At 47.6% G+C, this 72,089-nt stretch overlaps 2 protein-coding genes across 3 annotated transcripts; one reads left to right on the top strand and one right to left on the bottom strand.

Moving 5' to 3' along the window:
* Window positions 1–26,098: 26,098 nt before the first annotated feature.
* LOC109884833 (nuclear receptor-binding factor 2) lies at window positions 26,099–32,757 on the top strand. 2 transcript variants are annotated; one of them, XM_031816502.1, is made up of 4 exons: window positions 26,099–26,504; window positions 27,361–27,445; window positions 29,059–29,099; window positions 30,515–32,757. In XM_031816502.1, exons 1-4 carry the CDS (start codon window positions 26,475–26,477, stop codon window positions 31,121–31,123), a joined length of 765 nt encoding a protein of 254 aa, XP_031672362.1. In that variant the 5' UTR covers window positions 26,099–26,474; the 3' UTR covers window positions 31,124–32,757. The 2 variants fall into 2 exon arrangements, with proteins under 2 accessions (XP_031672362.1, XP_031672363.1); XM_031816503.1 differs by lacking the exon at window positions 26,099–26,504 and adding an exon at window positions 27,171–27,286.
* Window positions 32,758–47,059: 14,302 nt separating this feature from the next.
* On the bottom strand, window positions 47,060–71,560 carry LOC116362191 (probable JmjC domain-containing histone demethylation protein 2C). The gene is made up of 6 exons (XM_031816504.1): window positions 71,185–71,560; window positions 67,144–67,338; window positions 65,382–65,521; window positions 59,475–59,654; window positions 56,123–56,254; window positions 47,060–48,449 (listed from the first exon to the last, which is right to left on the bottom strand). Exons 1-6 carry the CDS (start codon window positions 71,558–71,560, stop codon window positions 48,366–48,368), a joined length of 1,107 nt encoding a protein of 368 aa, XP_031672364.1. The 3' UTR covers window positions 47,060–48,365.
* Between the last annotated feature and the right edge of the window lie 529 nt (window positions 71,561–72,089).

Below are 72,089 nucleotides of genomic sequence, written 5' to 3'. Positions count from 1 at the left end.
TTTCAGGACACATAAACCCATCCTCATTATTCTCTCTGAAGAGGATTGTTTTTCCACAGAGCCTCTCGTCGGGGAATTTGGTTGTTCCATCCCTTCATCTGCGTCATTGATACATACAAGCTAAAATGTTTCCCATTCAACATCATTTCTGTTTTTTTACAGTCTGTTTTATATTGATTTCCAAACCAGCTGTTACGGTTTGATAAAACACTCAACATGTATTCATCTAATTCACTTAGTTTTTTCTTAATAGTTTAACATACTATGAATCATCATTACTATTGTTCAAATGTATATTATTATTACATAAATATTTGTATTATTAAATTTATTTAAATATCCATACAGTAATGCTGCCGACAATAATCTCACAGAAATCCTATAAAAAATATTTTTTATGGGGAACAACAGCGTAACCAAGGAGAAACAGTAGACTTATGGTAAAACCCACTCAAAGGTTTTCAGCTTGTCCACGTGTCTTCCAGACAATCACACAGATCAACGATGGTACAGTAGCTCTCCCCACGGTCTAATAATACTAGAACAGAGGATGAAAGGCAGGAAATACGTTTCTTTATCAGTGTTCGTATTGAAGCTTGTCAGATCAGCCCACGTAGGAAGGTCTTACGGTAGGAAGTCAGAATACTTCCACTCACGGGTTACACCTCAAATGGCTCCCTACTACCTACGTAGTGCACTACTTTCCACTGTGCACTATGGAGGGAGTAGGGTGGGGATTCACCCACAGCGGTAGACTGCCAGATCACTCACTCACAGTGGGAGTTTGGCTACTGTCTTTGTTACTCTGGTTGTGTCCCAAATGGCACCCTATTCCCCCCTGGTCAAAAGTAGTGCACTATATAGGGAATAGGGTGCCATTTGGGAAGCCGGCTCTGTCCACGTTAAGACCATCTGTTCTCCCACGTTAAGACCCCCACGTTAAGACCCTCTGTTCTACCATGTTAAGACCCTCTGTTCTGCCACGTTAAGACCCTCTGTTCTGCCACGTTAAGACCCTCTGTTCTGCCACGTTAAGACCCTCTGTTCTACCACGTTAAGACCCTCTGTTCTTCCACGTTAAGACCCTCTCTTCTACCACGTTAAGTCCCTCTTTTCTGCCACGTTAAGACCCCCACGTTAAGACCCTCTGTTCTACCACATTAAGACCCTCTGTTCTGCCACGTTAAGACCCTCTGTTCTGCCACGTTAAGACCCTCTGTTCTGCCACGTTAAGACCCTCTGTTCCGCCACGTTAAGACCCTCTGTTCTGCCACGTTAAGACCCTCTATTCTGCCACGTTAAGACCCTCTGTTCTGCCACGTTAAGACCCTCTGTTCTACCACGTTAAGGCCCTCTGTTCTACCATGTTAAGGCCCTCTGTTCTACCACATTAAGAACCTCTGTTCTGCCACGTTAAGGCCCTCTGTTCGTCCACGTTAAGACCCTCTCTTCTACCACGTTAAGTCCCTCTGTTCTGCCACGTTAAGACCCCCACGTTAAGACCCTCTGTTCTACCACGTTAAGACCCTCTGTTCTGCCACGTTAAGACCCTCTGTTCTGCCACGTTAAGACCCCCACGTTAAGACCCTCTGTTCTACCACATTAAGACCCTCTGTTCTGCCACATTAAGACCCTCTGTTCTGCCACGTTAAGACCCTCTGTTCTGCCACGTTAAGACCCTCTGTTCTGCCACGTTAAGACCCTCTGTTCCGCCACGTTAAGACCCTCTGTTCTGCCACGTTAAGACCCTCTGTTCTGCCACGTTAAGACCCTCTGTTCTGCCACGTTAAGACCCTCTGTTCTACCACGTTAAGACCCTCTGTTCTACCATGTTAACACCCTCTGTTTTACCACTAAGACTCTCTGTTCTGCCACGTTAAGACCCTCTGTTCTGCCACGTTAAGACCCCCACGTTAAGACCCTCTGTTCTACCACATTAAGACCCTCTGTTCTGTCACGTTAAGACCTTCTGTTCTACCATGTTAAGACCCTCTGTTCTACCACGTTAAGACCCTCTCTTCTGCCATGTTAAGACCCTCTGTTCTGCCACGTTAAGACCCCCACGTTAAGACCCTCTGTTCTGCCACGTTAAGACCCCCACGTTAAGACCCTCTGTTCTGCCACGTTAAGACCCTCTGTTCTGCCACGTTAAGACCCTATGTTCTACCACGTTAAGACCTTCTGTTGTGCCACATTAAGACCCCCACGTTAAGACCCTCTGTTCTGCCACGTTAAGACCTTCTGTTCGGCCACGTTAAGACCATCTGTTCTCCCGCGTTAAGACCCCCACGTTAAGACCCTCTGTTCTACCACGTTAAGACCCTCTGTTCTTCCACGTTAAGACCCTCTCTTCTACCACGTTAAGTCCCTCTGTTCTGCCACGTTAAGACCCCCACGTTAAGACCCTCTGTTCTACCACATTAAGACCCTCTGTTCTGCCACGTTAAGACCCTCTGTTCTGCCACGTTAAGACCCCCACGTTAAGACCCTCTGTTCTACCACATTAAGACCCTCTGTTCTGCCACGTTAAGACCCTCTGTTCTGCCACGTTAAGACCCTCTGTTCTGCCACGTTAAGACCCTCTGTTCTGCCACGTTAAGACCCTCTGTTCCGCCACGTTAAGACCCTCTGTTCTGCCACGTTAAGACCCTCTATTCTGCCACGTTAAGACCCTCTATTCTGCCACGTTAAGACCCTCTGTTCTACCACGTTAAGACCCTCTGTTCTGCCACGTTAAGACCCCCACGTTAAGACCCTCTGTTCTACCACATTAAGACCCTCTGTTCTGTCACGTTAAGACCTTCTGTTCTACCATGTTAAGACCCTCTGTTCTACCACGTTAAGACCCTCTCTTCTGCCATGTTAAGACCCTCTGTTCTGCCACGTTAAGACCCCCACGTTAAGACCCTCTGTTCTGCCACATTAAGACCCTCTGTTCTGCCACGTTAAGACCCTATGTTCTACCACGTTAAGACCTTCTGTTCTGCCACATTAAGACCCCCACGTTAAGACCCTCTGTTCTGCCACGTTAAGACCTTCTGTTCGGCCACGTTAAGACCCTCTGTTCTCCCACGTTAAGACCCCCACGTTAAGACCCTCTGTTCTACCATGTTAAGACCCTCTGTTCTGCCACGTTAAGACCCTCTGTTCTGCCACATTAAGATCCCCACGTTAAGACCCTCTGTTCTGCCACGTTAAGACCTTCTGTTCGGCCACGTTAAGACCCCCACGTTAAGACCCTCTGTTCTACCATGTTAAGACCCTCTGTTCTGCCACGTTAAGACCCTCTGTTCTGCCACGTTAAGACCCTCTGTTCTGCCACGTTAAGACCCTCTGTTCTACCACGTTAAGACCCTCTGTTCTACCACGTTAAGACCCTCTCTTCTACCACGTTAAGTCCCTCTATTCTGCCACGTTAAGACCCTCTGTTCTACCACGTTAAGACCCTCTGTTCTGCCACGTTAAGACCCCCATGTTAAGACCCTCTGTTCTACCATGTTAAGACCCTCTGTTCTACCACGTTAAGACCCTCTCTTCTGCCATGTTAAGACCCTCTGTTCTGCCACGTTAAGACCCCACGTTAAGACCCTCTGTTCTGCCACATTAAGACCCTCTGTTCTGCCACGTTAAGACCCTATGTTCTACCACGTTAAGACCTTCTGTTCTGCCACATTAAGACCCCCACGTTAAGACCCTCTGTTCTGCCACGTGAAGACCTTCTGTTCGGCCACGTTAAGACCCTCTGTTCTCCCACGTTAAGACCCCCACGTTAAGACCCTCTGTTCTACCATGTTAAGACCCTCTGTTCTGCCACGTTAAGACCCTCTGTTCTGCCACATTAAGATCCCCACGTTAAGACCATCTGTTCTGCCACGTTAAGACCTTCTGTTCGGCCACGTTAAGACCCCCACGTTAAGACCCTCTGTTCTACCATGTTAAGACCCTCTGTTCTGCCACGTTAAGACCCTCTGTTCTGCCACGTTAAGACCCTCTGTTCTGCCACGTTAAGACCCTCTGTTCTACCACGTTAAGACCCTCTGTTCTTCCACGTTAAGACCCTCTCTTCTACCACGTTAAGTCCCTCTATTCTGCCACGTTAAGACCCCCATGTTAAGACCCTCTGTTCTGCCACGTTAAGACCCTCTGTTCTGCCACGTTAAGACCCTCTGTTCTACCACGTTAAGACCCTCTGTTCTTCCACGTTAAGACCCTCTCTTCTACCACATTAAGTCCCTCTATTCTGCCACGTTAAGACCCTCTGTTCTACCACGTTAAGACCCTCTGTTCTGCCACGTTAAGACCCCCATGTTAAGACCCTCTGTTCTACCATGTTAAGACCCTCTGTTCTACCACGTTAAGACCCTCTCTTCTGCCATGTTAAGACCCTCTGTTCTGCCACGTTAAGACCCCCACGTTAAGACCCTCTGTTCTGCCACATTAAGACCCTCTGTTCTGCCACGTTAAGACCCTATGTTCTACCACGTTAAGACCTTCTGTTCGGCCACGTTAAGACCATCTGTTCTGCCACGTTAAGACCCTCTGTTCTACCATGTTAAGACCCTCTGTTCTGCCACGTTAAGACCCTCTGTTCTGCCACGTTAAGACCCTCTGTTCTGCCACGTTAAGACCCTCTGTTCTACCACGTTAAGACCCTCTGTTCTTCCACGTTAAGACCATCTGTTCTTCCACGTTAAGACCCTCTCTTCTACCACGTTAAGTCCCTCTATTCTGCCACGTTAAGACCCCCATGTTAAGACCCTCTGTTCTACCACATTAAGACCCTCTGTTCTGTCACGTTAAGACCTTCTGTTCTACCATGTTAAGACCCTCTGTTCTACCACGTTAAGACCCTCTCTTCTGCCATGTTAAGACCCTCTGTTCTGCCACGTTAAGACCCCCACGTTAAGACCCTCTGTTCTGCCACGTTAAGACCCTCTGTTCTGCCACGTTAAGACCCTCTGTTCTGCCACGTTAAGACCCTATGTTCTACCACGTTAAGACCTTCTGTTCTGCCACATTAAGACCCCCACGTTAAGACCCTCTGTTCTGCCACGTTAAGACCTTCTGTTCGGCCACGTTAAGACCCTCTGTTCTCCCACGTTAAGACCCCCACGTTAAGACCCTCTGTTCTACCATGTTAAGACCCTATGTTCTACCACGTTAAGACCTTCTGTTCTGCCACATTAAGACCCCCACGTTAAGACCCTCTGTTCTGCCACGTTAAGACCTTCTGTTCGGCCACGTTAAGACCCTCTTTTCTCCCACGTTAAGACCCCCACGTTAAGACCCTCTGTTCTACCATGTTAAGACCCTCTCCTCTACCACGTTAGGTCCCTCTGTTCTGCCACGTTAAGACCCTCTGTTCTGCCACGTTAAGACCCTCTGTTCTGCCACGTTAAGACCCTCTGTTCCGCCACGTTAAGACCCTCTGTTCTGCCACGTTAAGACCCTCTGTTCTACCATGTTAAGGCCCTCTGTTCTCCACGTTAAGACCCTCTGTTCTACCACGTTAAGGCCCTCTGTTCTACCACATTAAGAACCTCTGTTCTGCCACGTTAAGACCCTCTATTCTGCCACGCTAAGACCCTCTGTTCTGCCATGTTAAGACCCTCTGTTCTACCACGTTAAGACCCTCTGTTCTACCATGTTAAGACCCTCTGTTTTACCACTTTAAGACTCTCTGTTCTGCCACGTTAAGACCCTCTGTTCTGCCACATTAAGACCCCCACGTTAAGACCCTCTGTTCTACCACATTAAGACCCTCTGTTCTGTCACGTTAAGACCCTCTGTTCTACCACGTTAAGACCCTCTCTTCTGCCACGTTAAGACCCCCACGTTAAGACCCTCTGTTCTGCCACGTTAAGACCCCCACGTTAAGACCCTCTGTTCTGCCACGTTAAGATCCTCTGTTCTGCCACGTTAAGACCCTCTGTTCTGCCACGTTAAGACCCTATGTTCTACCACGTTAAGACCTTCTGTTCTGCCACATTAAGACCCCCACGTTAAGACCCTCTGTTCTGCCACGTTAAGACCTTCTGTTCGGCCACGTTAAGACCCTCTGTTCTGCCACATTAAGACCCTCTGTTCTGCCACGTTAAGACCTTCTGTTCTACCACGTTAAGACCCTCTGTTCTACCACGTTAAGACCCTCTCTTCTGCCATGTTAAGACCCTCTGTTCTGCCACATTAAGACCCCCACGTTAAGACCCTCTGTTCTGCCACGTTAAGACCCCCACGTTAAGAACTTCTATTCGGCCACGTTAAGACCCTCTGTTCTGCCACATTAAGACCCTCTGTTCTACCACGTTACGACCTTCTGTTCTACCACGTTAAGACCCCCACGTTAAGACCCTCTGTTCTGCCACGTTAAGACCCCCACGTTAAGACCCTCTGTTCTGCCACGTTAAGACCCCCACGTTAAGACCCTCTGTTCTACCACATTAAGACCCTCTGTTCTGCCACGTTAAGACCCTCTGTTCACACTGCCACAGATTACAAGTTTAAGTGGGTGGAGCTGATGGTAGAGTACAATTTATGAATATGAATGTTTTATAATGTATATTTAGGGTTTGTGATGTGACTTCCACGTGCTAACACTAAGGACAGACAGGGTATGTGGTGTGACTTCCACGTGCTAACACTAAGGACAGACAGGGTATGTGGTGTGAGTCCACGTGCTAACACTAAGGACAGACAGGGTATGTGGTGTGAGTCCACGTGCTAACACTAAGGACAGACAGGGTATGTGGTGTGACTTCCACGTGCTAACACTAAGGACAGACAGGGTATGTGGTGTGAGTCCACATGCTAACACTAAGGACAGACAGGGTATGTGGTGTGAGTCCACGTGCTAACACTAAGGACAGACAGGGTATGTGGTGTGAGTCCACATGCTAACACTAAGGACAGACAGGGTATGTGGTGTGAGTCCACGTGCTAACACTAAGGACAGACAGGGTATGTGGTGTGAGTCCACGTGCTAACACTAAGGACAGACAGGGTATGTGGTGTGAGTCCACGTGCTAACACTAAGGACAGACAGGGTATGTGGTGTGAGTCCACGTGCTAACACTAAGGACAGACAGGGTATGTGGTGTGAGTCCACGTGCTAACACTAAGGACAGACAGGGTATGTGGTGTGAGTCCACGTGCTAACACTAAGGACAGACAGGGTATGTGGTGTGAGTCCACGTGCTAACACTAAGGACACCAATAACAGACAGGATATGAAAAGTCACAACATGGAACTGGAAGAGAAACAAGATGAACACAGTGGAATAGTGGACACCTGAAATGTCAATCCATTTCATGATAAAAACTAAGCAGTGGAAAAATAATTGTCTATCAAGGCAGGGACGTCTCGATAGATATGAAAACTTCCACCCAGAGTTATAACTGATACAGATGAGACTCCATACGCCACAGAACCTCTAGCTAGACACACAAGATAACCCTGCTCTCTGTTTATTAAAAAGACTGAGGAAAGATCCAGAACAATATCTAATTATTCATATTTCTTTACATCCGTCCCCATTACCTCTGGGTAGAGTAATGGCAGCAATACCACCTCTGGGTAGAGTAATGGCAGCAATACCACCTCTGCTTGGTAAACAGCTCTCTCAGCTGGCATCGTACCATCAGAGGCCATTTAGACAGTATCATCTGAGATTCAATGTTTATAGCATTAGCTTTAGTTCATTCAATGATTTACATAAAGAGCCGTCTCTGAATTTGATTGTTTTATCAATTCTAGTTTTATCTGAAGATCAACTTCTTCCTCATTAGTAGAGAAGGAAAGCCACGTGACATTGATAAGGATGGGGACAGATGTGGTGGAGGCTTGTGTCAACTCAACCCTCTGACTTCACCCTGGCCAAACAATACTCTTGTTGTGAAGAGACATTTTGACATTGAGTGTTTGTGGAGGTCTCTGCTGTTTCAAACTGTTGTTTTAAGTTGAGGAAACTTTCGGCCTGTGAGTTCACATCTATCATTAATATCTGTCCACCAACATCTGTCTGTCACAAAGAACTAGTGCTGCTGCTCCACCATGACATCTGTCCTTAGGAGTTTGGTGTGGAGATGCTGCTCCACCATGACATCGGTCATTAGGAGTTTGCTGTGGAGATGCTGCTCCACCATGACATCTGACCTCAGGAGTTTGGTGTGGAGATGCTGCTCCACCATGACATCTGACCTCAGGAGTTTGGTGTGGAGATGCTGCTCCACCATGACATCTGACCTCAGGAGTTTGGTGTGGAGATGCTGCTCCACCATGACATCTGGCCTCAGGAGTTTGGTGTGGAGATGCTGCTCCACCATGACATCTGGACTTAGGAGTTTGGTGTGAAGATGCTGCTCCACCATGACATCTGGACTTAGGAGTTTGGTGTGAAGATGCTGCTCCACCATGACATCTGGACTTAGGAGTTTGGTGTGAAGATGCTGCTCCACCATGACATCTGGCCTTAGGAGTTTGGTGTGGAGATGCTGCTCCACCATGACATCTGGCCTCAGGAGTTTGGTGTGGAGATGCTGCTCCACCATGACATCTGGCCTCAGGAGTTTGGTGTGGAGATGCTGCTCCACCATGACATCTGACCTCAGGAGTTTGCTGTGGAGATGCTGCTCCACCATGACATCTGGCCTCAGGAGTTAGGTGTGGAGATGCTGCTCCACCATGACATCTATCCTTAGGAGTTTGGTGTGAAGATGCTGCTCCACCATGACATCTGACCTCAGGAGTTTGCTGTGGAGATGCTGCTCCACCATGACATCTGACCTCAGGAGTTTGGTGTGGAGATGCTGCTCCACCATGACATCTGGCCTCAGGAGTTTGGTGTGGAGATGCTGCTCCACCATGACATCTATCCTTAGGAGTTTGGTGTGAAGATGCTGCTCCACCATGACATCTGGACTTAGGAGTTTGGTGTGAAGATGCTGCTCCACCATGACATCTGGACTTAGGAGTTTGGTGTGAAGATGCTGCTCCACCATGACATCTGGCCTTAGGAGTTTGGTGTGGAGATGCTGCTCCACCATGACATCTGGCCTCAGGAGTTTGGTGTGGAGATGCTGCTCCACCATGACATCTGGCCTCAGGAGTTTGGTGTGGAGATGCTGCTCCACCATGACATCTGACCTCAGGAGTTTGCTGTGGAGATGCTGCTCCACCATGACATCTGGCCTCAGGAGTTAGGTGTGGAGATGCTGCTCCACCATGACATCTATCCTTAGGAGTTTGGTGTGAAGATGCTGCTCCACCATGACATCTGACCTCAGGAGTTTGCTGTGGAGATGCTGCTCCACCATGACATCTGACCTCAGGAGTTTGGTGTGGAGATGCTGCTCCACCATGACATCTGGCCTCAGGAGTTTGGTGTGGAGATGCTGCTCCACCATGACATCTGGCCTCAGGAGTTTGGTGTGGAGATGCTGCTCCACCATGACATCTGGCCTCAGGAGTTTGGTGTGGAGATGCTGCTCCACCATGACATCTGACCTCAGGAGTTTGCTGTGGAGATGCTGCTCCACCATGACATCTGGCCTCAGGAGTTAGGTGTGGAGATGCTGCTCCACCATGACATCTATCCTTAGGAGTTTGGTGTGAAGATGCTGCTCCACCATGACATCTGACCTCAGGAGTTTGCTGTGGAGATGCTGCTCCACCATGACATCTGGCCTTAGGAGTTTGGTGTGAAGATGCTGCTCCACCATGACATCTGGACTTTGGAGTTTGGTGTGGAGATGCTGCTCCACCATGACACCTAACCTCAGGAGTTTGGTGTGTAGATGCTGCTCCACCATGACATCTGACCTCAGGAGTTTGGTGTGGAGATGCTGCTCCACCATGACATCTGGCCTCAGGAGTTTGGTGTGGAGATGCTGCTCCACCATGACACCTAACCTCAGGAGTTTGGTGTGGAGATGCTGCTCCACCATGACATCTGGCCTCAGGAGTTTGGTGTGGAGATTCTGCTCCACCATGACATCTGGCCTCAGGAGTTTGGTGTGGAGATGCTGCTCCACCATGACACCTGGCCTCAGGAGTTTGGTGTGGAGATGCTGCTCCACCATGACATCTGGCCTCAGGAGTTTGGTGTGGAGATATGTCATACCCCAACAGTAGTAATTCAGAAGATCATATGAGGCTAATCCATAGAGATTTATGAAGAACTTTTCCATCCCATAATAGTACTAAATGCTATTACTGTCGTAAAATGACTGACCTCCTTTGGAATACATGCAGGCAGGCTGTCACTGGATCCTGAATACAGAACAATGATAACCCACACTATGTCGGCCTGTAATGCAACTGATCAGGACATCATGCCAGTGTATATACAACACAAATGTGTCCAGGCCAGGGGACAGCTGTGTAAACTGTGAGTGGATGGGACACCAGGGGAAAGCTGTGTAAACTGTGAGTGGATGGGACACCAGGGGAAAGCTGTGTAAACTGTGAGTGGATGGGAAAGCTGTGTAAACTGTGAGTGGATGGGACACCAGGGGGAAAGCTGTGTAAACTGGGAGTGGATGAGACACCAGGGGACAGCTGTGTAAACTGTGAGTGGATGGGACACCAGGAGACAGCTGTGTAAACTGTGAGTGGATGGGAAAGCTGTGTAAACTGTGAGTGGATGGGACACTGGACAGCACTGGATGGAAGGAGCCGTCTGATTGCTTAACATGTGTAGTTATAAGAAAGACATACTTGTTAAGCACATTAGTCCCCCAGGGATGCCCAGAGCTCCCACCAGTCTCTTTCTGCCTTTAGAGGGCTGGCTGTGTGGGCTTCCCCATACACACACACACACACACACACAGGAACCTGCTCTGTTCTGCTAGGACGGAAAATGCTGCAGCCTGCAGAATGGAGAAGAAGAGAGGGAACAATGAGTTGGGTTTAAGAGTGGCAGAGAGGGCCTGGAGGTGTGTGGGCAGTAGATCCCTGTCCTGACGGCCTCCTAGAGGGACAGAGCCTGGGAGAGAAGCTGGCTCATCACAACCTTTCAGCCTTTTAGCCTTCATGCAGGTAAAAGACACAGGCCTTCCTCCTACACTCACATTCCACTGTATTCCACCATCCTCACAGTTCTGACAGCTGGGGACAGACTTCCTGACACTTCCTGACAGATAGACAGCCGTGATAAAGGAGCACTGACATTCTGGAGGTGTGAGGAGGATGAAGAGGAAGACCTGGGAGCTTGGGATAGAAGCACAGCTACACACCGATTGCCTGAGTGGGTGTTCATCCACCATGATATCAAACACAACAGTAGACAACCAACACCTAAACAGAGATGTGTTTTTCACTTCCTGACTGGCTGACAATTAACAGACTGTAGTCACATCAGGAACAGACTGTAGTCACATCAGAGGAATCAGGAACAGACTGTAGTCACATCAGAGGAATCAGGAACAGACTGTAGTCACATCAGAGGAATCAGGAACAGACTGTAGTCACATCAGAGGAATCAGGAACAGACTGTAGTCACATCAGAGGAATCAGGAACAGACTGTAGTCACACCAGAGGAATCAGGAACAGACTGTAGTCACATCAGAGGAATCAGGAACAGACTGTAGTCACATCAGAGGAATCAGGAACAGACTGTAGTCACATCAGAGGAATCAGGAACAGACTGTAGTCACATCAGATGAATCAGGAACAGACTGTAGTCACATCAGAGGAATCAGGAACAGACTGTAGTCACATCAGAGGAATCAGGAACAGACTGTAGTCACATCAGAGGAATCAGGAACAGACTGTAGTCACATCAGAGGAATCAGGAACAGACTGTAGTCACATCAGAGGAATCAGGAACAGACGGTAGTCACATCAGAGGAATCAGGAACAGACTGTAGTCACATCAGAGGAATCGGGAACAGACTGTAGTCACATCAGAGGAATCAGGAACAGACTGTAGTCACATCAGAGGAATCAGGAACAGACTGTAGTCACATCAGAGGAATCAGGAACAGACTGTAGTCACATCAGAGGAATCAGGTGATGTGGTGTGTGTACCTAATGGAACCCTATTCCCTAGATTTTGCACAGAGCCCTGGTCTAAAGAAGTGCACTATGAAGCGAACTGGGTGCCTTCAGTTAGGTCCCAGATACGGCCTAGATACGGCCCAGTTTAGGGCCCAGATACGGCCCAGTCAGGGCCCAGTTAGGGCCCAGATACAGCCCAGTTAGGGCCCAGATACAGCCCAGTTTAGGGCCCAGATACAGCCCAGTTAGGGCCCAGATACAGCACCTCTGGACAGACAGAGAACAATGACAGCACTGCCGCCAAGCCTCCCTGTACATCATGAACGGGCTGACTGCATCTTTCTTTTTCAATGAGTTCTGTCTCAATCCCCATGTGTTGTAAGGGAGCGTGGGGGGCAGGACACCCACTGAGTTCCACTAGGACCGCTCCTCTCTCTCCACTCCATTGTGTTGGAACAGGGAGGCCCTTGTAGAACACTCAGGTCACTGGAATATTCATCTCTCTGAAGAACAAGGCAGGCCTCACAGTCAGCAGAGATATTACAGACTGTATGAATGTAACGGTCCTCTTCAGACAGACTTTAACAGTCCTCTCAGACAGACTTCATAGACTGTTTTAATATAACAGTCCTCTTCAGACAGACTTTAACAGTCCTCTTCAGACAGACTTCATAGACTGTATAAATATCACAGTCCTCTTCAGATAGACTTTAACAGTCCTCTCAGACAGACTTTAACAGTCCTCTCAGACAGACTTTAACGGTCCTCTTCAGACAGACTTTAACAGTCCTCTCAGACAGACTTCATTGACTGGGTAATTAGGACCCAGAGAACAGTAACTGAACAGCAGGTTAACTAGGACCCAGAGAACAGCAGGTTAACTAGGACCCAGAGAACAGCAGGTTAACTAGGACCCAGAGAACCGCAGGTTAACTAGGACCCAGAGAACAGCAGGTTAACTAGGACCCAGAGAACAGCAGGTTAACTAGGACCCAGAGAACAGCAGGTTAACTAGGACCCAGAGAACAGCAGGTTAACTAGGACCCAGAGAACGGCAGGTTAACTAGGACCCAGAGAACGGCAGGTTAACTAGGACCCAGAGAACAGCAGGTTAGCTAGGACCCAGAGAACAGCAGGTTAACTAGGACCCAGAGAACAGCAGGTTAACTAGGACCCAGAGAACAGCAGGTTAACTAGGACCCAGAGAACAGCAGGTTAACTAGGACCCAGAGAACAGCAGGTTAACTAGGACTCAGAGAACAGCAGGTTAGCTAGGACCCAGAGAACAGCAGGTTAACTAGGACCCAGAGAACAGCAGGTTAACTAGGACCCAGATAACAGTAACTTATGCAGAGTAACTTACATGAGTAATTATGGTTAAGTGCCTTGCTAGATTTAAGTATGTTCGGGGATTCAAACCAGCAACCTTTTAGTTGGTCCCACGTTCTTAACCACTAGGCTACCTGTCACCTCAGAATGGTTTAATGATGCTCTGAAGATGGTGGATGTATCCTGCTGATAGACAGCGTAGGTCATAGGTCATATGACAGGGTATTTAGTTTGACCCGTTGTTCAACAAAAGTGTAAGCAGTTAACAGTTCAGATTCATCAACATGTTTCATCATTTTAAAGGGATCCTTAGTTGCTACAAACATCATGTTTCATCATTTTAAAGGGATCCTTAGTTGCTACAAACATCATGTTTCATCATTTTAAAGGGATCCTTAGTTGCTACATACATCATGTTTCATCATTTTAAAGGGATCCTTAGTTGCTACAAACATTTTTGGACTTGATGATATTTACCCGTATAACTGGTAAATGTATAATGAGCTTAGTTCAACTGTCATACCCCATCAGAACCCAAAATAGAAGCTGGTTTGACCCCAATGTTTGTAAACAAAGTGAATGTAAATACACGCTGTATAGCCTCATAACATGGGTCAAACTATCATTTCAATATCCTGGATGGTCAGTCCTGTATAGCCTCATAACATGGGTCAATCTATCATTTCAATATCCTGGATGGTCAGTCCTGTATAGCCTCATAACATGGGTCAATCTATCATTTCAATATTCTGGATGGTCAGTCCTGTATAGCCTCATAACATGGGTCAATCTATCATTTCAATATTCTGGATGGTCAGTCCTGTATAGCCTCATAACATGGGTCAATCTATCATTTCAATATCCTGGATGGTCAGTCCTGTATAGCCTCATAACATGGGTCAATCTATCATTTCAATATCCTGGATGGTCAGTCCTGTATAGCCTCATAACATGGGTCAAACCATCATTTCAATATCCTGGATGGTCAGTCCTTGCATCGATAGCTCTGTCTATGAATTTGAGAGTGGTAACATTTCTCCCATCCCTCAGCTTCCTTCCCAAAACAGAGGTGGGGTGAGGGGGCTTTGTTATTGTACCACCATCTTTCTCTGGACAGAAAACACATTGTTTATCGTACTAAACACCCAATCCTCATGCCTCGTTGTTTGTTCTTGTTTCCCAATCAACTGTCTGGATCTTCCTCTTCTGTAAATACAGGGACATTTCTCTTTCCCATCAGAAAATGGCGGCTACAGACCCGAGTGTTGTCACTGGGTTTCCGGTCCACCCATCTGAAAGACAAAACAAAAGGTACCTTTACTAGCTAGCTAAGTTGATTATTAAAATGGTGGAATCTATATTAAAATACCTTAACCCACAGACTTGACTACAGTAACGGAAAATAAACTGGGTTTTGGGTTTATCTGCACATCTACAATCCTACTATGTGGATGAGACATTTCTGCTGGAAAGGAGGAGCTATTTGGAATGGAGGAGCTATCTGGAATGGAGAAACTATCTGGAATGGAGAAACTATCTGGAATGGATGAGCTATCTGGAATGGAGGAGCTATCTGGAATGGAGAAACTATCTGGAATGGAGAAACTATCTGGAATGGAGAAACTATCTGGAATGGAGGAGCAATCTGGAATGGAGGAGCTATCTGGAATGGAGGAGCTATCTGGAATGGAGGAGCTATCTGGAATGGAGGAGCTATCTGGAATGGAGGAGCTATCTGGAATGGAGAAACTATCTGGAATGGATGAGCTATCTGGAATGGAGGAGCTATCTGGAATGGAGGAGCTATCTGGAATGGAGGAGCTATCTGGAATGGAGGAACTATCTGGAATGGAGGAGCTATCTGGAATGGAGAAACTATCTGGAATGGAGAAACTATCTGGAATGGATGAGCTATCTGGAATGGAGGAGCTATCTGGAATGGAGGAGCTATCTGGAATGGAGGAGCTATCTGGAATGGAGGAGCTATCTGGAATGGAGGAGCTATCTGGAATGGAGGAGCTATCTGGAATGGAGTAACTATCTGGAATGGATGAGCTATCTGGAATGGATGAGCTATCTGGAATGGATGAGCTATCTGGAATGCTCAACTAGATAAAGCTCAAGTAGGGACGGAAAGATGCCAAGTGGTTAGAGTGTAGGGACGGCAGGTAGCCTAGTGGTTAGAGTGTGGGGACGGCAGGTAGCCTAGTGGTTAGAGCAGGTAGCCTAGTGGTTAGAGTGTAGGGACGGCAGGTAGCCTAGTGGTTAGAGTGTAGGGGCGGCAGGTAGCCTAGTGGTTAGAGTGTGGGGACGGCAGGTAGCCTAGTGGTTAGAGCAGGTAGCCTAGTGGTTAGAGTGTAGGGGCGGCAGGTAGCCTAGTGGTTAGAGCGTAGGGGCGGCAGGTAGTCTAGTGGTTAGAGCATTGGGCCTGTAACTGAAAGGTTGCTGAAGAGCTGAAGTATTGCGATGAGCTATATGATTGTACTTCTAATTTTCAAGAGGAAAGTTAAAACCCTCAGCTGTGAGGTCACTGAGGAGAACCAACAGTGATGAGGGACTGACATGCAGGGATGCAACATAAGGATGTAACAAGGACTTTGGGCACAGGCCAACAGAACAACGATTTCTATATTCAAGTCCTAAATCTGTGGCATGCAATGTTGAAAGGCAAAATTTCACTCCCGTGTCAGGCTAGTTTGGCTCATTGTCTACTAGCCTCAGGCTAGCTGAATTTCCATCCCTGCTGACATTTCTAACAGACTTCACAGGTCATTTGATTAGTCATGTTCAACAGATGCACTCGTGGAACAAAACCATTTCTGTGTTTTGTATAGGGACAACATTGAGCATGCCAACTTTAGCTAATGTAGCTAAGTAGCCAACCAAGGTGCCTAACTAGCTAGCCCACCAGGCAATATTTAGCTAGCTAGCTAGATAACATTAGTTCACCTTTCGCGTAATCAGACTTTTCTGACATGCTAGCTAACCAATTAACCTTGCCATGAGTTAACGTTTACTAGCTAGCTAAATATCCCTTCCCTGGTGGGCTAACGCTAGCTAGCATATCACCACATAAAAAAGTAGCTGACTAGCTTACTAAAGACTTGTCAATAAAAAGGTCACAACAGTCATCGTGTTAGCCTATGCTGGTTTTCCTTTTACTTATAAGGAAGATAATGTGTGTTGTACACGTAACTACAGTCAGTGGTTTTCTAGCTCATTTCCACAAGCCCCAGTGGTGTAAAGTACTGAAATTTGTGCACTTATCAAGAGAACACCTGGTCATCCCTACTGCCTCTGATCTGGAGGACTCTCTAAACAGAGAACACCTGGTCATCCCTACTGCCTCTGATCTGGAGGACTCTCTAAACAGAGAACATCCCTGGTCGTCCCTACTGCCTCTGGTCTGGAGGACTCACTAAACAGAGAACACGTGGTCATCCCTACTGCCTCTGATCTGGAGGACTCTCTAAACAGAGAACACGTGGTCATCCCTACTGCCTCTGATCTGGAGGACTCTCTAAACAGAGAACACGTGGTCATCCCTACTGCCTCTGATCTGGAGGACTCTCTAAACAGAGAACATGTGGTCATCCCTACTGCCTCTGATCTGGAGGACTCTCTAAACAGAGAACATGTGGTCATCCCTACTGCCTCTGATCTGGAGGACTCTCTAAACAGAGAACATGTGGTCATCCCTACTGCCTCTGGTCTGGAGGACTCACTAAACAGAGAACACCTGGTCATCCCTACTGCCTCTGATCTGGAGGACTCTCTAAACAGAGAACACCTGGTCATCCCTACTGCCTCTGATCTGGAGGACTCACTAAACAGAGAACACCTGGTCATCCCTACTGCCTCTGATCTGGAGGACTCACTAAACAGAGAACACCTGGTCATCCCTACTGCCTCTGATCTGGAGGACTCACTAAACAGAGAACACCTGGTCATCCCTACTGCCTCTGATCTGGAGGACTCACTAAACAGAGAACACGTGGTCATCCCTACTGCCTCTGATCTGGAGGACTCTCTAAACAGAGAACACCTGGTCATCCCTACTGCCTCTGATCTGGAGGACTCTCTAAACAGAGAACACCTGGTCATCCCTACTGCCTCTGATCTGGAGGACTCACTAAACAGAGAACATCCCTGGTCATCCCTACTGCCTCTGATCTGGAGGACTCTCTAAACAGAGAACACGTGGTCATCCCTACTGCCTCTGATCTGGAGGACTCTCTAAACAGAGAACACGTGGTCATCCCTACTGCCTCTGATCTGGAGGACTCTCTAAACAGAGAACACGTGGTCATCCCTACTGCCTCTGATCTGGAGGACTCACTAAACAGAGAACACCTGGTCATCCCTACTGCCTCTGATCTGAAGGACTCACTAAACAGAGAACACCTGGTCATCCCTACTGCCTCTGATCTGGAGGACTCACTAAACAGAGAACATCCCTGGTCATCCCTACTGCCTCTGGTCTGGAGGACTCACTAAACAGAGAACACCTGGTCATCCCTACTGCCTCTGATCTGGAGGACTCACTAAACAGAGAACATCCCTACTGCCTCTGATCTGGAGGACTCACTAAACAGAGAACATCCCTACTGCCTCTGATCTGGAGGACTCACTAAACAGAGAACATCCCTACTGCCTCTGATCTGGAGGACTCACTAAACAGAGAACATCCCTACTGCCTCTGATCTGGAGGACTCACTAAACAGAGAACATCCCTACTGCCTCTGATCTGGAGGACTCACTAAACAGAGAACACCTGGTCATCCCTACTGCCTCTGATCTGAAGGACTCACTAAACAGAGAACACCTGGTCATCCCTACTGCCTCTGATCTGGAGGACTCACTAAACAGAGAACACCTGGTCATCCCTACTGCCTCTGATCTGGAGGACTTACTAAGCACAAATGCATCTTTTGTAAATAATGTGTGAGTGTTGGAGTGTGCCCCTGGCTATCTGTACATTTTTAAAACAGGAAAATGGTGCCGTCTGCTTTAATATAAGGCTTTAATATAAGGCTTTAATATAAGGCTTTAATATAAGGCTTTAATATAAGGCTTTAATATAAGGCTTTAATATAAGGCTTTAATATAAGGCTTTAATATAAGGCTTTAATATAGGAATATTAAATTATTTATATTTCACTTCTACTGTTGATACTTAAGTATATTTTAGCAATTACATTTACTGTTGATACTTAAGTATATTTTAGCAATTACATTTACTGTTGATACTTAAGTATATTTTAGCAATTACATTTACTGTTGATACTTAAGTATATTTTAGCAATTACATTTACTGTTGATACTTAAGTATATTTTAGCAATTACATTTACTGTTGATACTTAAGTATATTTTAGCAATTACATTTACTGTTGATACTTAAGTATATTTTAGCAATTACATTTACTGTTGATACTTAAGTATATTTTAGCAATTACATTTACTGTTGATACTTAAGTATATTTTAGCAATTACATTTACTGTTGATACTTAAGTATATTTTAGCAATTACATTTACTGTTGATACTTAAGTATATTTTAGCAATTACATTTACTGTTGATACTTAAGTATATTTTAGCAATTACATTTACTGTTGATACTTAAGTATATTTTAGCAATTACATTTACTGTTGATACTTAAGTATATTTTAGCAATTACATTTACTGTTGATACTTAAGTATATTTTAGCAATTACATTTACTGTTGATACTTAAGTATATTTTAGCAATTACATTTACTGTTGATACTTAAGTATATTTTAGCAATTACATTTACTGTTGATACTTAAGTATATTTTAGCAATTACATTTACTGTTGATACTTAAGTATATTTTAGCAATTACATTTACTGTTGATACTTAAGTATATTTTAGCAATTACATTTACTGTTGATACTTAAGTATATTTTAGCAATTACATTTACTGTTGATACTTAAGTATATTTTAGCAATTACATTTACTGTTGATACTTAAGTATATTTTAGCAATTACATTTACTGTTGATACTTAAGTATATTTTAGCAATTACATTTACTGTTGATACTTAAGTATATTTTAGCAATTACATTTACTGTTGATACTTAAGTATATTTTAGCAATTACATTTACTGTTGATACTTAAGTATATTTTAGCAATTACATTTACTGTTGATACTTAAGTATATTTTAGCAATTACATTTACTGTTGATACTTAAGTATATTTTAGCAATTACATTTACTGTTGATACTTAAGTATATTTAGCAATTACATTTACTGTTGATACTTAAGTATATTTTAGCAATTACATTTACTGTTGATACTTAAGTATATTTTAGCAATTACATTTACTGTTGATACTTAAGTATATTTTAGCAATTACATTTACTGTTGATACTTAAGTATATTTTAGCAATTACATTTACTGTTGATACTTAAGTATATTTTAGCAATTACATTTACTGTTGATACTTAAGTATATTTTAGCAATTACATTTACTGTTGATACTTAAGTATATTTTAGCAATTACATTTACTGTTGATACTTAAGTATATTTTAGCAATTACATTTACTGTTGATACTTAAGTATATTTTAGCAATTACATTTACTGTTGATACTTAAGTATATTTTAGCAATTACATTTACTGTTGATACTTAAGTATATTTTAGCAATTACATTTACTGTTGATACTTAAGTATATTTTAGCAATTACATTTACTGTTGATACTTAAGTATATTTAGCAATTACATTTACTGTTGATACTTAAGTATATTTTAGCAATTACATTTACTGTTGATACTTAAGTATATTTTAGCAATTACATTTACTGTTGATACTTAAGTATATTTTAGCAATTACATTTACTGTTGATACTTAAGTATATTTTAGCAATTACATTTACTGTTGATACTTAAGTATATTTTAGCAATTACATTTACTGTTGATACTTAAGTATATTTTAGCAATTACATTTACTGTTGATACTTAAGTATATTTTAGCAATTACATTTACTGTTGATACTTAAGTATATTTTAGCAATTACATTTACTGTTGATACTTAAGTATATTTTAGCAATTACATTTACTGTTGATACTTAAGTATATTTAACAACCAAATACCTTTACTCAAGCAGTATTTTACTGGGTGACTTCCACTTTTACTTGAGTCATTTTCTATTAAGGCATCATCTGACACCAAACGCAGACCGGATCAAAACGTCATAGCGGGGTGAGCCGACACCAAACGCAGACCTTATCAAAGCGTCATAGCGGGGTGAGCCGACACCAAACGCAGACCGGATCAAAACGCCATAGCGGGGTGAGCCGACACCAAACGCAGACCGGATCAAAACGTCATAGCGGGGTGAGCCGACACCAAACGCAGACCGGATCAAAACGTCATAGCGGGGTGAGCCGACACCAAACGCAGACCGGATCAAAACGTCATAGCGGGGTGAGCCGACACCAAACGCAGACCTTATTAAAACGTCATAGCGGGGTGAGCAGACACCAAACGCAGACCTTATCAAAACGTCATAGCGGGGTGAGCCGACACCAAACGCAGACCTTATTAAAACGTCATAGCGGGGTGAGCCGACACCAAACGCAGACCTTATTAAAACGTCATAGCGGGGTGAGCCGACACCAAACGCAGACCGGATCAAAAAGCCATAGCGGGGTGAGCCGACACCAAACGCAGACCGGATCAAAACGTCATAGCGGGGTGAGCAGACACCAAACGCAGACCGGATCAAAACGTCATAGCGGGGTGAGCAGACACCAAACGCAGACCTTATTAAAACGTCATAGCGGGGTGAGCCGACACCAAACGCAGACCGGATCAAAACGTCATAGTGGGGTGAGCAGACACCAAACGCAGACCGGATCAAAACGTCATAGCGGGGTGAGCCGACACCAAACGCAGACCTTATTAAAACGTCATAGCGGGGTGAGCCGACACCAAACGCAGACCGGATCAAAACGTCATAGCGGGGTGAGCCGACACCAAACGCAGACCGGATCAAAACGTCATAGCGGGGTGAGCCGACACCAAACGCAGACCTTATTAAAACGTCATAGCGGGGTGAGCCGACACCAAACGCAGACCGGATCAAAACGTCATAGCGGGGTGAGCCGACACCAAACGCAGACCGGATCAAAACGTCATAGCGGGGTGAGCCGACACCAAACGCAGACCGGATCAAAACGCCATAGCGGGGTGAGCCGACACCAAACGCAGACCTTATCAAAACGTCATAGCGGGGTGAGCAGACACCAAACGCAGACCGGATCAAAACGTCATAGCGGGGTGAGCCGACACCAAACGCAGACCTTATCAAAACGCCATAGCGGGGTGAGCCGACACCAAACGCAGACCGGATCAAAACGCCATAGCGGGGTGAGCAGACACCAAACGCAGACCGGATCAAAACGTCATAGCGGGGTGAGCCGACACCAAACGCAGACCGGATCAAAACGTCATAGCGGGGTGAGCCGACACCAAACGCAGACCGGATCAAAACGTCATAGCGGGGTGAGCCGACACCAAACGCAGACCGGATCAAAACGTCATAGCGGGGTGAGCCGACACCAAACGCAGACCGGATCAAAACGTCATAGCGGGGTGAGCCGACACCAAACGCAGACCTTATCAAAACGTCATAGCGGGGTGAGCCGACACCAAACGCAGACCGGATCAAAACGTCATAGCGGGGTGAGCCGACACCAAACGCAGACCTTATCAAAACGTCATAGCGGGGTGAGCCGACACCAAACGCAGACCGGATCAAAACGTCATAGCGGGGTGAGCCGACACCAAACGCAGACCGGATCAAAACGTCATAGCGGGGTGAGCCGACACCAAACGCAGACCGGATCAAAACGTCATAGCGGGGTGAGCCGACACCAAACGCAGACCGGATCAAAACGTCATAGCGGGGTGAGCCGACACCAAACGCAGACCTTATCAAAACGCCATAGCGGGGTGAGCCGACACCAAACGCAGACCGGATCAAAACGCCATAGCGGGGTGAGCAGACACCAAACGCAGACCGGATCAAAACGTCATAGCGGGGTGAGCCGACACCAAACGCAGACCGGATCAAAACGTCATAGCGGGGTGAGCCGACACCAAACGCAGACCGGATCAAAACGTCATAGCGGGGTGAGCCGACACCAAACGCAGACCGGATCAAAACGTCATAGCGGGGTGAGCCGACACCAAACGCAGACCGGATCAAAACGTCATAGCGGGGTGAGCCGACACCAAACGCAGACCTTATCAAAACGTCATAGCGGGGTGAGCCGACACCAAACGCAGACCGGATCAAAACGTCATAGCGGGGTGAGCCGACACCAAACGCAGACCGGATCAAAACGTCATAGCGGGGTGAGCCGACACCAAACGCAGACCGGATCAAAACGTCATAGCGGGGTGAGCCGACACCAAACGCAGACCGGATCAAAACGTCATAGCGGGGTGAGCCGACACCAAACGCAGACCGGATCAAAACGTCATAGCGGGGTGAGCCGACACCAAACGCAGACCTTATCAAAACGTCATAGCGGGGTGAGCCGACACCAAACGCAGACCTTATTGTAACGTCATAGCGGGGTGAGCAGACACCAAACGCAGACCGGATCAAAACGTCATAGCGGGGTGAGCCGACACCAAACGCAGACCGGATCAAAACGTCATAGCGGGGTGAGCCGACACCAAACGCAGACCGGATCAAAACGCCATAGCGGGGTGAGCAGACACCAAACGTAGACCTTATCAAAACATCATAGCGGGGTGAGCAGACACCAAACGCAGACCTTATTGTAACGTCATAGCGGGGTGAGCCGACACCAAACGCAGACCTTATTGTAACGTCATAGCGGGGTGAGCCGACACCAAACGCAGACCGGATCAAAACGTCATAGCGGGGTGAGCCGACACCAAACGCAGACCTTATCAAAACGTCATAGCGGGGTGAGCCGACACCAAACGCAGACCGGATCAAAACGTCATAGCGGGGTGAGCCGACACCAAACGCAGACCTTATTGTAACGCCATAGCGGGGTGAGCCGACACCAAACGCAGACCGGATCAAAACGTCATAGCGGGGTGAGCCGACACCAAACGCAGACCGGATCAAAACGTCATAGCGGGGTGAGCCGACACCAAACGCAGACCTTATTAAAACGTCATAGCGGGGTGAGCCGACACCAAACGTAGACCTTATCAAAACGTCATAGCGGGGTGAGCCGACACCAAACGCAGACCGGATCAAAACGTCATAGCGGGGTGAGCCGACACCAAACGCAGACCGGATCAAAACGTCATAGCGGGGTGAGCCGACACCAAACGCAGACCTTATTGTAACGTCATAGCGGGGTGAGCCGACACCAAACGCAGACCGGATCAAAACGTCATAGCGGGGTGAGCCGACACCAAACGCAGACCTTATTAAAACGTCATAGCGGGGTGAGCAGACACCAAACGCAGACCGGATCAAAACGTCATAGCGGGGTGAGCCGACACCAAACGTAGACCTTATCAAAACGTCATAGCGGGGTGAGCCGACACCAAACGCAGACCGGATCAAAACGTCATAGCGGGGTGAGCCGACACCAAACGCAGACCGGATCAAAACGTCATAGCGGGGTGAGCCGACACCAAACGCAGACCTTATTGTAACGTCATAGCGGGGTGAGCCGACACCAAACGCAGACCGGATCAAAACGTCATAGCGGGGTGAGCCGACACCAAACGCAGACCTTATCAAAACGTCATAGCGGGGTGAGCCGACACCAAACGCAGACCTTATTGTAACGTCATAGCGGGGTGAGCCGACACCAAACGCAGACCGGATCAAAACGCCATAGCGGGGTGAGCCGACACCAAACGCAGACCGGATCAAAACGTCATAGCGGGGTGAGCCGACACCAAACGCAGACCGGATCAAAACGCCATAGCGGGGTGAGCCGACACCAAACGCAGACCGGATCAAAACGTCATAGCGGGGTGAGCCGACACCAAACGCAGACCTTATTGTAACGTCATAGCGGGGTGAGCCGACACCAAACGCAGACCGGATCAAAACGTCATAGCGGGGTGAGCCGACACCAAACGCAGACCGGATCAAAACGTCATAGCGGGGTGAGCCGACACCAAACGCAGACCTTATTGTAACGTCATAGCGGGGTGAGCCGACACCAAACGCAGACCTTATTGTAACGTCATAGCGGGGTGAGCCGACACCAAACGCAGACCGGATCAAAACGTCATAGCGGGGTGAGCCGACACCAAACGCAGACCGGATCAAAACGTCATAGCGGGGTGAGCCGACACCAAACGCAGACCGGATCAAAACGTCATAGCGGGGTGAGCCGACACCAAACGCAGACCGGATCAAAACGTCATAGCGGGGTGAGCCGACACCAAACGCAGACCTTACTGTAACGTCATAGCGGGGTGAGCCGACACCAAACGCAGACCGGATCAAAACGTCATAGTGGGGTGAGCCGACACCAAACGCAGACCTTATACAAAGATGAGCCCTCCGTGTATGTCTATGGCCTGTTGTTCACACGTATATCTGCCCTCCTATTGGCTAGAATGGTCCCACTTGATCTCGCCTCCTACCGCCTGCCTTCCATCTTTGAGGACATGGATTTCCATTGTTAGAGCGGTCACTCAAATATCTTGTCAATATAATAGACGATCTTTGCTTTAGTACACCGGGCAACATGTTGATAAATCGCAGTTTCCCTCTAGTGGTGAGATGTTGGAAAGTAGCCAAAGATTTTTTCTAACTAACCCAAGATAGCCCAGAGACTTTAGTTTCCAATGGGAGGTGGGCAGGAGGTGGGCAGAGCCAAGCACGAGCTAGTGAGATCCTGTTGGCGCGTTCTATCATTTATTTGCATATATGCGTGAGGGAACGCCTATTCTGTGAAGTGCCGTCTGCAGTAACTCAACTCTGCAGTCACTCAATTCACCCTTCCACTCCTAAATAACCCATCAACTTTGGGTGAAGTCTACAAAACGCAGTCCACTCGGTTTGTTACAGATTTATACTTTTGGAAAAAATGAACACTGCATGGAGACGTTTAATAGACCTGCTGTTTTCAACTCTCTAGAGACAGCAGGAGCAGTACAGATACTCTGAATGATCGGCTATGAAAAGCCAACTGACATTTACTCCTGAGGTGCTGACTTGTTGCACCCTCGACAACCACTGTGATTATTATTATTTGACCCTACTGGTCATCTATGAACATTTGAACATCTTGGCCATGTTCTGTTGTAATCTCCACCCGGCACAGCAAGAGGAGGACTGGCCACCCCTCATTAACGGGTTCCTCTCTAGGTTTCTTCCTAGGTTTTGGCCTTTCTAGGGCATTTTTCCTTGCCACCGTGCTTCTACACCTGCATTGATTGCTGTTTGGGGTTTTAGACTGGGTTTCTGTACAGCACTTTGTAACATCAGCTGATGTAAGAAGGGCTTTATAAATTAATTTGATTTGATTGATGAGAACATTTTCAGAATGTCGGCCAAAATCCATCACACTACATCTTCTCGCACTGCCGGCCACTAGGCTTCCTATCATCACCATATTTGGTAGTGGGTGGAAAATCCAACCGGATTCTTCATATTTATACATCCGGTGAAATATCTGTCTCATTGTTCTATCTGTGTTGTCGCCGTCAGAAACGGAAATGAGGAAATTACGTCAAGAAAGTTAACGTCATCACGTTATTTGTCCTTGTTTAGCGGTTGAGTCTAGAATGGATACAGCTATTGTCAACATGTACTTTTTGTAGCAGATTTAGAATAATTTATTACGCAGTTTAGGATAACTAACGCATCAGATTAGGATTATTAGGTTAAGGCTAGGAAAAGAGGAAGGTTTAGCTGATATTCAAAACATGTCAATAATATACTTTTATCGACAATTTGACAAAAGCTGTATCCCATCTAGGCATGACCTTGTTTAGCTGGCTATCTAGCTATTTGTCCTGTATTTTTAAACGTTTTCTAATTTTAGCAGCCCGGTTTATTAACCCGAATATTTGGTCTCGGGAATAAAACAGTAGCACCGATGACCGACTGCGAGGGACTTCAAGACGTTTCATGTAGTTTTTACTCCTGAAGAATATGGAGGTAGTGGACAGTCCTCTTAACCTCGTAAGTTTCTGTTGATGTTGTAATATCTAGTAGGCTAACAGGCTAGCTAGCTAACTACATCCCTAGCCAACGTTAGCCCCTTGTTGTGATCCTGGAAACAAAGCCAGGGGCTGATTGACCTCGGTGTTTATAACACTTTACTCTGTATCCTCCTAGATTGTTCTCATGTCCAATGCAAAGTGCCAAGGTTTGTTAGCTTGCCAGATATGTTGTGATTTTGGCTGTATATTAACTTAGCTAACTGGCTAACAATAGTCCAATTTAGCTAGCTAAGATTGTAGCTAGACAACTAGCTAGGGAACGGTAACTAGCTAAATAAGCTTCCTCCATACATGATAGCTCACCTAGCTAAAGCTTTATTCTGGAGTAGGTCAACTCATGTATCTAGCTAGCTAACTTTATATATGTGTATACATGTGTGACAAGCAGTAGGCAACTAGCTAACTAAAGAAGTAAACATATTGTGAAAGAGGAACCAGACGAGAAAAGCCAAAGATACCTTTCACTTTATCCCTGCGTTTTATTACCTAGTTAGACTCATAGCTAAGAATATAATAATCAATCCTTTAAATGACGGCATTTTACCAACATCAAGTTAACGCTATTTTGTTCCGTTCTGACATGAAGTAAACATTTTTTGTGCACCTATTTGTGCAGACATGAAATTAGGACTGATGGGACTTCTCAGATAGACCCTTCTGATAGCCTCTCTCGCCAGCACTTCTATGGTGTAGAAGTACTTCACCGTCTTATCTGGCAGGGCAGGATTTGTGCATTTGTAGGTAAGATGATAAGGTTAATATGAGATCTCTCTCAAAAGCATAAATCCTTAATCTCCCTCCACATCTCCTCTCAGGCCCATCAGCAGTCCAGGAAGGCAGACCGCTTGTTGGCAGCTGGTAAATATGAAGAAGCTATTTCCTGCCATGGGAAAGCTGCAGGTGTGTCATCAGTCTACTGAACTTGTTTTCTTTCACCATTCTGTGAATAATGATACATCTTAGAGATGGACTATTAATTACTGTCAGACTGAAACAACTGCCACACAACCCACTTCCTCAACTTCCCTTACAGATGTCAGACCTTTAACAGATTGTGATCTGGGATTAAACCCATTTGCTCAGTCGTCACCAGGAGAATAATAACCATTTCCTGCTCTGTGTACTGTAGCCTTCTACGGCGCTGTGGAGTCGCATTCAGGAGTGTTTAGTGGAGGGTTTAGGAGAGTTGTGGAGGGTTGAGTGTCCTCTCTATGTGTGCCAGTTCAGTCTCCAGGGACATCAGGGCATATTTTGTGATCCAAAAGTTATATCAGCTAACAACCCCAATGTCTGACAGACTATGTACGGGGGCCAGCGTCTGACAGACTATGTACGGTGGCCAGCGTCTGACAGACTATGTACGGTGGCGGCGTCTGACAGACTATGTACAGGGCCTGCGTCTGACAGACTATGTACGGGGGCCTGCGTCTGACAGACTATGTACGGGGGCCAGCGTCTGACAGACTATGTACAGGGCCTGCGTCTGACAGGCTATGTACGGGGGCCTGCGTCTGACAGACTATGTACGGGGCCTGCGTCTGACAGACTATGTACGGGGCCTGCGTCTGACAGGCTATGTACGGGGCCTGCGTCTGACAGACTATGTACGGGGCCTGCGTCTGACAGACTATGTACGGGGGCCAGCGTCTGACAGACTATGTACGGGGGCCAGCGTCTGACAGACTATGTACGGGGGCCAGCGTCTGACAGACTATGTACGGGGGCCTGCGTCTGACAGACTATGTACGGGGGCCTGCGTCTGACAGACTATGTACGGGGGCCTGCGTCTGACAGACTATGTACGGGGGCCAGCGTCTGACAGACTATGTACGGGGGCCTGCGTCTGACAGACTATGTACTGGGGCCAGCGTCTGACAGACTATGTACGGGGGCCAGCGTCTGACAGACTATGTACGGGGGCCTGCGTCTGACAGACTATGTACGGGGCCTGCGTCTGACAGACTATGTACGGGGCCTGCGTCTGACAGACTATGTACGGGGGCCAGCGGCTGACAGACTATGTACGGGGGCCAGCGTCTGACAGACTATGTACGGGGGCCAGCGTCTGACAGACTATGTACAGGGCCTGCGTCTGACAGACTATGTACGGGGGCCTGCGTCTGACAGACTATGTACGGGGGCCAGCGTCTGACAGACTATGTACGGGGGCCAGCGTCTGACAGACTATGTACGGGGGCCAGCGTCTGACAGACTATGTACGGGGGCCAGCGTCTGACAGACTATGTACAGGGCCTGCGTCTGACAGACTATGTACAGGGCCTGCGTCTGACAGACTAAAGACTACATAGAGATAGTGAGAACATTATGAGAAGTGTTGTCTGCTCTGTTTGCAACACAAATAAAGAAGCTGACAGTAGCAGCTAGCTGGGTGATCTGAATGTCATTCTGCACAGAAAGACTGTGTGCTGTTAGAATGCAGTCATACTATATTATGCTCAAGATACAGATGTTTAATATCAGCCTAGTATGTAATGTGTGTGTGTGTGTTGCAGAGCTGCTGAGGGAAGCCATGAAGTTAACAGAATGTGAACAGGTGAGACTGGGTTCAGTAGGGTGTTGTGTCATGTATTGTGGGAGGGATGGAGGGAATGTCAGATTCTTGGACCTCAGTCATGTCCTCCTGGGCTGCTGTTGGTCAATATTGACCAAACGTCCGTCAATATTTAGTTCTGTCTTTGGTTATTTGAATAAAGCATACCATGTTAGTCGTAGTGAGGTGGTTGAGTCATTTCGTAGTGAGGTGGTCGAGTCATTTCGTAGTAAGGTGGTTGACTCATTTCGTAGTAAGGTGTTGAGTCGTAGTGAGGTGTTGAGTCGTGAGGTATAGTAGTGAGGTGTTGAGTCGTGCCTGAGGCCTGTCTGTCTCCTCCAGGCTGGCTTGTCCATGGCGCTCCAGAGAGACAGCCACGTGAAGCAGAGTCGTAGTGAGGTGTTGTAGTGAGGTGTTGTAGTGAGGTGTTGTAGTGAGGTGTTGTAGTGAGGTGTTGTAGTGAGGTGTTGTAGTGAGGTGTTGTAGTGAGGTGTTGTAGTGAGGTGTTGTAGTGAGGTGTTGAGTCGTGCCTGAGGACTGTTTGTCTCCTCCAGGCTGGCTTGTCCATGGCGCTCCAGAGAGACAGCCACGTGAAGCAGAGTCGTAGTGAGGTGTCGAGTCGTAGTGAGGTGTCGAGTCGTAGTGAGGTGTCGAGTCGTAGTGAGGTGTCGAGTCGTGCCTGAGGCCTGTCTGTCTCCTCCAGGCTGGTTTGTCCATGGCGCTCCAGAGAGACAGCCACGTGAGGTGAGGTGTCGAGTCGTAGTGAGGTGAGGTGAGGTGAGGTGAGGTGAGGTGAGGTGAGGTGAGGTGTCGAGTCGTAGTGAGGTGAGGTGTCGAGTCGTAGTGAGGTGAGGTGTCGAGTCGTAGTGAGGTGAGGTGTCGAGTCATAGTGAGGTGAGGTGTCGAGTCGTAGTGAGGTGTTGTAGTGAGGTGTTGAGTCGTGCCTGAGGCCTGTCTGTCTCCTCCAGGCTGGCTTGTCCATGGCGCTCCAGAGAGACAGCCACGTGAAGCAGTCGTAGTGAGGTGTCGAGTCGTAGTGAGGTGTCGAGTCGTGCCTGAGGCCTGTCTGTCTCCTCCAGGCTGGTTTGTCCATGGCGCTCCAGAGAGACAGCCACGTGAGGTGTCGAGTCGTAGTGAGGTGAGGTGTCGAGTCGTAGTGAGGTGAGGTGTCGAGTCGTAGTGAGGTGAGGTGTCGAGTCGTAGTGAGGTGTTGAGTCGTGCCTGAGGCCTGTCTGTCTCCTCCAGGCTGGCTTGTCCATGGCGCTCCAGAGAGACAGCCACGTGAAGCAGAGTCGTAGTGAGGTGTTGTAGTGAGGTGTTGTAGTGAGGTGTTGTAGTGAGGTGTTGTAGTGAGGTGTTGTAGTGAGGTGTTGTAGTGAGGTGTTGAGTCGTGCCTGAGGACTGTTTGTCTCCTCCAGGCTGGCTTGTCCATGGCGCTCCAGAGAGACAGCCACGTGAAGCAGCAGCGGCTTATTGAGGAGAAGTGGAAGAGGACCAGACAGGAGGGCAATCCCATGGTCCTCCTGAGCCACCCCTCTACCGACCAGCCCCCCGGCCTCGTGACCAACGAGCCCCCCCGCCACCCAGAGAGGGAGTACGACACCTGGCTGTACCTCCTGAAGAACAAGGGCTCCCCCCCTCCCCCCACACCCTGCCCCGGCAGCAAGGCCCACAAGGATGATAAGACCCGTCTGGAGGAGCAGCAGACCACCATCGCCAGCCTGCGGCGCCACATAGACATTCTGCTGGGAGAGAACGAGAAACTGACCCAGGACAACAAGCGCCTGCGAGGGGAGAACATCCGGCTGAAGAGGGATGCAGCGGACACAGACTTACTGGAGAAATCAGAGCTGTGGGTTCTTCCCCAGTCAGAGGAGAGGAGGAACAAGGACATCTCCATACCTAACCTGCCCCCTCTGGAGATGCCCACCCAGGACATCTCTCTGGACGACCTGCCTGCCCTGGAGCTCCCCGAGGACATCCAGCACGAACTGCAGGCGCTGCTGGACAGAGACGACAAGCTGTGAGGAGACAGGCGGACAGACAGCCCAGTACTAACTAACTAAAGGAAGCCTCTCTACAGAGAGACTGTCCAGACTGGACTGGAAGAAAGCTGGCAAATCTCAATAAGTGTTTGATTGGTTGGTGACCTCAGGCACTAGATAGCAACCACAAATGGTCACCGTGACAAGTTGGTAAAGGTCATTTCTCCTAGTTCTGTCTGTCTCCTCAGTGTCTCTACTAGTGGGTACTACATCTCGTTCACATACACACACAAAACAAACTCTTTGCAGAAATTGTGCCTTTGAAAATGTCTGAAATGAAGTCAAAAGGGAGGTGACCATCATCAGTGATCTCCCTGCTTTGATAACAGGCCTCTATATCTGGAGGCCCTGATTGGTCGACTGGGACGACCTGCTAACCCTCTGATACCCACCAGGGGCGACCTACTGACCCTCTGATACCCACCAGGGACGACCTACTGACCCTCGGATACCCACCAGGGACGACCTACTGACCCTCCGATACCCACCAGGGACAACCTACTGACCCTCCGATACCCACCAGGGACGACCTACTGACCCTCCGATGCCCACCAGGGACGACCTACTGACCCTCCGATACCCACCAGGGACGACCTACTGACCCTCCGATACCCACCAGGGACGACCTACTGACCCTCCGATACCCACCAGGTACGACCTACTGACCCTCCGATACCCACCAGGGACGACCTACTGACCCTCCGATACCCACCAGGGACGACCTACTGACCCTCCGATACCCACCAGGGACGACCTACTGACCCTCCGATACCCACCAGGGACGACCTACTGACCCTCCGATACCCACCAGGGACGACCTACTGACCCTCCGATACCCACCAGGGACGACCTACTGACCCTCCGGTACCCACCAGGGATGACCTACTGACCCTCCGGTACCCACCAGGGACGACCTACTGACCCTCCGATACCCACCAGGGACGACCTACTGACCCTCCGATACCCACCAGGGACGACCTATTGACCCTCCGATACCCACCAGGGACGACCTATTGACCCTCCGATACCCACCAGGGACGACCTACTGACCCTCTGATACCCACCAGGGACGACCGACTGACCCTCTGTTACCCACCAGGGATGACCGACTGACCCTCTGATACCCACCAGGGATGACCTACTGACCCTCTGGTACCCACCAGGGATGACATGATGACAGCCGCTGCAGTGGAGCCTCTTTGGAGCCTGATCTACATCCATAGTGTGTGAGTGTTGATGTGTTGTTGTGTTGAGCCCCACCAGCTGTCTGCCAGATGTCTGGTGGGGAGAGTAAGGCTGCAGAATACCAAGAACCTTTAAATGAAAACCTGGTTGGATGCTTCCGGATTCTCTGCTTATTCCAAACCAGGATTTCTGTAAAACTAGATCATTTATTGAAGGTTCCTGGAATTCTGCAGCCCTAGTAGAGAAGAGTATCACTGAGTGAAACTGCAGTTTAAATCCTCTCACCTTTCCTTCATCCTCATCATTTTTTACCAACAACCTGTGAAGGAGTTTAGATGTTAAAGCTGAATGGTGTTTGTCTTTCAGCCCTTCAATGCAACGTTTGTTTCTTTGGCATTTTAAATGTTTCTTAATAAATGAAAACAAGCGTAGAGCCTCGTCACTTTTCATTTGCCTTACGGAGAAGGACAACTGCTTGGGGGTCAGTTTTGAACATTTCTGTTCTAGTCGAGATCATAGACAGGTGTTTGTTTCCGTCATTGGTCTAGAGATCCGGGTGTGTCGGTTTGGATAATAGAGATACCAAACTCAGCAATAACAACAGTCTGCATTCCCTGCTTCACTGGACTCTGGCTATGCAGACAACACTCCTTAGCTTGGTCCCAGACGTGTTTGGCAAGACAAGGAGTTCACATGATGACACAAACAGACCTGGGATCAGGCTCCATTGTCCTCTGTCTCAGTATGAAAGTCCCCCAGCAGTGTGAACTGTTTCTCTTCGTAGTGTCTCCAGTTCAGGACAAGGTGCTCTGGGAGAGGACTGAAATCATCCTCTATTCCCCATGTTGAGCACTACTTTACACCAGGACCCATAGGGCCTTGGTCTCTCCAGTGTCTGAGAGGTCGGTACCACGTGGACTTACACTAGATAAATCTCTAGTTTAATTTGTACTGTAATCACTAAGTTGTTGATTTGTGGAACAAACAAACAAATGACATTTTCAGGTAATTGTTTTCTTTTGCTTGATTCTGTAATATGCAGAATATGGATTCATTGTGTCTCCAGTGTAGCAGTGTGAATCCCAGTGTGTAATACAGGGCATTCAGAACGCATTCAGACCCTTCAAATTTTCCACATTTTGTTACGTTACAGCCTTATTCTAAAATGGATTCCATCTTTCCCCCCTCAATCTACAGACGACACTCCATTATGACAAAGCAAAAAGTCTGTTTTATTTGAGAAAATGTATCTAAAAAAATAAACTGAAATATTCAGACCCTTTACTCAGTACTCTGTTGAAGCCCCTTTGGCAGCGATACCAGCCTAGAGTCTTCTTGGATATGACGCTTCAAGCTTGGCTCACCTGTATTTGGGGAGTTAAAACAATACCTTTACTCAGTACTCTGTTGAAGCCCCTTTGGCAGCGATACCAGCCTAGAGTCTTCTTGGATATGACGCTTCAAGCTTGGCTCACCTGTATTTGGGGAGTTAAAACAATACCTTTACTCAGTACTCTGTTGAAGCCCCTTTGGCAGCGATACCAGCCTAGAGTCTTCTTGGATATGACGCTTCAAGCTTGGCTCACCTGTATTTGGGGAGTTAAAACAATACCTTTACTCAGTACTCTGTTGAAGCCCCTTTGGCAGCGATACCAGCCTAGAGTCTTCTTGGATATGACGCTTCAAGCTTGGCTCACCTGTATTTGGGGAGTTAAAACAATACCTTTACTCAGTACTCTGTTGAAGCCCCTTTGGCAGCGATACCAGCCTAGAGTCTTCTTGGATATGACGCTTCAAGCTTGGCTCACCTGTATTTGGGGAGTTAAAACAATACCTTTACTCAGTACTCTGTTGAAGCCCCTTTGGCAGCGATACCAGCCTAGAGTCTTCTTGGATATGACGCTTCAAGCTTGGCTCACCTGTATTTGGGGAGTTAAAACAATACCTTTACTCAGTACTCTGTTGAAGCCCCTTTGGCAGCGATACCAGCCTAGAGTCTTCTTGGATATGACGCTTCAAGCTTGGCTCACCTGTATTTGGGGAGTTAAAACAATACCTTTACTCAGTACTCTGTTGAAGCCCCTTTGGCAGCGATACCAGCCTAGAGTCTTCTTGGATATGACGCTTCAAGCTTGGCTCACCTGTATTTGGGGAGTTAAAACAATACCTTTACTCAGTACTCTGTTGAAGCCCCTTTGGCAGCGATACCAGCCTAGAGTCTTCTTGGATATGACGCTTCAAGCTTGGCTCACCTGTATTTGGGGAGTTAAAACAATACCTTTACTCAGTACTCTGTTGAAGCCCCTTTGGCAGCGATACCAGCCTAGAGTCTTCTTGGATATGACGCTTCAAGCTTGGCTCACCTGTATTTGGGGAGTTAAAACAATACCTTTACTCAGTACTCTGTTGAAGCCCCTTTGGCAGCGATACCAGCCTAGAGTCTTCTTGGATATGACGCTTCAAGCTTGGCTCACCTGTATTTGGGGAGTTAAAACAATACCTTTACTCAGTACTCTGTTGAAGCCCCTTTGGCAGCGATACCAGCCTAGAGTCTTCTTGGATATGACGCTTCAAGCTTGGCTCACCTGTATTTGGGGAGTTAAAACAATACCTTTACTCAGTACTCTGTTGAAGCCCCTTTGGCAGCGATACCAGCCTAGAGTCTTCTTGGATATGACGCTTCAAGCTTGGCTCACCTGTATTTGGGGAGTTAAAACAATACCTTTACTCAGTACTCTGTTGAAGCCCCTTTGGCAGCGATACCAGCCTAGAGTCTTCTTGGATATGACGCTTCAAGCTTGGCTCACCTGTATTTGGGGAGTTAAAACAATACCTTTACTCAGTACTCTGTTGAAGCCCCTTTGGCAGCGATACCAGCCTAGAGTCTTCTTGGATATGACGCTTCAAGCTTGGCTCACCTGTATTTGGGGAGTTAAAACAATACCTTTACTCAGTACTCTGTTGAAGCCCCTTTGGCAGCGATACCAGCCTAGAGTCTTCTTGGATATGACGCTTCAAGCTTGGCTCACCTGTATTTGGGGAGTTAAAACAATACCTTTACTCAGTACTCTGTTGAAGCCCCTTTGGCAGCGATACCAGCCTAGAGTCTTCTTGGATATGACGCTTCAAGCTTGGCTCACCTGTATTTGGGGAGTTAAAACAATACCTTTACTCAGTACTCTGTTGAAGCCCCTTTGGCAGCGATACCAGCCTAGAGTCTTCTTGGATATGACGCTTCAAGCTTGGCTCACCTGTATTTGGGGAGTTAAAACAATACCTTTACTCAGTACTCTGTTGAAGCCCCTTTGGCAGCGATACCAGCCTAGAGTCTTCTTGGATATGACGCTTCAAGCTTGGCTCACCTGTATTTGGGGAGTTAAAACAATACCTTTACTCAGTACTCTGTTGAAGCCCCTTTGGCAGCGATACCAGCCTAGAGTCTTCTTGGATATGACGCTTCAAGCTTGGCTCACCTGTATTTGGGGAGTTAAAACAATACCTTTACTCAGTACTCTGTTGAAGCCCCTTTGGCAGCGATACCAGCCTAGAGTCTTCTTGGATATGACGCTTCAAGCTTGGCTCACCTGTATTTGGGGAGTTAAAACAATACCTTTACTCAGTACTCTGTTGAAGCCCCTTTGGCAGCGATACCAGCCTAGAGTCTTCTTGGATATGACGCTTCAAGCTTGGCTCACCTGTATTTGGGGAGTTAAAACAATACCTTTACTCAGTACTCTGTTGAAGCCCCTTTGGCAGCGATACCAGCCTAGAGTCTTCTTGGATATGACGCTTCAAGCTTGGCTCACCTGTATTTGGGGAGTTAAAACAATACCTTTACTCAGTACTCTGTTGAAGCCCCTTTGGCAGCGATACCAGCCTAGAGTCTTCTTGGATATGACGCTTCAAGCTTGGCTCACCTGTATTTGGGGAGTTAAAACAATACCTTTACTCAGTACTCTGTTGAAGCCCCTTTGGCAGCGATACCAGCCTAGAGTCTTCTTGGATATGACGCTTCAAGCTTGGCTCACCTGTATTTGGGGAGTTAAAACAATACCTTTACTCAGTACTCTGTTGAAGCCCCTTTGGCAGCGATACCAGCCTAGAGTCTTCTTGGATATGACGCTTCAAGCTTGGCTCACCTGTATTTGGGGAGTTAAAACAATACCTTTACTCAGTACTCTGTTGAAGCCCCTTTGGCAGCGATACCAGCCTAGAGTCTTCTTGGATATGACGCTTCAAGCTTGGCTCACCTGTATTTGGGGAGTTAAAACAATACCTTTACTCAGTACTCTGTTGAAGCCCCTTTGGCAGCGATACCAGCCTAGAGTCTTCTTGGATATGACGCTTCAAGCTTGGCTCACCTGTATTTGGGGAGTTAAAACAATACCTTTACTCAGTACTCTGTTGAAGCCCCTTTGGCAGCGATACCAGCCTAGAGTCTTCTTGGATATGACGCTTGGCTCACCTGTATTTGGGGAGTTAAAACAATACCTTTACTCAGTACTCTGTTGAAGCCCCTTTGGCAGCGATACCAGCCTAGAGTCTTCTTGGATATGACGCTTCAAGCTTGGCTCACCTGTATTTGGGGAGTTAAAACAATACCTTTACTCAGTACTCTGTTGAAGCCCCTTTGGCAGCGATACCAGCCTAGAGTCTTCTTGGATATGACGCTTCAAGCTTGGCTCACCTGTATTTGGGGAGTTAAAACAATACCTTTACTCAGTACTCTGTTGAAGCCCCTTTGGCAGCGATACCAGCCTAGAGTCTTCTTGGATATGACGCTTCAAGCTTGGCTCACCTGTATTTGGGGAGTTAAAACAATACCTTTACTCAGTACTCTGTTGAAGCCCCTTTGGCAGCGATACCAGCCTAGAGTCTTCTTGGATATGACGCTTCAAGCTTGGCTCACCTGTATTTGGGGAGTTAAAACAATACCTTTACTCAGTACTCTGTTGAAGCCCCTTTGGCAGCGATACCAGCCTAGAGTCTTCTTGGATATGACGCTTGGCTCACCTGTATTTGGGGAGTTAAAACAATACCTTTACTCAGTACTCTGTTGAAGCCCCTTTGGCAGCGATACCAGCCTAGAGTCTTCTTGGATATGACGCTTCAAGCTTGGCTCACCTGTATTTGGGGAGTTAAAACAATACCTTTACTCAGTACTCTGTTGAAGCCCCTTTGGCAGCGATACCAGCCTAGAGTCTTCTTGGATATGACGCTTCAAGCTTGGCTCACCTGTATTTGGGGAGTTAAAACAATACCTTTACTCAGTACTCTGTTGAAGCCCCTTTGGCAGCGATACCAGCCTAGAGTCTTCTTGGATATGACGCTTCAAGCTTGGCTCACCTGTATTTGGGGAGTTAAAACAATACCTTTACTCAGTACTCTGTTGAAGCCCCTTTGGCAGCGATACCAGCCTAGAGTCTTCTTGGATATGACGCTTCAAGCTTGGCTCACCTGTATTTGGGGAGTTAAAACAATACCTTTACTCAGTACTCTGTTGAAGCCCCTTTGGCAGCGATACCAGCCTAGAGTCTTCTTGGATATGACGCTTCAAGCTTGGCTCACCTGTATTTGGGGAGTTAAAACAATACCTTTACTCAGTACTCTGTTGAAGCCCCTTTGGCAGCGATACCAGCCTAGAGTCTTCTTGGATATGACGCTTCAAGCTTGGCTCACCTGTATTTGGGGAGTTAAAACAATACCTTTACTCAGTACTCTGTTGAAGCCCCTTTGGCAGCGATACCAGCCTAGAGTCTTCTTGGATATGACGCTTCAAGCTTGGCTCACCTGTATTTGGGGAGTTAAAACAATACCTTTACTCAGTACTCTGTTGAAGCCCCTTTGGCAGCGATACCAGCCTAGAGTCTTCTTGGATATGACGCTTCAAGCTTGGCTCACCTGTATTTGGGGAGTTAAAACAATACCTTTACTCAGTACTCTGTTGAAGCCCCTTTGGCAGCGATACCAGCCTAGAGTCTTCTTGGATATGACGCTTCAAGCTTGGCTCACCTGTATTTGGGGAGTTAAAACAATACCTTTACTCAGTACTCTGTTGAAGCCCCTTTGGCAGCGATACCAGCCTAGAGTCTTCTTGGATATGACGCTTCAAGCTTGGCTCACCTGTATTTGGGGAGTTAAAACAATACCTTTACTCAGTACTCTGTTGAAGCCCCTTTGGCAGCGATACCAGCCTAGAGTCTTCTTGGATATGACGCTTCAAGCTTGGCTCACCTGTATTTGGGGAGTTAAAACAATACCTTTACTCAGTACTCTGTTGAAGCCCCTTTGGCAGCGATACCAGCCTAGAGTCTTCTTGGATATGACGCTTCAAGCTTGGCTCACCTGTATTTGGGGAGTTAAAACAATACCTTTACTCAGTACTCTGTTGAAGCCCCTTTGGCAGCGATACCAGCCTAGAGTCTTCTTGGATATGACGCTTCAAGCTTGGCTCACCTGTATTTGGGGAGTTAAAACAATACCTTTACTCAGTACTCTGTTGAAGCCCCTTTGGCAGCGATACCAGCCTAGAGTCTTCTTGGATATGACGCTTCAAGCTTGGCTCACCTGTATTTGGGGAGTTAAAACAATACCTTTACTCAGTACTCTGTTGAAGCCCCTTTGGCAGCGATACCAGCCTAGAGTCTTCTTGGATATGACGCTTCAAGCTTGGCTCACCTGTATTTGGGGAGTTAAAACAATACCTTTACTCAGTACTCTGTTGAAGCCCCTTTGGCAGCGATACCAGCCTAGAGTCTTCTTGGATATGACGCTTCAAGCTTGGCTCACCTGTATTTGGGGAGTTAAAACAATACCTTTACTCAGTACTCTGTTGAAGCCCCTTTGGCAGCGATACCAGCCTAGAGTCTTCTTGGATATGACGCTTCAAGCTTGGCTCACCTGTATTTGGGGAGTTAAAACAATACCTTTACTCAGTACTCTGTTGAAGCCCCTTTGGCAGCGATACCAGCCTAGAGTCTTCTTGGATATGACGCTTCAAGCTTGGCTCACCTGTATTTGGGGAGTTAAAACAATACCTTTACTCAGTACTCTGTTGAAGCCCCTTTGGCAGCGATACCAGCCTAGAGTCTTCTTGGATATGACGCTTCAAGCTTGGCTCACCTGTATTTGGGGAGTTAAAACAATACCTTTACTCAGTACTCTGTTGAAGCCCCTTTGGCAGCGATACCAGCCTAGAGTCTTCTTGGATATGACGCTTCAAGCTTGGCTCACCTGTATTTGGGGAGTTAAAACAATACCTTTACTCAGTACTCTGTTGAAGCCCCTTTGGCAGCGATACCAGCCTAGAGTCTTCTTGGATATGACGCTTCAAGCTTGGCTCACCTGTATTTGGGGAGTTAAAACAATACCTTTACTCAGTACTCTGTTGAAGCCCCTTTGGCAGCGATACCAGCCTAGAGTCTTCTTGGATATGACGCTTCAAGCTTGGCTCACCTGTATTTGGGGAGTTAAAACAATACCTTTACTCAGTACTCTGTTGAAGCCCCTTTGGCAGCGATACCAGCCTAGAGTCTTCTTGGATATGACGCTTCAAGCTTGGCTCACCTGTATTTGGGGAGTTAAAACAATACCTTTACTCAGTACTCTGTTGAAGCCCCTTTGGCAGCGATACCAGCCTAGAGTCTTCTTGGATATGACGCTTCAAGCTTGGCTCACCTGTATTTGGGGAGTTAAAACAATACCTTTACTCAGTACTCTGTTGAAGCCCCTTTGGCAGCGATACCAGCCTAGAGTCTTCTTGGATATGACGCTTCAAGCTTGGCTCACCTGTATTTGGGGAGTTAAAACAATACCTTTACTCAGTACTCTGTTGAAGCCCCTTTGGCAGCGATACCAGCCTAGAGTCTTCTTGGATATGACGCTTCAAGCTTGGCTCACCTGTATTTGGGGAGTTAAAACAATACCTTTACTCAGTACTCTGTTGAAGCCCCTTTGGCAGCGATACCAGCCTAGAGTCTTCTTGGATATGACGCTTCAAGCTTGGCTCACCTGTATTTGGGGAGTTAAAACAATACCTTTACTCAGTACTCTGTTGAAGCCCCTTTGGCAGCGATACCAGCCTAGAGTCTTCTTGGATATGACGCTTCAAGCTTGGCTCACCTGTATTTGGGGAGTTAAAACAATACCTTTACTCAGTACTCTGTTGAAGCCCCTTTGGCAGCGATACCAGCCTAGAGTCTTCTTGGATATGACGCTTCAAGCTTGGCTCACCTGTATTTGGGGAGTTAAAACAATACCTTTACTCAGTACTCTGTTGAAGCCCCTTTGGCAGCGATACCAGCCTAGAGTCTTCTTGGATATGACGCTTGGCTCACCTGTATTTGGGGAGTTAAAACAATACCTTTACTCAGTACTCTGTTGAAGCCCCTTTGGCAGCGATACCAGCCTAGAGTCTTCTTGGATATGACGCTTCAAGCTTGGCTCACCTGTATTTGGGGAGTTAAAACAATACCTTATTTACTTTAATACATTTGCAAAAATGTCTAAACCTGTTTTCACTTTGTCATGCTGGGGCATTGATGAAATTAATTGAATCCATTTTAGAATAAGGCTGTAACGTGGAAAAAGGGTCTGACTAATTCCTGAACGGACATTTATCTTCTATTCAATAAACACACTAACCAGAAGTAATCTACTAGTGCCAGACGCGCCTGACTGATATCATTATGTACGACTATATATAACGACAGCTTTGATGCGGCTTTAGTCAGGAGATACGATGTTATTCAGAGGGAACCAAATCCACCTTGTTTTCTTCATGTAATATCGGTTTACAACAGTAATCAGGGTGCATCAGAAGGATTTGTATTTGTGATGTAAATCTCCATCAGTCCAATCTCATGATGATGTTCACGTTGTTTTGGTGATGCACGACTGATGGTACGAGCTGTATGTATATGATTGTTAACATATTAAACATGACAGATGTGTGGATTCTTTTCATGCGGTGAGACTGATATACACTCCCTGACCAAAATCATGGGTATTAGTATGGAGTTGGTCCCATTGCTGCTATAACAGCCTCCACTCTTCTGGGAAGGCTTTCCACTAGATGTTGGAACATTGCTGCTATAACAGCCTCCACTCTTCAGGGAAGGCTTTCCACTAGATGTTGGAACATTGCTGCTATAACAGCCTCCACTCTTCTGGGAAGACTTCCACTAGATGTTGGAACATTGCTGCTATAACAGCCTCCACTCTTCTGGGAAGGCTTTCCACTAGATAGTGGAACATTGCTGCTATAACAGCCTCCACTCTTCTGGGAAGGCTTTCCACTAGATGTTGGAACATTACTGCTATAACAACCTCCACTCTTCTGGGAAGGCTTTCCACTAGATGTTGGAACATTGCTGCTATAACAGCCTCCACTCTTCTGGGAAGACTTCCACTAGATGTTGGAACATTGCTGCTATAACAGCCTCCACTCTTCTGGGAAGGCTTTCCACTAGATGTTGGAACATTGCTGCTATAACAGCCTCCACTCTTCTGGGAAGGCTTTCCACTAGATGTTGGAACATTGCTGCTATAACAGCCTCCACTCTTCTGGGAAGGCTTTCCACTAGATGTTGGAACATTGCTGCTATAACAGCCTCCACTCTTCTGGGAAGGCTTTCCACTAGATGTTGGAACAGCCTCCACTCTTCTGGGAAGGCTTTCCACTAGATGTTGGAACATTGCTGCGGGGACTTGCTTCCAGTCAGCCACAAGAGCATTAGTGAGGTTGGGCAATTAGGCCCGATGGGGTTGAGGTCAGGGCTCTGTGCAGGCCAGTCAAGTTCTTCCACACCGATATCGACAAACCATATCTGTATGGACCTTGCTTTGTGCACGAGGGCATTGTCATGCTGAAACAGGAAATGGCCTTCCCCAAACTGTTGCCACAAAGTTGGAAGCACAGAATGTCAATGTATGCTGTAGCGTTAAGATTTAACTTCACTGGAACTAAAATGGGCCTAGCCCCACCTCCTCCACCAAGTTTGACTGTTGGCACTATGCATCGGGGCAGGTGATATTCGCCAATATTTGTCTATGGAGATTGCATGGCGGTGTGCTTTATTTTATACACCTGTCAGCAACGGTAGTGGCTGAAATAGCTTTTGTATCTATAGTGTACCAAGAAAACAAGATCCAGGCTCCATAGGAGAATCTTAATTGCATTTCATTGCCTCCTTTTCAAACCACATTGGACGAGAAGGTCAAAGGGGAGGAAATGTTGAGATCCTCCAATAGAGAGGACTCACCTATATCTGTCTGTCTCGGTGTATAACGGACTAGTTTCAGTAAAGCTGTGTAATAGTGACATCTAGTGGTATAAAACGGATATTACATCTTGAAGGGGGGCTCCCTCTAGTATTGAGTAGAACAATACATGTCAAATAACTCCCATTCAATGTTGTTATCGAAATACATCTCCAAATCATGGAACGGGCTTCGATGGAAATTCATCATGAACGTGGCACACGTTGCCGGAGGAGGAGATGAATAGATATGAGAGAGACGAAGGTGTTAGCCTCTGAACTCTCACCAATAACTAACCCCTCTGGACTGCTTTCCCTGTCCGGAACTTGGAAGAATTAAGCATTTTCCAAACACCTGAAACAGCTTTTTCCTGCAAGGGGGCGCAAAATCTGACGTGAAGATCACGTCAGTGACTCAACCCCCCCCTAGGGACGGTATGGAAGAGCACCACTAAGTCAGTGACTCAACCCCCTCCTAGGGACGGTATGGAAGAGCACCACTAAGTCAGTGACTCAACCCCCTCCTAGGGACGGTATGGAAGAGCACCACTAAGTCAGTGACTCAACCCCCTTCTAGGGACGGTATGGAAGAGCACCAGTAAGCCAGTGACTCAGTCTCTGTAAAAGGGTCAGAGGATCCCAGTGAAGAGAGGGGAGCCGGCCAGGCAGAGACGGCCGGCACTACCGTTCGTCGCACCAGTTCCTTGCCGTTCACCTTCGCACCTCTGGGGCCTACTGAAGAGATGAGTCTTCAGTAAAGACTTAAAGGTTGAGACCGAGTCTGCGTCTCTGACATGGGTAGGCAAACCATTTAAAAAAAATTTAGCTCTATAGGAGAAAGCCATGCCTCCAGCTGTTTGCTTAGAAATTCTAGGGACAGTAAGGAGGCCTGCGTCTTGTGACCGTAGCGTACGTGTAGGTATGTACGGCAGGACCAAATCAGAGAGATAGGTAGGAGCAAGCTCATGTAATGCTTTGTAGGTTAGCAGTAAAACCTTTAAATCAGCCCTTGAACTTGAAACAGTCTTGATATGTTCTTCAAAAGAGAGATCAGGGTCCAGAGTAACGCCGAGGTCCTTCACAGTTTTATTTGAGACGACTGTACAACCATCAAGATTAATTGTCAGATTCAACAGAAGATCTCTTTGTTTCTTGGGACCTAGAACAAGCATCTCTGTTTTATCCGAGTTTAAAAGTAGAACATTTGCAGCCATCCACTTCCTTATGTCTGAAACACAGGCTTCTAGGGTAGGAAATGGAGGCTTCACCCTGTTTCATCGAAATGTACAGCTGTGTGTCCGTCCGCAGAGCAGTGAAAGTTGACATTGGTGATGTCATTCGGAAACACAAGAGGTAGAATATATAATGAAAACAATAGTGGTCCTAAAACCTAGAGGAACACCGAAACGTACAATTGATTTGTCAGAGGACAAACCATCCACAGAGACGAGAGACCATCCACAGAGATCTTACCAACATAATATCTAAACCTGTATACCAGGGAGCTAGTTTTTTGTGACAAATGTTTTTTGTTCTTAGGGGTGCGACTGCATCTTGAGTATTACCCAGACTTGTTTGCACTTGACCAGCACAAAAACATCCTGTGGCGTCCTGCATTAGCATCGAATAGCCCCCGTGATATGCAACTTTTCAGGGAAGTCAGGAACCAATATGCTAAGGCTAGCTTTTTCAAACAGATATTTACATCCTGTAGCACTAATTCTAAAAAGTTTTGGGACGCTGTAAAGTCCATAGAGAATAAGAGCACCTGCTCCCAGCTGCCCACTGCACTGAGGATAGGAAACACTGTCAACACCGATAATTTCAATAAGCAGTTTTCTACGACTGGCCTTGCTTTCCACCTTGGCTACCCCTACCCCGGCCAACAGCTCTGCACCCCCCCACAGCAACTGGCCCAAGCCTACCCCGGCCAACAGCTCTGCACCCCCCAACAGCAACTTGCCCAAGCCTACCCCTACCCCGGCCAACAGCTCTGCACCCCCCACAGCAACTTGCCCAAGCCTACCCCATTTCCCGTGTTCGAGCAAGGAGGCCTACAAACCTGACTCAGTTACACCAGCTCTGTCAGGAGGAATGGGCCAAAATTCACCCAACGTATTGTGGGAAGCTCGTGGAAGGCTACCCGAAACGTTTGACCCAAGTTAAACAATTTAAAGGCAATGCTACCAAATACTAATTGAGTGTATGTAAACTTCTGACCCACTCGGAACGTGATGAAATAAATACATCTCTCTGCTATTATTCTGACATTTCACATTCTTAAAATGAGGTGGGGATCCTAACTGACCTAAGACAGGGAATTTTTACTAGGATTAAATGTCAGGAATTGTGAAAAACTGAGTTCAAATGTATTTGGCGAAGGTGTATGTAAACGTCAGACTGTTTTTAAATGTAAATCACATTTTCATTTGACACACCCCAGTTTGGGAATACCTGCAATAAGACAAACCCCAGTTTGGGAATACCTGCAATAAGACAAACCCCAGTTTGGGAATACCTGCAATAAGACACACCCCAGTTTGGGAATACCTGCAATAAGACACAGCACAGACAAACCCCAGTTTGGGAATACCTGCAATAAGACAGCAGACATACCCCAGTTTGGGAATACCTGCAATAAGACAAACCCCAGTTTGGGAATACCTGCAATAAGACAGCAGACATACCCCAGTTTGGGAATACCTGCAATAAGACACACCCCAGTTTGGGAATACCTGCAATAAAACACAGCACAGACACACCCCAGTTTGGGAATACCTGCAATAAGACAAACCCCAGTTTGGGAATACCTGCAATAAGACAAAGCACAGACATACCCCAGTTTGGGAATACCTGCAATAAGACAGCAGACATACCCCAGTTTGGGAATACCTGCAATAAAGACACAGCACAGACAAACCCCAGTTTGGGAATACCTGCAATAAGACAAACCCCAGTTTGGGAATACCTGCAATAAAGACACAGCACAGACAAACCCCAGTTTGGGAATACCTGCAATAAGACAGCAGACATACCCCAGTTTGGGAATACCTGCAATAAGACAAACCCCAGTTTGGGAATACCTGCAATAAGACATACCCCAGTTTGGGAATACCTGCAATAAGACATACCCCAGTTTGGGAATACCTGCAATAAGACAAACCCCAGTTTGGGAATACCTGCAATAAGACAGCAGACATACCCCAGTTTGGGAATACCTGCAATAAGACAAAGCACAGACATACCTCAGTTTGGGAATACCTGCAATAAGACACAGCACAGACAAACCCCAGTTTGGGAATACCTGCAATAAGACAAAGCACAGACATACCCCAGTTTGGGAATACCTGCAGTAAGACAAAGCACAAGCACAGACATACCCCAGTTTGGGAATACCTGCAATAAGACAAAGCACAGACATACCCCAGTTTGGGAATACCTGCAATAAGACAAAGCACAGACATACCCCAGTTTGGGAATACCTGCAATAAGACACAGCACAGACAAACCCCAGTTTGGGAATACCTGCAATAAGACAGCAGACATACCCCAGTTTGGGAATACCTGCAATAAAACACAGCACAGACACACCCCAGTTTGGGAATACCTGCAATAAGACAAACCCCAGTTTGGGAATACCTGCAATAAGACAAACCCCAGTTTGGGAATACCTGCAATAAGACAAACCCCAGTTTGGGAATACCTGCAATAAGACAAACCCCAGTTTGGGAATACCTGCAATAAGACAGCAGACATACCCCAGTTTGGGAATACCTGCAATAAAGACACAGCACAGACAAACCCCAGTTTGGGAATACCTGCAATAAGACAAACCCCAGTTTGGGAATACCTGCAATAAAGACACAGCACAGACAAACCCCAGTTTGGGAATACCTGCAATAAGACAGCAGACATACCCCAGTTTGGGAATACCTGCAATAAGACAAACCCCAGTTTGGGAATACCTGCAATAAGACATACACCAGTTTGGGAATACCTGCAATAAGACAAACCCCAGTTTGGGAATACCTGCAATAAGACAGCAGACATACCCCAGTTTGGGAATACCTGCAATAAGACAAAGCACAGACATACCCCAGTTTGGGAATACCTGCAATAAGACACAGCACAGACAAACCCCAGTTTGGGAATACCTGCAATAAGACAAAGCACAGACATACCCCAGTTTGGGAATACCTGCAGTAAGACAAAGCACAAGCACAGACATACCCCAGTTTGGGAATACCTGCAGTAAGACAAAGCACAGACATACCCCAGTTTGGGAATACCTGCAATAAGACAAAGCACAGACATACCCCAGTTTGGGAATACCTGCAATAAGACAAAGCACAGACATACCCCAGTTTGGGAATACCTGCAATAAGACACAGCACAGACAAACCCCAGTTTGGGAATACCTGCAATAAGAAAAACCCCAGTTTGGGAATACCTGCAATAAGACACACCACAGACATACTTTGATGAATCCATTTTAATGGAAAATGTAAAACCCCTTTGAACTTCAATGTCCAAAGCATATAACACTTGCACTTTTAAAATTACAAATTGAAGCAAGCCATGTTTTAAAAAATACATCAGTGAATGTATATATGTATATATTTACACAATTGTTATCGTTTAAACTTCAACATTTGAATAAATTATTTTTTGTGTGTAAATGTCTCCATTTTACAGTGAATACTGAAAATGCTGAAGTGTATTATTCATTTAGTCTTTTTTTTTACATAATTCAACTGTACACAGTTTCATACAATAGAATAGTTTGGCAGTTCGTTTTTAAAAGATATGGCATGAGGACGAATTCAGCAGCGACTCCCAGAGTTCTCGGCGACAGCTGAAGTCTGTTTCCTCTCACAGTAACTGTCTCAATGTAGGAAACGGCATCCGTCTCACAACTCATCATTTAGCAAACTGTACAAGTCACATTTACATTTGATCTAGAACATCATCGCATTTACAACTCCTATAAAATAAATACATAATTTTCACAGAAACAATATACAACAGTTTGAAAGAAAAAAATGAACTAAACAAACAAAAGGAAAACAGGAACAAACAGAGAACAGAAGGTTCCAGAACAGCAGTCAGAGCTGTGAGACCAGATTCTACTGAACTCAGTTCTCCTGATGCTGCTGTGGTCAGTATCCTGATGCTGGGTAGTGATGCTGCTATGGTCAGTATCCTGATGCTGTGGTAGTGATGCTGCTGTGGTCAGTATCCTGATGCTGGGTGGTGATGCTGCTATGGTCAGTATCCTGATGCTGGGTAGTGATGCTGCTATGGTCAGTATCCTGATGCTGGGTAGTGATGCTGCTGTGGTTAGTATCCTGATGCTGGGTAGTGATGCTGCTGTGGTTAGTATCCTGATGCTGCTGTGGTCAGTATCCTGATGCTGGGTAGTGATGCTGCTATGGTCAGTATCCTGATGCTGGGTAGTGATGCTGCTATGGTCAGTATCCTGATGCTGGGTAGTGATGCTGCTGTGGTCAGTATCCTGATGCTGGGTGGTGATGCTGCTGTGGTCAGTATCCTGATGCTGGGTGGTGATGCTGCTGTGGTCAGTATCCTGATGCCGGGTGGTGATGCTGGTCAGTAACATGTAGTTTTAGTGTGTTGTAGTGTGTTCTGCTGTTGTGGTTAGTGTCAGTGTGTATATATCTGTTCCAGGCTGAAGGAAGATGTCTCAGAGAGGGAGGCACCAGAGAGGGAGGAGCCAGAGAGGGAGGCGCCAGAGAGGGAGGAGCCAGGGGGACTACGGGTCAGGAGTTCTCTTCCTCCTCCTGGCTGTACCTCCTCAGCGACGTCAATGCATCCTTCACAGAGTGGAACAAGATGTTCTTTACCTGGGGAGAGGACAGAGAGGAGAGGTTAAACAGGAGGGAGAGACAGAGAGGAGAGGTTAAACAGGAGGGAGAGACAGAGAGGAGAGGTTAAACAGGAGGGAGAGACAGAGAGGAGAGGTTAAACAGGAGGGAGAGGACAGAGAGGAGAGGTTAAACAGGAGGGAGAGACAGAGAGGAGAGGTTAAACAGGAGGGAGAGGACAGAGAGGAGAGGTTAAACAGGAGGGAGAGACAGAGAGGAGAGGTTAAACAGGAGGGAGAGACAGAGAGGAGAGGTTAAAACAAGAGGGAGAGACAGAGAGAGAGACGGAGAGGACAGAGAGGAGAGGTTAAACAGGAGAGAGAGAGAGAGACAGAGAGGACAGAGAGGAGAGGTTAAACAGGAGGGAGAGACAGAGAGAGAGATGGAGAGAGGGCGAGGACAGAGAGGAGAGGTTAAACAGGAGAGAGAGAGATACATACTTAAAAATATACGTACACCTTTATTGGCCCAATAGTTAAATAAATAAAGTTGCACTTTGCAGAAATTGCTCCTCCATTTCCTGGTTGCTAAAACTAAGTTAGTCTAATTTCAGGTTGTGACAAAATAAGATGGTACAATTCTCAAAACCGCTGTGAAATATATTTTCCAGAACCAAGAATATTGGTTACCACTTTACTTGACACCCAGCGTCATAACCTGTTATATATCTCATATATATATATATACACACAGTTTGACCCAAGACCCCTGTCCTGGTCCCCTGTCCTGGTCCCCTGTACCCCTGTCCTGGTCCCCTGTACCCCTGTCCTGGTCCCCTGTACCCCTGTCCTGGTCCCCTGTACCTCTGTCCTGGTCCCCTGTACCCCTGTCCTGGTCCCCTGTACCCCTGTCCTGGTCCCCTGTACCCCTGTCCTGGTCCCCTGTACCCCTGTCCTGGTCCCCTGTCCTGGTCCCCTGTACCCCTGTCCTGGTCCCCTGTACCTCTGTCCTGGTCCCCTGTCCTGTTCCCCTGTACCCCTGTCCTGGTCCCCTGTACACCTGTCCTGGTCCCCTGTACCCCTGTCCTGGTCCCCTGTACCCCTGTCCTGGTCCCCTGTACCCCTGTCCTGGTCCCCTGTACCCCTGTCCTGGTCCACTGTACATAGAACCCCTGACACCCCACACCTCTACAAAGTTCACATTTACAAGCCACCAATACAGAATGAAGGGATGGTTCTCTGATGAACTGGCTGAAATCAGAAGGAAACGGAAAGCAGTGTGGGCTAAAGCAAGACAGTCTAATTCAGCTGATGATCGGATGGCTTTTAACACTGCCTTCTGAATCAGGATGCGACTATGACCTGAAATCAGAACACTGCCTTCTGAATCAGGATGTGACTATGACCTGAAATCAGAACACTGCCTTCTGAATCAGGATGTGGCTATGACCTGAAATCAGAACACTGCCTTCTGAATCTGGGTGTGACTATGACCTGAAATCAGAACACTGCCTTCTGAATCAGGGTGTGACTATGACCTGAAATCAGAACACTGCCTTCTGAATCAGGGTGTGACTATGACCTGAAATCAGAACACTGCCTTCTGAATCAGGATGTGACTATGACCAGAACCATACTGCCTTGGTGTTTGACACTGGGGGCCAATACCATCTTGGTGTTTGACACTGGGGACCATACCGTCTTGGTGTTTGACACTGGGGACCATACCGTCTTGGTGTTTGACAATGTGGACCAGACCGTCTTGGTGTTTGACAATGTGGACCAGACCGTCTTGGTGTTTGACACTGTGGACCAGACCGTCTTGGTGTTTGACACTGGGGACCATACCGTCTTGGTGTTTGACACTGGGGACCATACCGTTTTGGTGTGTGACACTGGGGACCAGACCGTCTTGGTGTTTGACACTGTGGACCATACCATCTTGGTGTTTGACACTGTAGACCATACCGTCTTGGTGTTTGACACTGTGGACCAGACCGTCTTGGTGACACTGTGGACCATATCGTCTTGGTGTTTGACACTGTGGACCAGACCGTCTTGGTGTAGAGATTGAACTGTATTTGGGATTACTGGTCATGCTCTGGAGTGGTTTGTGAACAACTTGTCAAATAGAACCCAGTGTGTTAAGGCAGATGGTTCGGACACCGTTGAGTTGTGCCTCAAGGATCCATTTTAGGTCCCGTTAATTATCTGTATCAACAACATTGTGAGCCATATTGAGACAGCTGATGTTCATTTTTATGTGGATGACACTGTTCTCTAGTCAGGTGACAGCAGTTTAACACTGTTCTCCAGTCAGGTGTCAGCAGTTTAACACTGTTCTCTAGTCAGGTGACAGCAGTTTAACACTGTTCTCCAGTCAGGTGACAGCAGTTTAACACTGTTCTCCAGTCAGGTGACAGCAGTTTAACACTGTTCTCCAGTCAGGTGACAGCAGTTTAACACTGTTCCCCAGTCAGGTGACAGCAGTTTAACACTGTTCTCCAGTCAGGTGACAGCAGTTTAACACTGTTCTCCAGTCAGGTGACAGCAGTTTAACACTGTTCTCCAGTCAGGTGACAGCAGTTTAACACTGTTCTCTAGTCAGGTGACAGCAGTTTAACACTGTTCTCCAGTCAGGTGACAGCAGTTTAACACTGTTCTCCAGTCAGGTGACAGCGGTTTAACACTGTTCTCCAGTCAGGTGACAGCAGTTTAACACTGTTCTCCAGTCAGGTGACAGCGGTTTAACACTGTTCTCCAGTCAGGTGACAGCGGTTTAACACTGTTCTCCAGTCAGGTGACAGCAGTTTAACACTGTTCTCCAGTCAGGTGACAGCAGTTTAACACTGTTCTCCAGTCAGGTGACAGCGGTTTAACACTGTTCTCCAGTCAGGTGACAGCGGTTTAACACTGTTCCCCAGTCAGGTGACAGCGGTTTAACACTGTTCTCCAGTCAGGTGACAGCGGTTTAACACTGTTCTCCAGTCAGGTGACAGCAGTTTAACACTGTTCTCCAGTCAGGTGACAGCAGTTTAACACTGTTCTCCAGTCAGGTGACAGCAGTTTAACACTGTTCTCCAGTCAGGTGACAGCAGTTTAACACTGTTCTCCAGTCAGGTGACAGCGGTTTAACACTGTTCCCCAGTCTGTTGACAGCAGTTTAACACTGTTCTCCAGTCAGGTGACAGCGGTTTAACACTGTTCTCCAGTCAGGTGACAGCGGTTTAACACTGTTCTCCAGTCAGGTGACAGCAGTTTGACACTTTTCTCCAGTCAGGTGACAGCAGTTTGACACTTTTCTCCAGTCAGGTGACAGCAGTTTAACACTGTTCTCCAGTCAGGTGACAGCGGTTTAACACTGTTCCCCAGTCAGGTGACAGCGGTTTAACACTGTTCTCCAGTCAGGTGACAGCAGTTTAACACTGTTCTCCAGTCAGGTGACAGCAGTTTAACACTGTTCTCCAGTCAGGTGACAGCAGTTTAACACTGTTCTCCAGTCAGGTGACAGCAGTTTAACACTGTTCTCCAGTCAGGTGACAGCGGTTTAACACTGTTCTCCAGTCAGGTGACAGCGGTTTAACACTGTTCCCCAGTCAGGTGACAGCAGTTTGACACTGTTCTCCAGTCAGGTGACAGCAGTTTAACACTGTTCTCCAGTCAGGTGACAGCAGTTTAACACTGTTCCCCAGTCAGGTGACAGCAGTTTGACACTGTTCTCTAGTCAGGTGACAGCAGTTTGACACTGTTCTCTAGTCAGGTGACAGCAGTTTAACACTGTTCTCCAGTCAGGTGTCAGCAGTTTAACACTGTTCTCCAGTCAGGTGACAGCAGTTTGACACTGTTCTCCAGTCAGGTGACAGCAGTTTGACACTGTTCTCCAGTCAGGTGACAGCAGTTTGACACTGTTCTCCAGTCAGGTGACAGCAGTTTGACACTGTTCTCCAGTCAGGTGACAGCAGTTTAACACTGTTCTCCAGTCAGGTGACCGCGGTTTAACACTGTTCTCCAGTCAGGTGACAGCGGTTTAACACTGTTCCCCAGTCTGTTGACAGCAGTTTAACACTGTTCTCCAGTCAGGTGACAGCAGTTTAACACTGTTCTCCAGTCAGGTGACAGCAGTTTGACACTGTTCTCCAGTCAGGTGACAGCAGTTTGACACTGTTCTCCAGTCAGGTGACAGCAGTTTGACACTGTTCTCCAGTCAGGTGACAGCAGTTTAACACTGTTCTCCAGTCAGGTGACAGCAGTTTAACACTGTTCTCCAGTCAGGTGACAGCAGTTTAACACTGTTCTCCAGTCAGGTGACAGCAGTTTGACACTGTTCTCCAGTAAGGTGACAGCAGTTTGACACTGTTCTCCAGTCAGGTGACAGCAGTTTGACACTGTTCTCCAGTCAGGTGACAGCAGTTTGACACTGTTCTCCAGTCAGGTGACAGCAGTTTAACACTGTTCTCCAGTCAGGTGACAGCAGTTTAACACTGTTCTCCAGTCAGGTGACAGCAGTTTGACACTGTTCTCCAGTCAGGTGTCAGCGGTTTAACACTGTTCTCCAGTCAGGTGACAGCAGTTTAACACTGTTCTCCAGTCAGGTGACAGCAGTTTAACACTGTTCTCCAGTCAGGTGACAGCAGTTTAACACTGTTCTCCAGTCAGGTGTCAGCAGTTTAACACTGTTCTCCAGTCAGGTGACAGCAGTTTAACACTGTTCTCTAGTCAGGTGACAGCAGTTTGACACTGTTCTCTAGTCAGGTGACAGCAGTTTAACACTGTTCTCCAGTCTGTTGACAGCAGTTTAACACTGTTCTCCAGTCAGGTGACAGCAGTTTAACACTGTTCTCCAGTCAGGTGACAGCAGTTTGACTTTGGCTTTTGAAAAAGCTCAAACAGCTTTTACCATCCATCAACAGAATCTGAAGCTCGTTCTGAATGCCTGGTATTTACCAATACTAAACCCTCTGAAAACCATGTCATTAGTACTAAATGCCTGGTATTTACCAATACTAAACCCTCTGAAAACCATGTCATTAGTACTAAATGCCTGGTATTTACCAATACTAAACACTCTGAAAACCATGTCATTAGTACTAAATGCCTGGTATTTACCAATACTAAACACTCTGAAAACCATGTCATTAGTACTAAATGCCTGGTATTTACCAATACTAAACACTCTGAAAACCATGTCATTAGTACTAAATGCCTGGTATTTACCAATACTAAACACTCTGAAAACCATGTCAATAGTACTAAATGCCTGGTATTTACCAATACTAAACCCTCTGAAAACCATGTCATTAGTACTAAATGCCTGGTATTTACCAATACTAAACCCTCTGAAAACCATGTCATTAGTACTAAATGCCTGGTATTTACCAATACTAAACCCTCTGAAAACCATGTCAATAGTACTAAATGCCTGGTATTTACCAATACTAAACACTCTGAAAACCATGTCATTAGTACTAAATGCCTGGTATTTACCAATACTAAACACTCTGAAAACCATGTCATTAGTACTAAATGCCTGGTATTTACCAATACTAAACACTCTGAAAACCATGTCAATAGTACTAAATGCCTGGTATTTACCAATACTAAACACTCTGAAAACCATGTCATTAGTACTAAATGCCTGGTATTTACCAATACTAAACACTCTGAAAACCATGGCATTAGTACTAAATGCATGGTATTTACAATACTAAACACTCTGAAAACCATGTCATTAGTACCATGGAAGGACATTGTACAGAGCAGGGCAAAACGTACAGATGTCTGAGTTTGGGTGGAGGAGAAGTTGAGCTTCACCAGAGAGAACCTTGTCTCTGTATTGAGTTTTATTACCGACCCAAAGCCTGTTTGTCCTTCGCTCCCAGAAGAGAGCTCCTTCGTTGTTCTTTTATTACCGACACAAAGCCCGTTTGTCCTTCGCTCCCAGAAGAGAGCTCCTTCGTTGTTCTTTTATTACCGACACAAAGCCCGTTTCTCCTTCGCTCCCAGAAGAGAGCTCCTTCGTTGTTCTTTTATTACCGACACAAAGCCCGTTTCTCCTTCGCTCCCAGAAGAGAGCTCCTTCGTTGTTCTTTTATTACCGACACAAAGCCCGTTTCTCCTTCGCTCCCAGAAGAGAGCTCCTTCGTTATTCTTTTATTACCGACACAAAGCCCGTTTGTCCTTCGCTCCCAGAAGAGAGCTCCTTCGTTATTATTTTATTACCGACACAAAGCCCGTTTGTCCTTCGCTCCCAGAAGAGAGCTCCTTCGTTGTTCTGTTCTCTGTTTTGTACCGTGGTGATACTATGTCCACCGCCTTCAGAAAATATTCAAACCCCTCGACTCATCCACATTTTGTTGTGTTACAGGCCTGAATTCAAAATGGATTCTCACCCATCTACACACAATACCCCATCATGTTACAGTGAAAATATGTTTTTAGGAATTTCTGCAAATGTATTAAAAATGAAATACAGAAATCTCATTTACATAAGTATCCACACCCCCTGAGTCAATACTCGGTAGAATCACCTTTGGCAGCGATTAGAGCGGAGAGTCTTTCTGGGTAATTCTCTGAGAGCTTTCCAAACCTGATTTATGTAACATTTGCCCATTATTCTTGTCAAAATTCTTCAAGCTCTGTCAAATGAGTTGTTGATCATTGTCAGACATCCATTTTCAGGTCTTGCCATAGATTTAAGTCAAAAATCTAATTAGGCAAGTCAGGAATATTCAATGTTGTCTTGGTAAGCAACTCCAGTGTAGATTTGGCCTTGTGTTTTAGATTATTGTCCTGCTGAAAGGCGAATTCATCTCCCACTGTCTGGTGGAAAGCAGACAACTAGGTTTTCGCCTGTGCTTAGCTCAATTTCATTTATTTTTTTTATCCTGAAAAACTCCCTAGTCCTTCCCGATGACAAGCATACCCCTAACATGACGCAGCCACCACAATGCATGAAAATATGAAGAGTGTTACTCAGTGATGTGTTGGATTTGCACCAAACATAACACTTTATATTCAGGACATAAAGTTAATTTCTTTGCAGTATTTCTTTATTGGCTTGTTGCAAACAGGAAGCATGTTTTGGAATATTTGTATTCTGTACAGGCTTCCTTCTTTTCACTCTGTCATTTAGGTTTGTATTGTGGAGTAACTACAATGTTGTTGATCCATCCTCAGTGTTCTCCTATCACAGCCATTAAACTCTGTAACTGTTTTAAAGTCACCATTGGCCTTATGGTGAAATCACTGAGCGGTTTCCTTCTTCTCCAGCAACTGAGTTAGTAAGGACGCCTGTATCTTGGTAGTGACTGGGTATATTGATACACCGCCCAAATAATTTCACCATGCTCCATGATATACAATGTCTTTTCCCATCTATCAATAGGTGCCCTTCTTCCTGAGGCAATGGAAAACCTCCATGGTCTTTGTGGTTGAATCTGTGTTTAAAATGATGAAGTATTTTGACACAAAATCTCAATTGAATCAATTTTAAATTCAGGCTGTAACACAACAAAATGTGGAAAAGTCAAGGGGTGTGAATCATTTCTGAAGGCCCTGTATGTAGAGAACATTAAAAGGGCATTCTGTGATTCAAACAAAAAAGTAGTTCATTTTAAGTCCTAATATGGATGTACCAATGTCAGATTGTCACTTTAAAGGGAGACGCATTGAGATGAGAACAGGAGAGGACAGGGTTCGTCACAGCAAACCCACCTGTAGTTTATCTTCGTAGTTGGGCTCTTCTCTGGAGGATCTCAGTTCCTGTGTCAGGTGGAAGGAGTGGAATACATGCTCTGGAGACACAAAGTCATTTATCACCTGGACACAACTGTGAAGGTTCTGCACCTGTCAGAGGGGGAGGGGGAGAGGAGAGAGAAAGGGGAGAGGAGAGAGAAGGGGGAGGGGAGAGGAGAGATAAGGGGGAGAGGAGAGGGGAGAGGAGAGATAAGGGGGAGAGGAGAGAGAAGGGGAGAGGAGAGATAAGGGGGAGAGGAGAGATAAGGGGGAGAGGAGAGGGGAGAGGAGAGATAAGGGGGAGAGGAGAGGGAAGGGGAGAGGAGAGGGAGAGAGAGAGAGGAGGGGAGAGAGAGAGAAGGGGAGGGGAGAGAGAGAAGAGAGAGAAGGGGAGAGGAGAGAGAAGGGGGAGAGAAAGGGAGGGGAGAGGGGGAGAGAAAGGGAGGGGAGAGGGGGAGAGAAAGGGGGGGAGAGGGAGGGGGAGAAAGAAGTGGAGAGATGGAGGGGGAGAGAGAGGGAGGGGGAGAGAGAGGGAGGGGGAGAGAGAGGGAGGGGGAGAGAGGATTGAGAACATGTATCACTAGAAGGCAGTGAGTTCCAACAGAACAGAGCAGAGTGGCAGTAGGCTCTCCTCTTATCTGACTAGTTCAATATAACACCTACAAGGCAATCTGGACATCTACTATACTGGTACAGCAGACTACAGAAACAAGATAAGAAGAGGGAGAGAGAGACCGAAAGAGAGGGAAATTGGGTCAGAGAGAGAGAGACGTAAAGACAGAGAGAGAAGTATAACATGAGGCCATCACACGGTGGGACAGGTACTAAGGGGATATGTGATCAGGTTTCAGTGGTTGTCAGTCCTGGTCCTGGGGAAACCAAGGGGACAGAGACAGCAGAGTCATGTCTACTGTATCAGTGGTTGTCAGTCCTGGGGAACCCAAGTGGACAGAGACAGCAGAGTCAACCATGTTGTTGTCATGTTGTGTTGCTACCATGTTGTTGTCATGTTGTGTTGTTGTCATGTTGTGTTGTTGCCATGTGTTGTCATGTTGTGTTGTTGCCATGTTGTGTTTTGGCCATGTGTTGCTACCATGTTGTTGTCATGTTGTGTTGTTGTCATGTTGTGTTGTTGCCATGTTGTGTTTTGGCCATGTTGTGTTGTGTTGTTGTCATGTGTTGTCATGTTGTGTTGTTGCCATGTGTTGCGACCATGTTGTCATGTGTTGTTGTCATGTTGTGTTGCTACCATGTTGTTGTCATGTTGTGTTGCTACCATGTTGTTGTCATGTTGTGTTGTTGCCATGTTGTTGTCATGTTGTGTTATTGCCATGTGTTGCTACCATGTTGTTGTCATGTTGTGTTGTTGCCATTTTCTGTTGTTGCTATGTTGTTGTCATGTTGTGTTGCTGCCATGTTGTGTTGCTACCATGTTGTTGCCATGTTGTCATGTTGTTGTCGTCATGTTGTGTTGTTGCCATGTTGTTGTCATGTTGTGTTGCTGCCATGTTGTGTTGCTACCATGTTGATGCCATGTTGTGTTGCTACCATGTTGTTGCCATGTTGTGTTGATGCCATGTTGTGTTGCTACCATGTTGTTGCCATGTGTTGTTGCCATGTTGTTGTCATATTGTGTTGTTGCCATGTTGTTGTTGCCATGTTGTTGTCATGTTGTGTTGTTGCCATGTTGTTGTCATGTTGTGTTGCTACCATGTTGTTGCCATGTGTTGTTGCCATGTTGTTGTCATATTGTGTTGTTGCTATGTGTTGTTGCCATGTTGTTGTTGCCATGTTGTTGTCATGTTGTGTTGCTACCATGTTGTTGTCATGTTGTGTTGATGCCATGTTGTGTTGCTACCATGTTGTTGCCATGTTGTTGTCATGTTGTGTTGCTGGCATGTTGTGTTGCTACCATGTTGTTGCCATGTTGTCATGTTGTTGTCGTCATGTTGTGTTGTTGCCATGTTGTTGTCATGTTGTGTTGCTGCCATGTTGTGTTGCTACCATGTTGATGCCATGTTGTGTTGCTACCATGTTGTTGCCATGTTGTGTTGATGCCATGTTGTGTTGCTACCATGTTGTTGCCATATTGTGTTGTTGCCATGTTGTTGTCATGTTGTGTTGTTGCCATGTTGTTGTCATGTTGTGTTGCTACCATGTTGTTGTCATGTTGTGTTGATGCCATGTTGTGTTGCTACCATGTTGTTGCCATGTGTTGTTGCCATGTTGTTGTCATATTGTGTTGTTGCCATGTTGTCATGTTGTGTTGCTACCATGTTGTTGTCATGTTGTGTTGATGCCATGTTGTGTTGCTACCATGTTGTTTCCATGTTGTTGTCATGTTGTGCTGATGCCATGTTGTGTTGCTACCATGTTGTTGCCATGTGTTGTTGCCATGTTGTGTTGTTGCTATGTGTTGTTGCCATGTTGTTGTTGCCATGTTGTTGTCATGTTGTGTTGTTGTCATGTGTTGTTGCCGTGTTGTTGCCATATTGTGTTGTTGTGTTGTTGCCATGTTGTTGTCGTGTTGTGTTTTTGCCATGTTGTTGCCATGTTGTGTTGTTGCCATGTTGTTGTCTTCGGTCTTTATGTAGTGTTGTTGCCATGTTGTGTTGTTGCCATGTTGTGTTGTTGCCATGTTGTGTTGTTGCCATGTTGTTGTCTTAGGTCTTTATGTAGTGTTGTTGCCATGTTGTGTTGTCATGTTGTGTTGTTGCCATGTTGTTGTCTTAGGTCTTTATGTAGTGTTGTTGCCATGTTGTGTTGTTGCCATGTTGTGTTGTTGCCATGTTGTGTTGTCGCCATGTTGTGTTGTCGCCATGTTGTGTTGTCATGTTGTGTTGTTGTCATGTTGTGTTGTTGTCATGTTGTGTTGTTGTCATGTTGTGTTGTCGCCATGTTGTGTTGTCGCCATGTTGTGTTGTTGCCATGTTGTTGTCTTAGGTCTTTATGTAGTGTTGTTGTCATGTTGTGTTGTTGCCATGTTGTTGTCTTAGGTCTTTATGTAGTGTTGTTGCCATGTTGTTGTCTTAGGTCTTTATGTTGTGTTGTTGCCATGTTGTTGTCTTAGGTCTTTATGTAGTGTTGTTGCCATGTTGTTGTCTTAGGTCTTTATGTTGTGTTGTTGCCATGTTGTTGTCTTAGGTCTTTATGTAGTGTTGTTGTCATGTTGTGTTGTTGCCATGTTGTTGTCTTAGGTCTTTATGTAGTGTTGTTGTCATGTTGTGTTGTTGCCATGTTGTTGTCTTAGGTCTTTATGTAGTGTTGTGTCTCTCGTCGTTCTTAAATAAGTGTTTAATAAAAAGGTTCAAACTAAATCTACCAGAGGTACCTGGTGCAGCGCCCCGGCCGGGATGAGGACAGAGTCCCCCAGGAACTGAACCACGGTCAAGCCCTGCACATCATGCTCCTCCCACAGACGCTGACGCAACTTCCTGCTCAGGTACCAGCCCGGCTCTCTGATTGGGTCGTGCTCTGCTGAAATCTCCGCCCCCTGCTCCTTAGCAACCTGCTGACAACACATGAAGAACACACAGCTAAGATTATACACAGAAACTACACAGGAGAGGTTAGACTGATGAGCTAATTCAGACGGACGGACGGACGGACAGACCACAGACAGAGAGCAGCAGATACTATTCAGAGAAGGTGAAACCTGCATCAGATTAAATATTAGATGAATCTATATTCAACCCTGGAGGAGGGCATCAGTAGAACAGATAGTAAACACCACAGGTAATCTATATTCAACCCTGGGAGCTCCGTCATGAAACCTGATGGAGGAGGACATCAGTAGAACAGACAGTAAACACCACAGGTAATCTATATTCAACCCTGGAGGAGGGCATCAGTAGAACAGACAGTAAACACCACAGGTAATCTATATTCAACCCTGGGAGCTCCGTCATGAAACCTGATGGAGGAGGACATCAGTAGAACAGATAGTAAACACCACAGGTAATCTATATTCAACCCTGGGAGCTCCGTCATGAAACCTGATGGAGGAGGACATCAGTAGAACAGATAGTAAACACCACAGGTAATCTATATTCAACCCTGGGAGCTCCGTCATGAAACCTGATGGAGGAGGACATCAGTAGAACAGATAGTAAACACCACAGGTAATCTATATTCAACCCTGGAGGAGGGCATCAGTAGAACAGATAGTAAACACCACAGGTAATCTATATTCAACCCTGGAGGAGGGCATCAGTAGAACAGATAGTAAACACCACAGGTAATCTATATTCAACCCTGGGAGCTCCGTCATGAAACCTGATGGAGGAGGACATCAGTAGAACAGATAGTAAACACCACAGGTAATCTATATTCAACCCTGGGAGCTCCGTCATGAAACCTGATGGAGGAGGACATCAGTAGAACAGACAGTAAACACCACAGGTAATCTATATTCAACCCTGGGAGCTCCGTCATGAAACCTGATGGAGGAGGACATCAGTAGAACAGATAGTAAACACCACAGGTAATCTATATTCAACCCTGGGAGCTCCGTCATGAAACCTGATGGAGGAGGACATCAGTAGAACAGACAGTAAACACCACAGGTAATCTATATTCAACCCTGGGTGCTCCGTCATGAAACCTGATGGAGGAGGACATCAGTAGAACAGACAGTAAACACCACAGGTAATAGACGGGAACTAAAGAGATGCCCTAATAAATGAGGCTGCTTCTCTATATTAAGGTTATTAATTCAGGACAGGACCAGGTCAGATTCAGGATAGCACAAGGTCAGATTCAGGACAGGACCAGGTCAGATTTAGGATAGCACAAGGTCAGATTCAGGACAGGACCAGGTCAGATTCAGGACAGGACCAGGTCAGATTCAGGGCAGGACCAGGTCAGAATCAGGACAGGACCAGGTCAGAATCAGGACCAGGTCAGAATCAGGACAGGACCAAGTCAGATTCAGGACAGGACCAGGTCAGATTCAGGGCAGGTCAGATTCAGGACAGCACCAGGTCAGATTCAGGACAGCACCAGGTCAGATTCCTGACAGCACCAGGTCAGAATCAGGGCAAGTCAGATTCGGGACAGGACCAGGTCAGATTCAGAACCAGGTCAGATTCAGGACAGCACCAAGACAGATTCAGGACAGGACCAGGTCAGGTTCAGGATAGGACCAGGTCAGATTCAGACAGGACCAGGTCAGAATCAGGACAGCACCAGGTCAGATTCAGGACGGCACCAGGTCAAAATCAGGACAGGACCAGGTCAGATCCAGGACAGGACCAGGTCAGATTCAGGACAGGACCAGGTCAGATTCAGGACAGGACCAGGTCAGATTCAGGACCGGACCAGGTCAGGTCAGGATAGGACCAGGTCAGGTTCAGGATAGGACCAGGTCAGAATCAGGACAGGACCAGGTCAGATTCAGGATAGGACCAGGTCAGATTCAGGTCAGATTCAGGACAGGACCAGGCCAGAATCAAGACAGCACCTGGTCAGATTCAGGACAGCACCTGGTCAGATTCAGGACAGCACCTGGTCAGATTCAGGACAGGACCAGGTCAGAATCAGGACAGGACCAGGTCAGAATCAGGACAGGACCAGGTCAGAATCAGGACAGGACCAGGTCAGAATCAGGACAGGACCAGGTCAGAATCGAGACAGGACCAGGTCAGATTCAGGACCAGGTCAGATTCAGACAGGACCAGGTCAGATCAGATTCAGGACAGCACCAGGTCAGATTCAGGACAGCACCTAGTCAGATTCAGGATAGGGCCAGGTCAGATTCAGGTCAGATTCAGGACAGCACCAGGTCAGATTCAGGACAGCACCAGGTCAGATTCAGGACAGCACCAGGTCAGATTCAGGACCAGGTCAGATTCAGGACCGCACCAGGTCAGATTCAGCACAGGACCAGGTCAGATTCAGGACAGCACCAGGTCAGATTCAGGACAGCACCAGGTCAGATTCAGCACAGGACCAGGTCAGATTCAGGACAGCACCAGGTCAGATTCAGGACAGGACCAGGTCAGATCAGATTCAGGATAGGGCCAGGTCAGATTCAGGACAGGACCAGGTCAGAATCAAGACAGCACCAGGTCAGATTCAGGACCAGGTCAGATTCAGGACCAGGTCAGATTCAGGACAGCACCAGGTCAGATTCAGCACAGGACCAGGTCAGATTCAGGACAGCACCAGTTCAGATTCAGGACAGCACCAGGTCAGATTCAGGACAGCAGCAGGTCAGATTCAGGACAGCAGCAGGTCAGATTCAGGACAGCACCAGGTCAGATTCAGGACAGCACCAGGTCAGATTCAGGACAGCACCAGGTCAGATTCAGCACAGCACCAGGTCAGATTCAGCACAGCACCAGGTCAGATTCAGCACAGCACCAGGTCAGATTCAGCACAGCACCAGGTCAGATTCAGCACAGCACCAGGTCAGATTCAGCACAGCACCAGGTCAGATTCAGCACAGCACCAGGTCAGATTCAGGACAGCACAAGGTCAGATTCAGGACAGCACAAGGTCAGATTCAGGACAGCACCAGGTCAGATTCAGGACAGGACCAGGTCAGAACCAGGACAGGGCCAGGTCAGATTCAGGACAGGGCCAGGTCAGATTCAGGACAGCACCAGGTCAGATTCAGGACAGCACCAGGTCAGATTCAGGACAGCACCAGGTCAGATTCAGGACAGCACCAGGTCAGATTCAGGACGGCACCAGGTCAGATTCAGGACGGCACCAGGTCAGATTCAGGACATCAGTGACGTTACTCAGTAAACCAGACAGAGACAAGGCTGCAGGATGAGATACCCACCATCCACAGAACAGTACAACCACAACACACAGTTCAGTCAGCAATAAAGTGTCTCGTCAGTCAGGCTGGGCTGCTGTGTCCCGTAGTAAAACTCCTCCCTCTGAAGGACTAGAGTGGAGAGAGGGGAGGGGAGGGGAGGAGAGAGAGGGAGAGGGGAGGAGAGAGACGTGATGCTGGGCTGCTGTGTTCCATAGTAAAACAACTCCCTCTGAAAGACTAGAGTGGAGAGAGGAGGAGGGGAGGAGAGAGAGGGAGAGGAGGAGGGGAGGAGAGAGACGTGATGCTGGGCTGCTGTGTTCCATAGTAAAACAACTTCCTCTGACTAATGGGTTTTATAAGGGCATCCAGAGAGGAGAGAGAGGGAGAGGAGGAGGAGGAGGGGAGGAGAGAGACGTGATGCTGGGCTGCTGTGTCCCATAGTAAAACAACTCCCTCTGACTAATGGGTTTTATAAGGGCATCCAGAGAGGAGAGAGAGGGAGAGGAGGAGAAAGAGAGGAGAGAGAGGGAGAGGAGGAGAAAGAGAGGGAGAGGAGGAGGGGCGGAGAAAGAGGGAGAGGAGGGGGGGGAGGAGAAAGAGGGAGAGGGGGGGGAGAAAGAGGGAGTGGAGGGGGGAGGAGAAAGAGGGAGAGGAGGGGGGGAGGAGAAAGAGGGAGAGGAGGGGAGGAGGAGAAAGAGGGAGAGGAGGGGAGGAGGAGAAAGAGGGAGAGGAGGGGAGGAGGAGAAAGAGGGAGAGGAGGGGAGGAGAGAGAGGGAGAGGAGGAAAGAGAGGGAGGAGGAAAGAGAGGGAGAGGAGGAAAGAGGGAGAGGAGGAGGGGAGGGAGGAGAGAGAGAGGAGGAGGAGAGCGAGAAGGAGGGGAGGAGAGAGACATGATGCTGGGCTGCTGTGTCCCATAGTAAAACAACTCCCTCAGACTGATGGGTTTTATCAGGGCATCTAGAGAGGAGGAGAGGGAGAGGAGGAGGGGAGGAGAGAGAGGAAAAGAGAGAGGGAGAGAGAACCAGAGAGAGAGAGAGACGTGATGCTTGTCATTCAGGCAAAAGAGTTCACACCAGAGAATTTTCAGGTGCATTTTGGCAAACTCCAAGCGGGCTGTCATGTGCCTTTTCCTGAAGAGTGGCTTCCGTCTGGCCACTCTACCATAAAGGCCTGATTGGTGGAGTGCTGCAGAGATGGTTGTCCTTCTGGAAGGTTCTCCCATCTCTACAGAGGAACTCTGGAGCTCTGTCAGAGTGACCATCGGGTTCTCGGTCACCTCCCTGACCAAGGCCTTTCTCCCATGATTACTCAGTTTGGCCGGGCAGCCAGCTCTAGGAAGAGTCTTGGTGGTTCCAAGGCCACTGTGTTCTTGGGACCTTCAATGCTGCAGAAATGTTTTGGTACACTTCCCCAGATCTGTGCCTCGACACAATCCTGTCTCGGCGCTCTACGGACAATTCCTTCCACCTCATGGCTTGGTTTTTGCTCTGACATGCATTGTGGGACTTTTTATAGACAGGTGTGTGGCTTTCCAAATCATGTCCAATCAATTGAATTTACCACAGGTGGACTCCAATCAAGTTGTAGAAACATCTCAAGGATGATCAATGGAAACAGGATGCACCTGAACTTAATTTGAAGTCTCATAGCAAAGGGTCTGAATGTTATGTAGATGGGGTATTTCTGCTAGATTTGCTTTATCATTGAGGGGTGATGTGTGTGGACTAATGAGGAAAAGGATTCATTTGGTCTGTTTTGTAGTGGGCCTGTGGCATGGAGGGATGTGGGGAACGTCAAGGGGTCTGAATACTTTCTGAATGCTCTGTATTTATGTTGATTTATTTTCCCCTTGTACTTTAACTATTTGCACATCGTTACAACACTGTATATAGACATAATATGACATTTGAAATGTCTTTATTCTTTTGGAACTTCTGTGAGTGTAATGTTTACTGTTCATTTCACTTTTGTTGATTATCTATTTTACTTGCTTTGGCAATGTTATCATACGTTTCCCATGACAATAAAGCCACTTGAATATATATGTGAGTGTGACAGACAGCCAGTGAGCCAGCCAGAGAGCCAGCCAGACAGACAGCCAGAGGGCCAGCCAGAGAGACAGCCAGAGAGACAGAGAGCCAGCCAGAGGGCCAGACAGACAGAGAGCCAGACAGACAGAGAGCCAGCCAGAGGGCCAGACAGCCAGCCAGAGAGCCAAACAGCCAGCCAGACAGAGAGCCAGACAGACAGAGAGCCGACCAGAGAGACAGAGAGACAGCCAGAGGGCCAGACAGACAGCCAGAGAGACAGCCAGAGAGAAAGCCAGAGGGCCAGACAGACAGACACCCAGAGAGCCAGACAGAGGGCCAGACAGACAGAGAGCCAGCCAGAGTGCCAAACAGACAGCGAGACAGACAGACAGCCAGACAGAGGCCAGACAGACAGAGAACATATTAAAGTGAGACTAACCTTGTGCAGAAAGTCTTTAATTTTCTCCACATCTTTGCTAATGTAGATGTGCCACAAGGCTCCAGGTGTCTCGCTGGAATCCTTTAATCTCTTCTTCACGCTGTCGTCCAAGTCTTCCTCCTCCAGTCTCTTCAACACTCCTGCAACACAAACACAGTGGGAGTTGAAACACCACACATCTCAGAGTCTGCTGTACATTGACAACACAGAGAGGCGGGGCTCGCTGACACAAGCATCAACATCCCTTAAAAATGAATAGTGATGAGAGAGAGACTGAGCATAGAGGGTGTCTGTCTGTAATGAATAGTGATGAGGAGAGAGAGAGAGAGAGAGGGTCCCAGGTACAGGACAGGACCAGAAAGAGAGAGTCCCAGGACAGGACAAGAGAGAGAGAGTCCCAGGTACAGGACAAGACCAGAGAGCGAGAGTCCCAGGACAAGAGAGAGAGAGTCCCAGGTACAAAACAGGACCAGAGAGAGAGAGTCCCAGGACAGGACAAGAGAGAGAGTCCAGGTACAGGACAGGACCAGAGAGAGAGAGTCCCAGGACAGGACAAGAGAGAGAGAGTCCCAGGTACAGGACAAGACCAGAGAGAGAGTCCCAGGTACAGGACAGGACCAGAGAGAGAGAGTCCCAGGACAGGACCAGAGAGAGAGAGTCCCAGGACAGGACCAGAAAGAGAGAGTCCCAGGACAGGACAAGAGAGAGAGAGTCCCAGGACAGGACCAGAAAGAGAGAGTCCCAGGACAGGACAAGAGAGAGAGTCCCAGGACAGGACCAGAGAGAGAGTCCCAGGTACAGGACAAGACCAGAGAGAGAGTCCCAGGTACAGGACAAGACCAGAGAGAGAGTCCTAGGTACAGGAGAGGACCAGAGAGAGAGAGTCCCAGGACAGGACCATAGAGAGAGAGAGAGTCCCAGGTACAGGACAAGACCAGAGAGAGAGTCCCAGGTACAGGACAGGACCAGAGAGAGAGAGAGAGTCCCAGGACAGGACAAGACCAGAGAGAGAGTCCCAGGTACAGGACAGGACCAGAGAGAGAGAGAGAGTCCAAGGACTCCAAACACTTCAGAGTGGAACAGGACTTCAGTAACCTCTGTCTCACCACTTCAGAGTGCAACAGGACTTCAGTAACCTCTGTCTCAACACTTCAGACTTCAGTAACCCCTGTCTCACCACTTCAGACTTCAGTAACCCCTGTCTCAAACACTTCAGACTTCAGTAACCCCTGTCTCACCACTTCAGACTTCAGTAACCCCTGTCTCACCACTTCAGAGTGGAACAGGACTTTCAGTAACCTCTGTCTCACCACTTCAGACTTCAGTAACCTCTGTCTCACCACTTCAGACTTCAGTAACCCCTGTCTCACCACTTCAGAGTGGACTATATAGAGTACACCCCAGTGTTGGTTATCTATTGACTATACAGAGCACAGCCCAGTGTTGGTTATCTATTGACTACATAGAGCACAGCCCAGGGTTGGTTATCTATTGGCTATATAGAGCACAGCCCAGTGTTGGTTATCTATTGACTACATAGAGCACAGCCCAGCGTTGGTTATCTATTGACTATATAGAGCACAGCCCAGGGTTGGTTATCTATTGGCTATATAGAGCACAGCCCAGGGTTGGTTATCTATTGACTACATAGAGCACAGCCCAGGGTTGGTTATCTATTGGCTATATAGAGCACAGCCCAGGGTTGGTTATCTATTGACTATATAGAGCACAGCCCAGGGTTCAGTGTTGGTTCGCTTCTTACCCGTCTTGGACAGGACTCCGTTCCCCTTGGCCACTCCTACGTACACCAGGACAGAGACGATGTCAGAGACCTCCCTGTGAAGGTTAGCTGTCCCAAAGTCCTGCTCCTGAGACGCTGCCACTCCTACAGGGAGAGAGGAGGAAGCTTCAGCATGTTGTTGATGTGTATTTAAGGCTTCCGGAGATAATCTGACCTCTATCAGTAGACATTGAACTCAGAATAAACTATGTCTTTCTTTCATTTTAATTCCAGCATTCATGTTCCATTTCTGCTTTGTTAGGTTTCAATGAAACACATATTGATGGTGTAGCATTGACAGAGACCTGAGACCTGAGGGCCCGTTCACTGACAGAGACCTGAGACCTGAGGCCGGTTCACTGACAGAGACCTGAGACCCGTTCACTGACAGAGACCTGAGACCTGAGGCAGGTTCACTGACAGAGACCTGAGGCCTGTTCACTGACAGAGGACCTGAGGCCTGTTCATTGACAGAGACCTGAGGCCTGAGGCCGTTCACTGACAGTGACCTGAGGCCTGTTCACTGACAGTGACCTGAGGCCCGTTCACTGACAGCGACCTGAGGCCTGTTCACTGACAGTGACCTGAGGCCTGTTCACTGACAGTGACCTGAGGCCTGTTCACTGACAAGAGACCTGAGGCCGGTTCACTGACAGAGACCTGAGGCCTGTTCACTGACAGAGACCTGAGGCCTGTTCACTGACAGTGACCTGAGGCCTGTTCACTGACAGTGACCTGAGGCCTGTTCATTGACAGTGACCTGAGGCCCGTTCATTGACAGTGACCTGAGGCCCGTTCATTGACAGTGACCTGAGGCCCGTTCATTGACAGTGACCTGAGGCCTGTTCATTGACAGTGACCTGAGGCCGGTTCACTGACAGTGACCTGAGACCGGTTCACTGACAGTGACCTGAGACCTGAGGCCGGTTCACTGACAGTGACCTGAGGCCCGTTCATTGACAGTGACCTGAGGCCTGTTCACTGACAGTGACCTGAGGCCTGTCACTGACAGTGACCTGAGGCCCGTTCACTGACAGCGACCTGAGGCCTGTTCACTGACAGTGACCTGAGGCCTGTTCACTGACAGTGACCTGAGGCCGGTTCACTGACAGAGACCTGAGGCCTGTTCATTGACAGTGACCTGAGGCCCGTTCACTGACAGAGACCTGAGACCTGTTCACTGACCAGTGACCTGAGGCCTGTTCATTGACAGGTGGACCTGAGACCTGTTCACTGACAGTGACCTGAGGCCTGTTCACTGACAGTGACCTGAGGCCTGTTCACTGACAGTGACCTGAGGCCCGTTCACTGACAGCGACCTGAGGGCCTGTTCACTGACAGTGACCTGAGGCCTGTTCACTGACAGTGACCTGAGGCCGGTTCACTGACAGAGACCTGAGGCCGGTTCACTGACAGAGACCTGAGGCCCTGTTCACTGACAGAGACCTGAGGCCCGTTCACTGACAGAGACCTGAGACCTGTTCACTGACAGTGACCTGAGGCCTGTTCATTGACAGTGACCTGAGACCTGTTCACTGACAGAGACCTGAGGCCTGTTCACTGACAGAGACCTGAGGCCTGTTCACTGACAGTGACCTGAGGCCCATTCACTGACAGAGACCTGAGACCTGTTCACTGACAGTGACCTGAGGCCTGTTCATTGACAGTGACCTGAGACCTGTTCACTGACAGAGACCTGAGGCCTGTTCACTGACAAGAGACCTGAGGGCCTGTTCACTGACAGAGACCTGAGGCCTGTTCACTGACAGAGACCTGAGGCCTGTTCACTGACAGAGACCTGAGGGCCTGTTCACTGACAGTGACCTGAGGCCTGTTCACTGACAGTGACCTGAGGCCTGTTCATTACAGTGACCTGAGGGCCCGTTCATTGACAGTGACCTGAGGCCCAGTTCATTGACCAGTGACCTGAGGCCCGTTCATTGACAGTGACCTGAGGCCTGTTCATTGACAGTGACCTGAGGCCGTTCACTGACAGTGACCTGAGACCGGTTCACTGACAGTGACCTGAGACCTGAGGCCGGTTCACTGACAGTGGACCTGAGGGCCCGTTCATTGACAGTGACCTGAGGCCTGTTCACTGACAGGACCTGAGGCCTGTTCACTGACAGTGACCTGTAGGGCCCGTTCACTGACAGCGACCTGAAGGCCTGTTCACTGACAGTGGACCTGATGCCTGTTCACTGACAGTGACCTGAGGCCGGTTCACCTGACAGAGACCTGAGACCTGAGGGCCTGTTCATTGACAGTGACCTGAGGCCCTGTTCACTGACAGCGTCCTGAGGGCCTGTTCACCTGACAGTGACCTGAGGCCTGTTCACTGACAGTGACCTGAGGCCTGTTCACTGACAGCGTCCTGAGGCCTGTTCACTGACAGTGACCTGAGGCCTGTTCACTGACAGTGACCTGAGGCCGGTTCACTGACAGAGACCTGAGACCTGTTCACTGACAGTGACCTGAGGCCTGTTCATTGACAGTGACCTGAGGCCCGTTTCACTGACAGAGACCTGAGACCTGTTCACTGACAGTGACCTGAGGCCTGTTCATTGACCAGTGACCTGAGACCTGTTCACTGACAGAGACCTGAGGCCTGTCACTGACAGTGACCTGAGGCCCGTCCATTGACCTGAGGGTCATGGGAACCTGTGACCTGAGGCCTGTTCATTGACAGTGACCTGAGGCCTGTTCACTGACAGTGACCTGAGACCTGAAGCCTGTTCATTGACAGTGACCTGAGACGTGAAGCCTGTTCATTGACAGTGACCTGAGACCTGAAGCCTGTTCATTGACAGTGACCTGAGGCCCGCTCATTAACAGTGACCTGAGGCCCGTTCATTGACAGTGACAGTGACCTGAGGCCCGTTCATTGACAGTGACCTGAGGCCCGTTCATTGACAGTGACAGTGACCTGAGGCCCGTTCATTGACATTGACCTGAGGCCTGTTCATTGACAGTGACCTGAGGCCCGTTCATTGACAGTGACCTGAGGCCCGTTCATTGACAGTGACCTGAGGCCCGTTCATTGACAGTGACCTGAGGCCCGTTCATTGACAGCGACCTGAGGCCCGTCCATTGACAGCGACCTGAGGCCCGTTCATTGACAGTGACCTGAGGCCCGTTCATTGACAGCGACCTGAGGCCCGTTCATTGACAGCGACCTGAGGCCCGTTCATTGACAGCGACCTGAGGCCCGTCCATTGACAGTGACCTGAGACCTGTTCACTGACAGAGACCTGAGGCCTGTTCACTGACAGTGACCTGAGGCCCGTTCATTGACAGTGACCTGAGGCCTGTTCATTGACAGTGACCTGAGGCCTGTTCATTGACAGTGACCTGAGGCCTGTTCACTGACAGTGACCTGAGACCTGAAGCCTGTTCATTGACAGTGACCTGAGACCTGAAGCCTGTTCATTGACAGTGACCTGAGACCTGAAGCCTGTTCATTGACAGTGACCTGAGGCCCGCTCATTAACAGTGACCTGAGGCCCGTTCATTGACAGTGACAGTGACCTGAGGCCCGTTCATTGACAGTGACCTGAGGCCCGTTCATTGACAGTGACAGTGACCTGAGGCCCGTTCATTGACAGTGACCTGAGGCCCGTTCATTGACAGTGACAGTGACCTGAGGCCCGTCCATTGACAGTGACCTGAGACCTGTTCACTGACAGAGACCTGAGGCCTGTTCACTGACAGTGACCTGAGGCCCGTTCATTGACAGTGACCTGAGGCCTGTTCATTGACAGTGACCTGAGGCCTGTTCATTGACAGTGACCTGAGGCCTGTTCACTGACAGTGACCTGAGACCTGAAGCCTGTTCATTGACAGTGACCTGAGACCTGAAGCCTGTTCATTGACAGTGACCTGAGACCTGAAGCCTGTTCATTGACAGTGACCTGAGGCCCGCTCATTAACAGTGACCTGAGGCCCGTTCATTGACAGTGACAGTGACCTGAGGCCCGTTCATTGACAGTGACCTGAGGCCCGTTCATTGACAGTGACAGTGACCTGAGGCCCGTTCATTGACAGCGACCTGAGGCCCGTTCATTGACAGCGACCTGAGGCCCGTCCATTGACAGCGACCCGTCCATTGACAGCGACCTGAGGCCCGTCCATTGACAGCGACCTGAGGCCCGTCCATTGACAGCGACCTGAGGCCCGTCCATTGACAGCGACCTGAGGCCCGTTCATTGACAGCGACCTGAGGCCCGTCCATTGACAGCGACCCGTCCATTGACAGCGACCTGAGGCCCGTCCATTGACAGCGACCTGAGGCCCGTCCATTGACAGCGACCTGAGGCCCGTCCATTGACAGCGACCTGAGGCCCGTCCATTGACAGCGACCTGAGGCCCGTCCATTGACAGCGACCTGAGGCCCGTCCATTGACAGCGACCTGAGGCCCGTTCATTGGCAGCGACCTGAGGCCCTTTCATTGACAGCGACCTGAGGCCCGTTCATTGACAGTGACCTGAGGCCCGTTCATTGACAGTGACAGTGACCTGAGGCCTGTTCATTGACAGTGACCTGAGGCCCCGTCCATTGACAGCGACCTGAGGCCCGTCCATTGACAGCGACCTGAGGCCCGTCCATTGACAGCGACCTGAGGCCCGTCCATTGACAGCGACCTGAGGCCCGTTCATTGACAGCGACCTGAGGCCCGTTCATTGACAGTGACCTGAGGCCCGTTCATTGACAGTGACAGTGACCTGAGGCCCGTTCATTGACAGCGACCTGAGGCCGTTCATTGACAGCGACCTGAGGCCCGTTCATTGACAGCGACCTGAGGCCCGTTCATTGACAGCGACCTGAGGCCGTTCATTGACAGCGACCTGAGGCCCGTTCACTGACAGTGACCTGAGGCCCGTTCACTGACAGTGACCTGAGGCTGTTCACTGACAGTGACCTGAGACCT

This window comes from Oncorhynchus kisutch, unplaced genomic scaffold, assembly GCF_002021735.2.
Source record: "Oncorhynchus kisutch isolate 150728-3 unplaced genomic scaffold, Okis_V2 scaffold808, whole genome shotgun sequence".
NCBI classification, from domain to species: domain Eukaryota; kingdom Metazoa; phylum Chordata; class Actinopteri; order Salmoniformes; family Salmonidae; genus Oncorhynchus; species Oncorhynchus kisutch.
The sequence above is the reverse complement of the archived record's forward strand: the minus strand, read 5'-3'. Positions and strand labels throughout refer to the sequence as shown.

Coding starts and splice junctions, on each gene's coding strand:
- LOC109884833 (XM_031816502.1), top strand. CDS start 26,475: ATGGAGGTAGTGGACAGTCCTCTTAACCTC. Junction 27,446..29,058: donor CTGCCATGGGAAAGCTGCAG/GTGTGTCATCAG, acceptor TGTGTGTTGCAG/AGCTGCTGAGGGAAGCCATG. Junction 29,100..30,514: donor AGTTAACAGAATGTGAACAG/GTGAGACTGGGT, acceptor TGTCTCCTCCAG/GCTGGCTTGTCCATGGCGCT.
- LOC116362191 (XM_031816504.1), bottom strand. CDS start 71,560: ATGGACGGGCCTCAGGTCGCTGTCAATGGACGGGCCTCAGGTCGCTGT. Junction 67,339..71,184: donor TGTCAATGAACGGGCCTCAG/GTCACTGTCACT, acceptor GTCTACTGATAG/AGGTCAGATTATCTCCGGAA. Junction 65,522..67,143: donor CGGAGTCCTGTCCAAGACGG/GTAAGAAGCGAA, acceptor TTTGTGTTGCAG/GAGTGTTGAAGAGACTGGAG.